The following is a 72089-nucleotide window of genomic DNA, read 5'->3' on the forward strand; positions in this document are numbered from 1 at the left end:
TAATGACAGTGAGCTATTAGATAGAATAAATTCACAGGGCAATTACCATTGCTTGGAGCTTAGAAGAGATAATTCACAATGTGGGCCACGTTCCTTTTCTAAGCATGAGCTTCTAGTAAACATGGAAGAACAAAGCCACCCCAAGGATAGCTGATGTAGACGTATGTGCTTTGGTAAAGAAAAGGCACGAGGTTACAACAATGAGCTGGCAGAAGGCTTGAAAGGCATTAACTTTCTAGGTCAGTGTCTTCACTTGGTAATAGACTCCCATGTCTCCTTCCCTCCACCACCCCTCAAAATCAGCAGAGACAAAGCAGTCAGTACATTAAAACAATCGTATTTATTCCAGTTTCCAGACTCCCATATGACACATACCTAAAGCAGAACGCTGCAAACTGACGTTACTAGCAGCAATCCTCCCTAAACATGAAGAATTTAGGTGAACTTCACAATTAGGAGTAATTTCAAGACAAGATTATAAGTTATGGTTTCCTTTTAGCAGCTGGTATATGAATAGTGAAACCATAAATACAGAGAATCATCCAGGTTAGCCTTGTCTAAAAAAACATTAATAAGTCACGGTGCAGAGGGGTGTCCCCAGGGTTGCCAAACAGAAGGCTAATGTCTTTAGATGTCAGTATGAAATAAGCAAATCACTTTTCAAGACATAGCTCACTATCTGTGCTACTGTCAGGGCAACAGAAAAAGAACTGGACAGCTGCCCTAGAACCCAGCTCACACATACTTCAGCCAGATAATCATTTAAATAATACCCCCTAAAATTGTTTAGACATTTTCCCCCACAGCTCTAAAAACATAACATCAGACATAACATCAGACATTTGCTCCAAAGGACTAAAAATCAAAAGCAATTGCGATGCATTGGGAATAGCTTTATAGCTTTCCTGAGGGACAGTTGCCATCTTTTCAGAGAGTGTTTTTCAAGCAGCACTAACTCTGGTAGCTTATCAAACTACTTTTCATTCTAAATAAATAAAAGACCAACTGAAGGTCTCAGGTGTACTTATTTCTTTTCCCCTAGATCTCTGAACCATCCAAAGCCATTCCTTGACAGATAGCTTTCATTTTTATTAGAGGAGTGCAAGAGAACTTACAAACACTTGAAAAATACTCAAAACACTGAGAGTAAAAAAGACGCAACCCTTCTTCAGAGCCCAGGAACCTGCGACAGGAACCCCAAAGGCTTATCTAAAATTCATCAACTCAATTTGCCAGAAAGTAATGACAGACCACCCACCTTTGTAACATAGGCCCAGATAAGATTTTCTTGCTTTATAATCACTAAGAAAAGCATCTGAGAGTTACTGCCCAGGAAAACATAGGCTGGTGAACAGAAGCTACTGAAAAGGGGTTGATTGTAGTCTACATATGGCACAGGAAAAGAAAAATTAAAATGGTTGCTAAACCATTATATCTACACCATTATACTCTTAACGTGAACCTTGGCCTTCCCATAGCAACCATTTCATTCATAAAAAATACATATAAGATGGGAAAGCTTTGGGGCAGCACCAGTGACAGCTAGCTGTCTTTGAATAATTTTAATTTTTCCTAAAGGCAAAAATTAAGAGAAAATTTACAGAATCAGTTCTATCTCATGATTTTGCCCATGTCAGTGGCTACGGGGATAGTGCAAATACAAATGCAAAACCCCTCAGCATCAAGTTAGGGTCCTATTTTTCTCTCAAGGGGTAAGCGGTATACCTAGACTTCTGCACACAGCTTCTGAGAATTAAAGACAGTTCATAGTTCATGCCTGACAATCTCTAAAGGTACTCCTGGATAATTTTACCACAACGAGAGATGAAGGCCCTCCTGACCCGCTAACAACTCAAGGATTCTCATGCACCTAGACTTTAATGTGAATGGTTTCTCGGCTTTCTGACTTGATATGCACCATGCAGAGAGAGCAAGGAACGGACTGGTCTAAAGCCATCTGCCTTAGACACTGCTAATGCTGGCTAACTATCTCACAAATGGCCCACCATCATAAGATGGTCTCTAAAAGGGAGCACAGCGCTTCCCAAGTACTAGAACGAACAACCTAAAGCAGAAGTTCTGCTGGTGGTAGGGGCGCAGAATCACCTGTGTGTACAAAGAATGGCACACGAAGTCATTCTGGGCGTGAAACCACACCTCCTGTGGCTCAGTGCTTTGTTATCATCTAATGAAGCTGGCTGCTCCTCCGAAGACCTCAAGAAGTCCACAGGTCTGCCCCACGAGCTGTCTCAGAAACGGATTCCCATGCCAGAGATGACTCTGAAGAACCCAAGTTGGATGTTCAAAAATAAATACTATTCCCAGCAACTGTCCTAAGCCCAAATCCCTGGGGAATACCAGAAACCAGTTCTGTTGCATTTCAGCTGTGCAGGGCCCCCTCAAGTAGGCTTGTGGGGGCCTCCAGAACTCTACCAGTCTGGCTGTTACTTTCCCTTTTTCTTTCCTTCTCCTGACGACTTCCATTATTTTCATAGCAACTTACTATAATGTTCTAGGTGATGACATGTTTTGAGCAGCACATAGGTTATTCAGACCAATTTTTTTCTTCCTTTTGAAAAATTTCTACAATAATAAAGAAAAGGCAATAATTTAAAAAATTGACTTCCCTAAAAAAGAATTGTCATACTTTGTACAAAACAGCACATTTACTAAATAGTATTCTTAGAATCACTGTCCAAACCAAATCAATAAATGGGGGGATATGGGCACATGAGACGGATCACATGGGTTTAAAATAATTTTCAGAGCCAGAATTATTAGATTGGACAGAAAAGTAGCAAACCAATCGTTATCTGGACATATGAAAATTATATACAAACATGAAAATGCAGCATGTGTTTAAAATAAATCACGTTAGATTTAGGCACTAAAATGAATGGAAACTGATATATTCCTTTTGATACCAAACGTTTACCTATTGGGGAAACCTGGTATCTATTGCAGCTTCTAGCTGAGGGACAGAAGGGCAGACAGAGGAGGACATCTAACAGGAAAGACTAGTAAAGAGGTAGAGGCAGGGGTGCCTGAGGATGAAAGAAGATAACTATTACTTGAGGAACAGAGATTTTAGACATACTATTTAGAAGAGAATTTAGATGAGCAGATTCCAAAGATAACTGCTTGACTTTGTAACATGGAACCTCTCTAAATGTTTATTGTATCTGATATGGTTCTAAAGAGGAATATTTACAATGCATTTTAAAATAAAAACAAGTAAATGAAACAAAACATCTACAATTCCCCTTTGGGGATGTGTCATATTTAGATGTGCACTGTCCCTTTGGTACTACCATGTAACCCCCTTGAAAAGTTCAGGGGAATTCTTTCTGATGATGATCAGAACAGGGTTGGGGCTGGGATGTGGGGGAAGCAGCAAAGAAACTTTACTCTTCTTTTAATGAGGATATTCTTCTAGGAACTTCCACTGTCCTTTAGGAGAAAAGAATGGATTATGGAAAATAGTTCCTGAAGATATCACTGCCTTCTGAGGACGAGTTCAAAATTATGACACCTACAGAGATGACTTTCATATGTAGCACCTACCTTGCTCATAAGACATAGAACTCTTACCAAGCTATGAAACATAGTTAGTAAAAGTTACTCACGGCACTTTAAAATGCCTTCCTAAAATTCTTTGTCTCAGTGCCCCTGTGAGGTAGGTGTCTGATGGGAAAAACTGAGGCACGGAGGGGTTAAGTTGGCTCTCCTTTCATTGCATGACGAGCCAGTGGCCCAGCTACCAGAAGGATCAGGTGTCCCAACTCCCTCAACATTATTCACCCTGCTTCTCAGAAGGCTTACCTAAGTTACACAAAAAATACAGTGGGGGAACTTTTTTTCCCCAAACATTTTAACTAGTCAGCTATTTCTTATTCTCATTTTGAACATAAGTTGTTCTAAAATAAAACCAAATACAAACAAAACAAAAAATCAATATTGCCTAACAGTCGTGTCAAGATGTAGCCCATTCTGTACTAGTGATTGAAAACGCATATGATTCAAGTAGAAGTATCAGAGGTGCCATTACTCAAGCCAGGCAGTGAGTGAAGTGTCCCTTATAGATGCCACCCACTGTACTTTGTAAGAACCTCTTCGGCATGACACTAGGGAATAAAACTGCCACTCCTGTTTTACGGAAATACCATTCTGAAAGTTAGTCTACACAGGCCAGCCCTAACCAGAAAGTGATGCATATGTACTACTGAGTTCATGCAGAACTCTTTGAAGCCAGATATGAAGGTCACAGTCACCTGCCGTAAAGCTCACGGAACAGTCCACACTACATACAGAAGGGCAATACACCGTGTACATGCACTAGCACCATGCCACAGAAGTGAGAGAAAAGGACAAGAAGCCACCTCATGAGCATCTTCTAGTCCCATCTGGCATGCCATTCTCAGAAGCTACCTCTGGTAAGGAGGGGGGAAGACTGCTGAAGTCCCGTATCCCTTTAAATAATGAGAGGGGTAAGAACAGAATATTCATTGTTGGCTGCTTTGAGCATATCAGCTATCCAAATCTTACTCTTTCATTAGCTGGTAGCTTTCTTAGTTTTATAGATATTCAAAGGTAATAAATTACATTTTGCGATCAAGAGAGAATGGTGTAGAGCAAAATTCAAAGGTCAGTTACAAGTTGTGGGTACAAGGAAGACGACAGGGAAATTTACATTACTACTCTTAGAATCAAATTCATGAGTACATAGGGCACTAGTTTTTAGAAATGAAATCACTTTTTTGAGGTGTTTTTTCCCTCCCATCCTTACAGTGACTGTGGGGTGAATTTAATTCATACCATGGCCCCTAATTCAAATGGAGATTTGATATTTGGTTTGAGTGTCTAAAGTCGACCATGACACCAAATAAGATGTATGTTGTTTCCTCTGTACAGCTTTTGATTTGATATTAATGCAAATACCCATCCTCCTAAGGCCTGTGTCCCCTTGAGGGAGCTCATCTTCCAGAGGGCCTGAGCCTGGCTCTATGCTCTGCACATGCAGGACCAGAGGGAATCATTCCAACTCGAGTTTCACTGGGATACTAGGATATAGCGTAGCAGCAATTCATGCATTTTATTTCTAAAAACCAAAGCTCCAGTGAGGCCGAGCTGGTCACTGTGCAAGATGAACTAGCAGGACATTCTCGCCTCGAATGAAAATCTGATTTATGTGTCGAGTGAATACCTGCTGGTAATCCACTTTGGGCTTTCGCTTTTTCTTACGGGACTGACCCCTGGAAAGGGTGGTAGCCCTGGAAAAGGTACCTCCCGCACTTGACCCTTCTGTCCGTGTAGTCCTCCCTGACATCTCTGACCTGGACTCCTCCCTTGCAGATGCCTGCAGAGAAGAAGGGACGGAGCGGGAACGCCTGCGTGAGCTCCGGTCACTATCTCCTCTTCCCCACACTGAAGCCACCTTCCAAGTAGATGTCTGGGAATATCTGGACAGAGTGGAGTCTTCAACTGCAGACTTAGAATCGGCTTCCTTTTTGGAGGAATCTTGAAGTTTTAAGCGATCAAACAGCTATAAGGAAAGCAATGATAAATATCAGCCTTCTCTTTAGCCTTCAACATCCTTCTTTCAATATATAGGGAAAAAACCCACCAGATTGCTTAGTTAGGTTTTATAGACCCCTTGCTGTACAATTTTTAAAAAGTTAATAATAAATCTTCTGTGTGTAGCCATAATACTGATAAATCAATAATATGTCAAGAGAAAAGGCACCTGCTTTTTTCTGTGGTATAAAATGGAAAGACTTCTAAGACTTATAAGAGGTAACTTGTTGCTCAAATACTATGCAGGTCAAAAGCACAGACTCATTTGCGATTAGGTGAATGCATGAGAAGCAAAACTAATGAAGATCTTGGTCTAGGCATGCATAGTGGACAGTAACTGAGCTCTCCCACTAAGAAAACCTGGTCACCAGGCTCAGCGATCTTCATTTCTAAGCTTGAAAGCACACTGGGTACTCAGGAAGTCAGGGGAAACAGCCTACCCTAGTGAGAGTCAATGAAGAATCCCGCTCATATGCTTTGCCTAGAACAGGTTTTCGGTAGGTCTCATCCACATCAGTAAGTGCCTAGAGAAACAGCCCAAAGGGGAAAAAAATTAGGCAGAATTATTTTTAGGCAAAATTAGGCATAAATTATTTTTATAGCTTCCAGGAAAAATTTCAAAAAGCAGAATAAACACCTCATTTGGCAGAACTAAACAAGTGACTCCACTGTTGGGCAGAAAAAAATGGCAATCCCTGGCACCCTCTGAGTAAGATTTCCAAGCTGCTATCACCATGTAAGATGGGTTTCGTCTATGGTAAGGGGACTTTACAAATGCATGGTAGAGGTTTGTAAATTTCAGTATGCATAAATATCTAGGAAGCTTATTAAAATATAAATCCAAGGCTACTTCCTAGATATGCTGACTCAGTATGTCTGGGATGAAGCCCAGGAACTTTCTGTTTTAACCAGAAACTCCATGATTGTGATATAGGATACCCCTAAGCCACACTTTCAGAAACGCTATTCTATTACTTCTTTTCCTTCCTCAGTTTCTAGGTCTTATGACAGCAACGAACTAGTATTAATCAGAGTTACATACAGAATTGTTGGTGAATTTTTGTCTCTGAGAGATCAAACTCATAGGACAGCTATTTAGGATCAAATGAGATTATGTATGAGAAATCAATTTGAAAAGTGTAACTCGCCCTACAAATATAAGCTGACAGGATTATTATTATGACCATCATATCAAAGATGTTGTCTTAAATACTTTTCCTTCAAAGGTAAAACTGTAACAGTAAAGTACTTTTCCCTACATTTTAGATGTAAGAAAAGTGGCCCTCAGAGAAAATTACCTTGCCTAGAGTAACACAACTACCAAGGTTAGGTAAAGCTAGGATTCAAATTTAGGTCTTCTGATTCCACACTGGTTGAAAACATGGTCTTAGGAGTCAGAAAGACCTGGGATAAAGTTCTAGAACTTCCACTTACTAAAAGGGTAATCTGGGCCAATCATTCAATATCTCTAGCCTCAATTTCTTCATTTGTAAAATGGAACAGTAGCAAACCTTGTTTACTGAGATAAACCCTTAGCACACTATCCAGCAAATGCTAAGTGCTTAATAAATGTCAGCAACTACTATATTCATCCAGGAGAACACATGGACAAAGATAAAACGCAGGAAAAAGAAAAGTTGGAGATGGGAGACCATATGAAAAAGAAACACCAGAAAACCTGGTGTTTCTATTTTAACTGCCACATATTATAGTGGTGCTATAATATATCTCTTCACTCCTACAAATGTCTAGTAGGCAGTAAGCCTCTAGGAGAGTGGGAGCGCATTTCCTTCATAAGGAAATACCTTGCAAAGTGCCTTGCTTATTAGTATGTCTGCTTCCCCTCTATCTTCATCTATCTTCCCAAAACTGTAGAATGAAAGTTCCTTTCTGAAGTTTCTTTTTTTTTTTTTTTAAGATTTTATTTATTTATCCGACAGAGATAGAGACAGCCAGTGAGAGAGGGAACACAAGCAGGAGGAGTGGGAGAAGAAGAAGCAGGCTCTCAGCGGAGGAGCCTGATGTGGGGCTTGATCCCACAACGCCGGGATCACGCCCTGAGCCGAAGACAGACGCTCAACCGCTGTGCCACCCAGGTGCCCCCCTTTCTGAAGTTTCTGTACCTAGCACTGTGGTACAGTACCAACCAAAGTGGGAAATCAGTAAATATTTTGAAATGAATGAAAGAATGGTCAGTAGGAAATTGATACAAAACTACTAAACAACTGAAATAAATAATTATTCCTTAAGGCTGGATTTCTTAATCATAGCACTAATGATTTTGGACCAGATAGGTCTTTGTTGTTGGGGGGCTATCTTGTGTATTGTCAGATGTGCAGCAGCTCCTCTGGCCTCTACCCATTAGATGCCACAGTTATGACAATTAAAAAACATCCCCAGACATTGCCAAATGTCCCTAGGAGGGAGAGAAGTGCAAAACTATCCGGGTTGAAAGCCAATGCCTTAAAGAAAAGGAAGCAATAGAAAGTACTCTTTTGTTGTTGGCCAAGAGAATGCAAAAATTCTAGTTCTTCTGGGAAGTTATTCTATAGGTCCTCCTAAATAAGGTTACTCAGGTCATTTAGACATATAAAAGATTTAATCCCTAGGAGGTTCTCCAACCCCTTGAGAAAGACTTAATTACCATATTCCAGAACTTGTCAAATGCGACGAGGAAGCCTGTACAGACGCCCCGAAGACCCTTGAAAGTGCGGATATGAACATTCACCTTCACTCCCTCCCGGATACAACGATGGAGCTCACCCAGAGGGCTGCCTTCGTGCACTGAAACAAGACAAGAACAGTAAGCATAGCATGAACATCTGCTCTCATTCCCAGAATTAACAACCAAGACCACCCAACCATCTCCAGCAACATTAGGCAACATGGTGCAGCGGCAACCTCACTATGGGAACAGGAAGGCCCAACGGGCAACATAACTAGTACAGGCAACATACACTGAAATAAGGCAAGATTCCACCAGAACAGAGATAAAGCATGCATCTTGCTATCACCCAAATGTTTCACTAATCGTATATCCTGTGTTCTATGATGTCATTGATTTTAAGATGCACCATTATTTAAAAAAAATTTTGGGGGGGGGAACCCCACATTAAATGTACACAGCTGGGGCGCCTGGGTGGCACAGCGGTTAAGCATCTGCCTTCGGCTCAGGGCGTGATCCCGGCGTTATGGGATCGCCCCACATCGGGCTCTTCTGCTATGAGCCTGCTTCTTCTTCTCCCACTCCCCCTGCTTGTGTTCCCTCTCTCGCTGGCTGTCTCTATCTCTGTCAAATAAATAAATAAAATCTTAAAAAAAAAAATAAAATAAATGTACACAGCAGCAGCAACATTCTTCTCAGTTCTGTATCTGGGTAAGACAACTATTTTTTTTTTTTAAGATTATTGATTTAATTGTCAGAGAGAGGGAGAGAGAGAGAGAGTGCACACACAAGCTGGGGGAGCAGCAGGCAGAGGGAGAAGCACGCTCCCCGCTGAGTAAGGAGCCTGATGCGGAGCTTGAGCCCAGGACCCTGGGATCATGACCCAAGCCGAAGGCAGATGTTTAACTGACTGAGCCACCCAGGTGTCCCAAGACAACTTTTTTAAGGATAATTCTCATGAACCACATATCCAGTTTGACTCTTACAAAAAAAAAAACAAAACCCCAAATCAAACAACTTATTCACATGTTTAAAGGAAACAAGCCATGTAATACATCGGCCCTTAAACATGTGCAGGCCTCTAAGAGAGAATGGACTTTTGGCCCCCATCTGAAGACACTCCATGCCTAAGCTCTCTGGAGCCGCTGGATTCCAATGTACTTCATCTTTACACTAGGAGGAAGAGACGTCATTGCATTCCAAGCCTGGTTGATACAAAAGCACCTGCTAGGCATTAGGCTCCTATGAGATTGCTGATAAGCATCATATAAAGAGTATGACAATTCACGGGAAGAATGCTGGGACTATAAATTGCAGCCTTTACTATGATGGATTCTTTTTTTCAGAGCTTGGGAACAGGGATGAATTTTATTTTTATTGCTTTACATTAACTTAGCCTTCACAATATGATGGCTATACTATATAAAACCTTTCAAAAGAAAACCACATGTGCACACACACACTCTTATACTCACACTCACACATACACAGTCTCAGTCTTTCCCTCCCAAGTTTGCAAGGCAAAATTCTTTGGAGATTGATTATTGCCATCAATAGTAAACACAAAAAAAAATTTGTTTTGTTTCTAGTGGCATGAAAGAGAACAACAGTCCTGCACTTCAGTTTGGATAACTAAGCAGGTTACTTTTGACCTCCTTATCCCTCACTCATAGATCAGCTTATAAATGATGGCAGTGATAAATTAATGAAAGAAAATACCCTTTGAAGAAAGTAACTTAGCAGATAAGAAGTAGGGGTTTATGTCAGACTGAAAATTCAGCAGGAAGGCACAGTTGAAGGCAGTGTGGCAGAAACAGAGGCCTTGGAAAGGAACATGAGCACCTTGGTCTGACCTTCAGCATCTGCCCTTGCTCTAGCATAGCAATATTTTGAAATTCTTTGAATGTTTGAGGAACTTTTTCTCTACAAGTCTGAATTCCCTAATTTATAAAATGGGGTTAAACTAGTTATCTTCCATATTCATTTCAGGAATAAGTCTCTATAATTCAATTTCTTAGAAACTGATCATACTGCCTGGATCAGTTTCTTTGCCTATACAAATTCTCTGCTTCCCCCCACCCCTGTATGTGTTTCCACCAACAGTGGAAAGACCATTCTTTTTCTTTCTTTTTTTTTTTTTAAAGACCATTCTTTTTCTAACTTGTAAATAAACAGAGGTACTACTTTGCCCCCCGAGTCCCCAAACCAGAGAGAAAACACAAACACACAACTTAACAACAGTTTCTTATTCTGGTAAACAAATGATAAACTCAAGTCTTTCAACTCTCATATCTTTATTTTTCTCTTGATTTTTTTTTCTTCCAAAGATTTAATAAGGCATAATTCCAGGGAGCATTCACTCCTTGTGTGATCAAAAATATCACACTAGCACCACCTATCACAGCAAACTGCCAAGGCAAAAATGAGCTCCACATTGTGAATCAGAAGGCACATTCTTTTTTTTTTTAATACTTTTTTTATTATGTTAGTCACCATACAGTACATCCCTGGTTTTTGATGTAAAGTTCGAAGATTCATTAGTTGCGTATAACACCCAGTGCACCATGCAATACGTGCCCTCCTTACTACCCATCACCAGCAGAAGGCACATTCTGTGTCTCTTTTCAGCAGCCTGTATAACAAACTCCAAATGGATAGATGAGCCAGTCTTCTAAAATTTAATACAACAAAAAAATATACGCCTTATCTTTGAAGACAGTTATTCTTCCAGATCTCCTTCTTCATTGCCACTATTCTTAGGCCCAACCTTCTAAAGCCAGGTCATTCTTAACTCCATTCTTCTCCCTACCTGGGGCCACACTAAGCTCAGACAATAGATTCTCAATAACTAAGTCATACCCTTTCCTTCCTCCTTCCTCAACCAATAATACAGTCCAGAGCCTTATCAGATGATTCATCTATTACAAGAGCCTCCCAGTTTCCCTCACATCATCCCGACACCATCATTATGCACAATTACTGAGCACTAGGTATGAACCAGGCCTTGGGGTAAATTTAACTTTATGCATGTTATTTTATTTAATCCTCACAACTTTAACACATAGGTACTATTATTTTGCCCTACTTTACAGATGAGGAAAAATGAAGCTCAGGAATGTTTAAATAACTTCTCAAAGTAACTTACCTAGTAAATGGCTGAGCCAACACCCAATACAGGCAGGGTATATATACATCCTCACCTGGAGCTTTTAATTATGACAGTCTAAAACAATAACCACAACAATAACCTGCAACAATCGCAGTAACATTTAACATTCATTGAGAATTTCCCTACTTGTAAAAGCTTTGAATGGGTTAACTAAATAAACCTAACAACTATAGGTGGATACTATTACTGTCCTCACTTTACAGATGAGGAAACTGAGGCCCCAAAGAGTTTAAGTGACTTGTCTACTGTAAAACAGCTAGAAAGTAGAGGAGCCAGTGTTCAAAACTAAAAAAGCCAGCCCAGTCGTCAAACCCTTGAGTTTGTGGTCTATACCTCCCCAAATACATTTTGCTAATAGAAAGTAAGTTATTAGAAACGTTACCCTAAAAGTGCTTTCGCTTAAGGATATACACGATGGTTCCCACTATCTGTCATAACAAAATCAAAGAGAAACTCTTTGGTCTTCAAAGTGTTTTAACAAATTCTTCTCTGGACCCAAATTCAGTTCTCATTGCTCTAGACATACACTCTCGGCCTCACTTATGTGGCACCCTCCAGCCAACAAAAGAAGCAAGGAAAGAAAAATGAGAATGTACTCCCCTCTTCCCTTACTTGAGATTAGGATAATGGCCCTGGCACACAGGCCCTGGAGTTGGACAAACCCAACATTAAGTCTCAGATGCAAACTAACTAGCTATGTGATCCTGGGCAAGTAGTTAAGCTCAATCAACTTCATTTATAAAGTAGTATCTAAGGGTAAAATAGGGTACAGTGCATCTAAAGGGCTTAGCAAAGTGCACAGCACTTACTAGCTAAATGACTGTAGCCATAATTAGCAACAATAAAATTGTCTCTTGACTTAAAAAGGGCCATGAGGGAACTTTCTGGGGTGATGATTCGTTCTGTATCTTGATTGTGGTGGTAATTTCACAACTACACATTTTTCTAAACTCACTCTTAAAAAGGGTGAATTTTGTTATGTGTAAATTATACCTCAAGAACCTAACTTTTAAATAATTACTGTTATCCTCAACCATGCCCTTCCTTAAATTAACTTTGAGACCTGAAGCCAATCTCTTCCAGGAACTCTTTCTGAATAAATTTAATCTTCACCCTTGCTTCTGTACCTTTCTTATTTTCTCCCTTTTTGTTTTTTAAAGATTCATTTATTTATTTTAGAGAGAGAGAGAGACGGGGGGGGGGGCAGAGGGAGAGAAAGGGAGAGTACCAGGCTCCCTGCTGAGTGGGGAGCCCAAGGCAGGGCTCAGGCTGGATGTCACAACCCTGAGATCATGACCTGAGCCTAAATCAAGAGTCAGATGCTCACCTAACTGAGCCACGCTGACACCCATGAACTTTTCTTGCTTTCTGAAGCTCATTAGTTCTCTGTGATATCTACCCATCTCTCTCATGTACACTCAACTGTTTCTAGCGGTGTGATTAAAATTTTCAGTGCCTATGGCACATTCTGAGATCTTGATTCCAGGCATATATTTAATCACGGGAAATCAACAAAGCTGGTTTTCATGCTCTGTCATACCAATATAGCAGAGTGCTCCATAGGTAAAGCTAAAACCACTTTCCACATAGAAATACGTCTTTCCTTGACAATCTCTGTAGCAAAGAAACAACTGGCAAAATGGAAATAAATGTTACACTCTGAGACTTGGAGTGCATTTCCAAGATCTGATAGTGGCAAAAAGTCTAGGCAAAATAAGGTCCCCCACACTGCTCTTATTTTAGGAACATGCATACTTTATCTTTGTGTTACTGTTCCACAAGCAAGCTGGGGTGCACCCTAGCTTTGGCAAGAATGCTCTGGCACTGTCTGTCACAGTAAATGATCTGACAAAGATACATCTAACAGCACACAGCTTTTCAGGATGTTTCTCTCTTAATAAACACTTCTAGGAATGAAACAAAATATTCCCTTGCTTAGCACAACCCTCCATCCTAAAGGCAGTGATTTAATAATGTTACAATTTAGCTATCAAGATACAGATGCTTTGAGCGGCTAACTAGGTCATTGTGTTCACTGGCAGATGTCAGAAATGCTTGCCAGACGACAAAAGACATAACCCTGGGCTGTTTTTATTCCATTTGATAAGACCTAATTCACACATTAGAAACCTCCCCTGTTTACAGCTTTACTCTAAGGATCTATTAGGAGGCTCCAAGAGATTCCCTTGTGTCATTTACACCTTCAGAACTTGAAATAACCTGCACATATGGTAATATGAGCCTGACAGACACACTCCTGCACCCATCCTGGCAGAGTGGCTGTGAAACAGTGTCTGGGTTTTAGTGGCATTTGTGCCTGCTGCATTCAAGCACTTGTGATTTGGTAATGCAAACATGTGTGTATCAAGATCCCATAGCCCTTCTCCTGTAAGTACCCTGGAAGGAGCTGTCACTTAATGTGCATGGTTTATAAGATTATGTCCCCTGTTCTAACTAAACAGATAGATCTCCCCACACTCCATCCCATCACCCTCAATCCCACTATCAAACACTCTCCTTTCCTTAATATTGGTTGTGCCCCTCCCCTCTGGCTATGGTCCCTAAGACCTCTCATCACCTCTGCAGATCCTTGCTGTGATGTCCCGTTTCCGGGCCCCACCACCTCTCCAGATCCCCATCACACCCACAGACCCTCGCTGCAGGGCCCTCATCACCTCTGTAGCCACTTGCACGGACCCCGTTACCTCCGCGGACCTACACCTTTACCCACGTAGACCCTTCTCATAGCTCCTTATTACATCTACAGCCTTAGCACTCTTCTCCCGCTCCCCGATCAAGCGGACCTCTCATTACTCCAAAAGACCCTCCTCACGCCCCATTATCCACACGACTCAAGCAGAATCTCCTCCCGGTGGCGGATTATCTCTGCAACCTTCACCAAGACCCTCCCCCTAATGCGTGCGGACCTGCGCCAAGCCCCTACCACCCTGCAAACGCCCCCTTGGGCCACCACCTTCCGGGCAGCCGGCGGGGCCCTCCCCCCCCCCAACNGGTCAGGAGCGGGGGCGTCCTGGCGGCGGCGGGTTCTGGCCGAGGGCCCGGCAGCGGCGGCGGGGACCCCTGAGCCCGCGGCCGCGCCTCGCGCCCGCCCGCGCCCGCCGCCCCGGACCCCGGTCCTGAGGAAGCTTTCGTACTCGGCCAGGTTGTTGAAGCAGGGCGCGTTGGGGTACGGGATGGGCGGGAGGCGAGGCGCGTACAGAGCCAGCAGAGGGTCGAAGCTGTCAGAGCTGACATCCAGCCGCGGGCTGGGCGGGCGCGCGGGGCTCCCGGCGCGAGCGGACCTCGCCCCCCGCTCCCGCTCCTCCATGTTTGAAAGGCCCGCAAGCCGAGGCCGATGGGAAGAAGGAGCGGAGCCGCCAGAGGGCGGCACTGCGCAGCCGCGGCCTGGGGTTGCGCTGCGCCGGCGCGGCCGCCGGAGGGCAGCGTCTGTCCGCGCTCAGCCCGCCGGGCCCGCCACAGTCCTTGGATAACGGATTAATCTGTTTGAAGGCAGTGTTTCCCCATTTATATCATTATCACTTAGGATGTTTGTTAATACTCCAGATTCCCCGGGGGTGGATCTTGGAATCGGCATTTTAACAAGCTTCCCTAGGCGTTTCTCTTCTCTCAAACTGCAGTATACTCCTAACTTGAGCTGGTGGAAAGAGGCTTGAAGAGGGCAGTCAGCGTCCCAGTGTGCTTTCCTGCGGATCCCACTGGGGGCTAGCCTACCTGGGCTCCAATTATTTCGCTTCTTTGGGTCTTTACATTCTCACCTGAAATATGATAGAAATAGTACCTAAACAACCGAATTCTCGTAAGAATGAAGAGATACTGCGTAGAGAACATATACACGGTCTGTTAGCTAGTTAGTATTGGTTAAGTAGACAATGAAACCATGAAGGATGGATGGATCACAGTCCTCCATTTCCTGCACCCTATGCAAAAAGCAATTTGCACTAACACCAGAGCGACCTTAGTGTTAAAGAGAATACATTGAATCACTGATTTCCCAAGCACTGCTTAGGCAAGTGGAGGAAACTAGGGTCCAGCTCTTGGAAGCCAGGATGTTGGAAGATTTATAAGACCTGTTTGTACCACTTTTTAGCTTCTGTTCAGCAAAACATTTTGCTTTTTGATATTAAAATGAGAGTCCATACAGAAGGCCAGATATTACCCCCTCAGCCAGCACACCCAAGATATTTCCAGTTACCTACAAGCCACACCTTCCTGAACTATCAACTAGTGTTAATTCTATACTAGCTGTTTCTCATGTTTTAACATTTCTTTAAGCTCTGGAAAGGCCAAGAGAATGCTATTCCTCTACCTTAGAAAGCAAGATGAAAATTAATATACAACTGCGACACACTGGAAAGAACATGTGCTGCAGCAAAGAAAAGCCATCGAAGGGTGTTCCTAAGAGCACTACAGGTTTAGTTATGGCAGGACTGTTAAACTTCTATTCCTTTGCTCAAAACTTCCTGCCCAAACAAAAAACGAAGCTGCAAACTGCTGCCAGTTCAACGATTAAGTGCTTGTCCCCCTATCTTATGACAAAATTGAGCCTTTGTAGTATCACACAGTCCCCACAGAAAGCACATTTCTTTGGGTGGTTTTGTCCTGCAAGTCTGTATTTTAATACCTATTATTTACCTACATAATTGATACCTATATAGATACAATTTATCCATATAAGTTTTGACATAAATTGCTACCCATTTACTTACCATTAAGTTACATTGACCAGTCAGGAGCTACATTACCTTACTGCCTCACTTGGCCTATCACAGTATACCGAGGGCCATGTTGCCCAGAGTGCCATGTATCATCCACCATAGGCATCAGAAGCCTTTTTGGTTAAAAGTCCCATTAGCAAACCTCAAATCTTCATAGGGGGAGAGGTGGAGGCTGGAAGAACACTTAAAATGAGCATTCCAAGTAAATTTTTGTATGCAGAAGTCTGTGAACCACTGCTGTGATGAAGGTACATTTATCCTGGCTTATGTAAAGACATATATGCAAAAGTTGGATTCATATACTGGATTTGTAAGAGAAAAAAAATGAAAAACTAGGCCAAGGGAGTTGAAACTTTTATTATTTTTTTCAGAGATTTTATTAATTACCAAACATGCACCGAATCTCTTCCTGTGTAGTGAGAACAGGAAGGGAAAAAAATGACTCTGACAGATGAGATATCAATTAGCGAAGGAGACCAGCCGTTGCCTTCAAAAATACATTTTTTTTTGTGGCTGTAAATTCTGTAATGCAAGACCAGGCAATAAATTGTAGGCTGCCGCATAATTCTTTTTTCAAATATTTATTTGAGAGAGAGAGCACAAGCAGGAGTGGCAGGCAGAGGGAGAGGAAGAAGCAAACTCCCAGTGAGCAGGGAGCCGGAGCGGGGCTTGATCCCAGGACCCTGAAATCATACCTGAGCCGAAGGCAGATGCTTAACCAACTGAGCCACCCAGGTGCCCCTTAATTCTTAATAGAACCAAATAATCTTCCTCTGAAATATGAAACGAGGACATGTTCTCTCACCACCTATCCTCACTTCAGAGGCCAGCAATTTGGCAACATGCAATTACTGGTGCTACTCTCTGCTGCTCCTCCTCATCTACACTGGCCCATCAGGAGGTACAACTATTAGGTGTCCTTTAACACCTGCTACTTGTGACCCCAAGGGGAGTGTTGACCACTCTGCTCTCTTAATTCAAATGTCAGTGTTCTGATTACATAGAGGCTACCCGAGAATCCTTTTCAGGAAGTCCAGCAGGAAGGTAACTTTTAAAACAAGTATTTAGAGGACACGGAGTCAATGTTTTTTCCTCCTTCATTCATTCTCACACTTTCTTTTTCTCATATATACACATAATTCTCTTTCTTCTTAGAAAGTGGTACGTGGCCTTGGTAATACCTATGGTGAGACGATGATCATGCTGACAACTCCATAAAATCAATCTATCGAATGTTTACACAAGGACATCCAAACTACTACTCACTTGTTCAGCCAAAGTTGCCAACTTGGAAACTGGCACAAAACCCTGATCCTACCTGGAATTCCTGAATTCAAAAGCATCATGCAGCCACCAACCCATTATTTATCTCCATGTCAAAGTACATGGGTAGGAAAGGTGAGACTTTCAAGGTTAGTGGATTTTGTAGTTAAGAACAGGTGGTTGAGAGTAAAGTTTGGATTCATATTCTATCATAGGTAGAAAAAGCTTGACAAGTTTTTATAAGACTTATGCCATAATCTAAAAATGATTCATTCTGCAAGGCATAAAATAGTTCTTGCTTTATAAAAATAGCACCACGATTAAAAAAAAAAACAAAAAACACTCTACAGAAAGAACCATGTTCCAACATTGTAAAAAAATGTTCTACTTAAAGCAGAACAAGATAACCACCCCATCCATCCCTTCTTCCCATGTTCCCTTTCGAACCAGTCATGCATCACTCCTGGCACACTGTTCTTGGTAGTAGAGATCCTAGGGCACCTAAGGCCAGGAGTCTTTGGGGGGGGGGGGGCGGTAGGTCTTGCATGGTTAAGCATGCCAGGGCTAAAAAGCAAAGGATCAGCTGTCTTCATCTAGGATCTCTGGATGTTCTTTCCAAAAAGCATCCCCGATTATATCGCAGTGTAAAGGCACTGGCTTTGTCCTGGTCCGGGTCATCTCCATCTTTTTTCCTTCCATTTCTGCTGGCAGTTTAACTTCTTTTGTTGTGACTTCACCCACCTACAGGTAAAAGTTAAAATACTGACATTGTTAACTGGGTTGGGGAGAGAAGGGGGGGATATGCGGGAAGTTTACTTTTTTACTTTATATACTTCTGAGTGACATATATTTATCAGGTAGATATACAGATACACACATATCTCAACATATATGAATTTGTTTACAATTAAAAACTTTTAAAAAGTTATGTCGCTATAAACTGAAAGGAGATCCTAGGAACAAAGGAGTGATTCCATGTTCCTTATTAGCAATAACTATAGAGTTAAAGGTATTTCTGCTCTCTCATCTGCATTAAGAAGTATCCAAGCCTATGCTAAAGAGCTAAAGAGCAAATGTGCTTTAAAAATACTAATAAGCTGGGGCGCCTGGGTAGCGCAGTCGTTAAGCGCCTGCCTTCGGCTCAGGGCATGATCCCGGCGTTCCGGGATCGAGTCCCACATCGGGTTCCTCCGCAAGGAGCCTGCTTCTTCCTCTCCCACTCCCCTGCTGTGTTCCCTCTCTCGCTGGGTGTCTCTCTGTCACATAAATAAATAAATCTTAAAAAAAAAAAATACTAATAAGCTGAAGCTGCCAGTGGGATGACTAATTCTTAAGGCACCACTTAACACCTGAAAACATTCATTAAAAAGAAAAACTACTTTATATGGAAGGAGATAAATTTAGAGAAATCATCATGCTCAGAAGCTGGTACTTAGAGAAAATATTGGTGGAATTAAGAATTTAGGTAACTGTACAGACTTATTACAGAATATAAGGGTAAGTAAGATCATCTGGGGAATAGCCAGAATATTCTGCAAATGACAGAACCCTCACAGACAACACCTTCTACTGCCTCATATTATAGTTGTCATGGGATGGATGGACTATTTAATGATATTATCTAGTGTGGAAGAAATGTTCTATGAATGCAAAAATCCTTCTATCTGCAGTGTACCGCTTTATAGGGTTTTATTTGATTTGGAGAGCTTAGGACCCAGAAAAATAAATGTACTAATTCTAAAATCTGTGATGCCACTCAGGAAATTCTAGACCACAAAGATCACTAACAAACTGGCAAAATTAGCACTGACTGACCAAAACAGCATCCAAAATAACGTTTAGCATTTCATTTTTAAAAAGGTCTAATTCATGTTAGTGACTGGAATCACATCTGCATACATGTAGTAGGCAAGACAAAGCTTGGCATGGGCACAGGCTTTTGTCTTTCTGACCTCCATTTTTCTTTGGATACAACAGCATTACCTTCTGCCATATCAACACAGTCCCTTTCCTATACATCAGTGGTTCATTATTGTAGTTGATGTTGAATTCGGAAAACAAAATCTCATTCTTGTCTGCTGCAAGAGTTCCCTGAGAAAATAAAAAGATAAAAACAGATTTTTATGTCTGCTCTCTGCCCTAATCCTACCTATCCATTCCACCTTCTATCTAAATTTCCACAAACAAATCAAAAAAAAGTGGAAGAGTTTTATCAAACCTCTTATAGATACTAATGAATTCGTATGGTAAGAGCAGTTTAAATCTTATTTAGATGTATAAATTAAAAAAAATTGTCTTCTGTAGGAAACAATGGGCTTCAAGAGTCACAACTGTGAATAGGGTGACAGGAACTAGCAGTAAGAATACCTGTTCTGTACTACATACATTATGCTATCTTATTTGACCCTAATTACCATCTCCGTTTGAGAGAACAGAACTCTGAAGCTTAGAAAGATGATATAAATTGCCTAAGGCTAAAGATTGCTTTTATTCTTCTAAGAAAAATCAAAATCTAAACTCGGCTCTTCCAAACTCTGGATAAATCTACCAGTATTCCTATTAATGGTATCTGTAAATCCTCATCATCGTTAATGACAATCATTTATCATGTAATTGCAACGTATTAGGCACTGTGTTAGGAGCTGTTACAACACATCACCTCATTTCAGAGTCAGTCATCCTACAAGCAGTGCTGTCATCTAATGATGAAAGCCACTGTTTATTTAAAGTACTTACAATGTGCTTTGTACTATGCTGTGTGTTTTATACACATCATGTATCGTGCAACTTAACTGTCACCATAAACCTATGAGGTGGGAACTATTATTTCCTATGTTTCACCTATAAAGAACTAAGGCAGGGCAGCACCTGGGTGGCTCAGTTGGTTAAGTGTCCGACTCTCAATTTTGTCTCAGGTCATGATATCAGGGTTCTGGGATTAAGCCCCACATCAGGCTCCCCACTCATTAGGGAGTCTGCTCAAGATTCTGTCTGCCCCTCATCCTGCTTGCTCACATTTTGTCTCTTTCTCTCTCTCACAAATAAATAAATAAATCTTTGAAAAAAAAAAAAAGAAAAAAGAAAGAAAAAAATAACTAAGGCAGAGAAGATAAAATTAAACAGAAGTCCCTGAGTATAATTTATTTGACTCCCAGAGCCTATGCTCTTACTGATACACAAACCCAGCAGGGAATGGCAATGATGAAGAGGCCAAGTGGGACTGATGAAAAAGAAGAGCACATGCCCTGTCTAAAGAAGGTAACCAATACGAAGCCCCAGCCAAGCATTACCATGTGGGAAGGCAGAGCCAGTGTCACCAATTCCATTTTCCAGCTGAGGACACTAAGTCCCAGGGAGAAGTAGTAACTCACCCACAGTCACAGAGCAAGCAAGAAGCAGAGCTGCTACGAGTATCATCTTTATATCCTCCCAAAACAAAGCAGTAAAGAGAGCTTTAAAAGAATGCAAAATGCCACGGAAGAGTACAGAAAACCACCCCCAGGTAGGGATTAGTGCAGTAAGATCTTATACCTGTAATCTCTCTTGGGCTTGTACTGGTGTTAGTCCAGACTGTTGTACAAGTGCCCAGAAAACTGTATTATACAGATTATTGATGTGACCTGTGAGAACAGAGTACCACTATTTATACATAATCTTTATTCAATATTCGCGCTTCAAAGAATATTAGAACTCCATCCCTCTCCTCTAAAGTAGAGAAATCTCAGAGACATTTAGTGATATGCCCAGAACCATACACTGGGAACATGGGGGGGAAGTGGTCAAGTATAAACAAACTTATTTCCTAAAAGTTTTATTCTGTCATTTCAGTTATGCTTTACATAAACTGGTTAACTTGAAAATTACAGTCAGGAATACTTTTGAATTATTTGATTTCGATTATTCCTAGCTCTTCTCCAGTTCTTCTTCTGGCAAAATCAAGATACAGCCAATCAGTAAGTCTCACAAACATGTCATCACAGTCATGTGAGGCAGGGGTCACAAATCACCCACTGAGGCCACCATGAACATAAAAGCATAAAGCACAGTAGGTGACCCCTGGGGAACAAGAGAGAATGGTAGAGACTATGGCACATTGGCCTGTGTGTGTGTGTGTATGTATGTAAAGACAGCAGTCATTGCCCTGCACAGGTTATGTCCAATACTAAGTAGGAATGATGACGTAGTATTGCCAGGTCTTCTGATTTTTCCCAAAAAACCTGGAAAAAGGAAGCATTTACATAAATTTCCCAAATGTTCGACTGTTTTCAACTAATTAAAAAAAATTGCACTATTGCATCCTGAACAAAATTCACATGCACCAAAACTGAACCAAATCATCACCTCTAATGTATGGAATTGGTGATTTTAACTACATCTATTTATTTGCTTTTACTTACAATCTGCTTGCCGCCAACTGAGGTAGTCCTTTAAGGTCTGGTTGCTAGGATACACTATGACTCTTCCATCAAAGCCTGGGGGATACAGAAGGGGCTGGTCCTCAAAGTAATCTCGCCAATAAAACACATAGCTGGAGGCGAACTGGGAAGCCACGTGAGTCATGAACTTACTTGCAAAAGTAAGGCACGTTGGGTGTAGCAAGAAAAGAAAAAATACACAATATTAATTCAAAATCATGATAGGGCCTGCGGGTGCAACAGAGCGATTACACAAACTATCCAGCAAGCCAAGAGATAAAACATGCTGGCCAAGAAAAACTAAGCAGCCCGCCCCTCTTTCCAGTCCTATCAGTTAACTTACTAATACCAAATTTTTCTCTGTAGGATGTGATGTGAATTTATGGCTCAAGAGGTTGCTTTTTTTTTTTTTTTTTTTTAAGTCTTGGAAGGAAGGGAACCATTGTTTTAAAAACATACCAATTCCTTATATGCTTTGTTTTCTGTGAGAGTTTCAATATACGGCCAAATAAAATATCTATTTTGAGACCCTCCTTAATTAAAAATTTAAGCAATACTGTAATGCACATATAGGCTGTCACTGGCTAGAGCCAACCTAGGAATCATTAATATTATAATATTCTAATGGTCTCTGTTTCTAGTCTTAATATTAAGTACCAGATCTATCTACAAGCTAAGCTGACGAGGAATGGAGGGGAAAGAATCAGATAAAGAAGCATATGTAATGTTCAAATATCAGACAAAAGTACAACAGTCTAAACAGAAAACAGACTTCCTGCAGTTGCAAATACTGCACACTCTATCTGCAGTCTGTAAGTCAGAAATTAAAAAGAGCAAAAACCAAATGCTGGTAGGAAATATTCTGAAGGACCTAGGCCATGGAATTACCTGGCTCTTCTTTTAAACCAATTGCTTTTCCGCTTGAACACAAAGCTGTACTCATCACTCTGTCCGTATGCAATCACAATATCCTCCAGTTCTTTCATTACAGTCTGGGCACATTTGGTCATGAGGTGGAGGGCACGGCTGTCGTTAGGTTTTGCAAAGTTGTGCTTCTCAGCAAACCTTCATAGAGGGAAGAGAAGAGGGCAAAGGGCATGAATGGAAGAAAGCTTGTCATTAACACCAGGTATCAAAAAAGATTGCACACAGAGGAAGATATGTAATAGTGCTGTGAGTCTACTAGCCACAACCTGACTCATTTCCTTAAGAACTCTAGTTTTAGTCTCCATTCCCTTTTCTGTGAAATGGAGATAAAGTATAATTACTTCATAGGGCTGTTCTGAAGATTAGAGAGAGGTAAAAAATGTAACTATGCCTGGCTCCTTGGAAGTGCTCAATAAATGTTAGTTACAATTACCATTATTAAAATAACACTTTTAGGAATTAAATTCCCATATTTCTGGTACACTTCTCCCCTTTTTCTGACTTGTTTCCTGCTGAGTCCAGTCACTAATAATGAAACAAAAACATACTGTAAAGGATTGCCCAAAGCAAGACCTAAACAGGCCCCTAAACAGCCCTGGAAGACAGCTAACGAAATAGACAGGCATTTGGCTAAAGAGCTGAAATATTGCATCAGGGAGTGACTTTTTCCATTAAGTCCTCGCTAACAGGTCTCTGCTCACCGGCACGACAGACCGGCAGTTCACTACGAGCGCACTCTGCCTCAGTTTACTCAAACCAGCTCGCGTTGTGGCACGTCGTGTGATGCTCAATGCCGCGCGCTCATTGGCTACCGCGTTACCCGGTAACCGTGAGCCGCTGAGAGGTGCGGCGTTCGAGTCCCCGGAAGCGCCAACATCGCTCACCGATGGAAATTTCTGCCGTCCAGCCGCACCACCACCCAGCAGTGGGCCAGGCAGGTGTCGTCAGCCTCGAAGTTCCGCACGTACTCGAACTTGCTCTTTGCCATGGTCGCCCCCAACTTCAAACACCGTCTCAGAGTGACGGAAGTGGCTGCCCAACAATCGCGAACTTTCACGTTGCAAAAGACCCACATTCGCCCCGCGGAAGGTGAAGGACCAACAGAGCCCCGCCCCGGAAGTTCCGGTGTCTCGTAGTGGCCGCTCTAGCCGTAGTGGAGGCTGGCACCTCTCTCGACTCTCCTTGTAGTCCTTCAACCACTTCCGAGCGCGGAAGGAGGGTTCCGTTCTTCCCTTCGCACTGCGCACGGGTTTTCGCTTTTCTTCTCCCCTCGTGCAGCTGGTCAGTCTACGAAGTATAAAAAGTTCCTTTCTGACTAAATTTGAAGGTTTAGTCATGATTTTTTTCTTCCTAAATGGTATTTATTAACTTGTAGAAAATGTGGAGTATACCGAAAAATATAAGAAAACACTTCCTCTCTCCCTTCGAAGCATAGTGGATGGTTCCTTCCAGTCTGTATATCGATGTTGACACAGGTAGCACATAAAATTGTCATCATACACCTATGTAATTTGTATATTTTTCCATTTACCTTGAGCACTTTCCGATGTTATTAAATATTCCAAAGGGTGATTTTAAAAAGAAAAATAGGCTCTTATTAGACCACATGGATGTACTAAATTAATTTACTCAACCTTTTCACAAACACCCAATTTTTAATTTCTTTTTGCTGGTAGATAATAGCAACATTAAACCCTAATATTTTAATGACCCTTTATGATTTATAAAGCTCTTTTGAATTCAGTAACTACTTACATTATTTTTTTTACTCTCACGAAAATTATTCAAATAATATAAAAGAATATATGGTAAAAGTCTCCCACTGACTCCTGACTCTGTACTTCAGACAATCGCAGTTACTAGTTACTTGTATATCCATCTAGGAATAGAGAGAAACATATGTCTACCTCTATATCTATATCTCTCAAACTACTTCAAAGGAACATGAAGAAAGGAAGGATGGGAATGTCATGGATTTATGCCCTTACTATGTGGTCTAACATAAGTTACTTTTCTCTCAGATCCCTTTCTTAAGTGGAGACACCAATTCCTTCCTTGCTTCCCTCTAAAGTTATGGTGAGCATCAAAGGACATGATAGCTGCCATTTGTGGTATGGATATACACACACACTGATAAAATAATATTCCAAGGTGATGTCAATTTGCAACCAAGATCAGGAAGTACTTAGAGAAAAGGTTAAAACATACCAAAAGGAAATAATCATACAAATTCACAATGTGGGATCTTTTATAAGATTCCTGACCTGACTTCTTACAAAGCTAAATTTCATGAAGAATAAAAAAAGAAAAAAGTGAAATGAAGGAAGGATGGGAAAAGGTAGGACACTGTTCCAGAATTAAAGGGATTTAAGAGACATAAAAACCAAATACAATATGAGAATTTGGAATGCATACTCACCCCCAAAATATTAAAAATAGCTCTAAATTCACCAGGGAAACCTGCAATTTACAAACTGCTCCAAATTTTAGTGGCTTACAAAAAAAAATATTTATTTCTTGCTCAAGTCATTCATAGGCTCCTGGCTGGCTACTGCTATGCTCTGGGCAAATGTTCTGAACCATGTGTCTTTCATTCCCAAACCCAGGCAATGATTCGAAAGGCTTCTGCACCATAGGGTACACATTGTGTCTGCTAAAACAGTATTATAGCATAGTCAACTGCAAAGATTACAGGGCATGGATATATTATCTTCCCACAGGGAAGGGAAAAGTGAGTAATTTTGAACAATGATGCAAGCTACTGCAACTGTTAGTTGATAATAGGGAATTATTGTTAATTTTATTGGCACACAATAGCAGTATGGTTAGGCACAAGAATAACTTTAATCTTAGGGGATACATGAAGAAAAAGTGGCAAAATATTAACAATTACTGAATCTAGTGGTGTTCATACTGGTATTTATTATTTTTTCAATTTTTCTACACGGTATGGGTCATGTCACCCAAAAAGATATGTTGAAGTCCTAACCCAAGGTACAGTGAATGTAACTATTTGAAAATAGGGTCTTTACAGATGTGATCAATTAAGATGAGGTCATTAGGGTGGGCCCTTAGTCCAATATGACTAGTGCTCATGTGCACAGAGAAAACAGAAGCACACAGAGGAAGAGCATCATGTAGAGAAGGAGGCAGAGATTTGGGTGATGCATCTACAAGCCAAGGAAGGCCAAGGATTGTCAGCCATCACCAGAAGCTAGGAGAGAAGCATGGAAATAGGTGCTATCATGTGGAACTGAGCAGAGAGAGATTAAGTAACTTGCCTAAGGTCACAGAACCAAAAGCTGTGATGGGAAAATTCCAAACCAGGCATTTTAACTACAGAGCTTATGCTCTTAGCCACTCCTCACTAGTACCTCCTCTTCTCTCTCTCTCTCTGTTTTTATTCACCAGCTTACAGTAGTTTCTGCCTGTGCCAGTTATTGAGTACTTCACTGAATCCTCAAATCATAAAGGTACATGGGTCAGCCAATCCCTTAATTCTCAAACATAATTTATTCATATATGGCCTTTGTGAATTTTGTCATTTGCATATGCTACCTCATTTTAAAAATATTTTTAAGTCAACTCTCTTCTTTTTAAATCTTTTTATGGGAAAAAATAAATATTTTTATTGAAAATGAACATACATATGGAAAAGTACACAAAACAAGATGTAACCAGCACCCACTCAAGAAAGAGAACATTGTCAGTTCCCAGGAGTCCATTTCAATAATTGCTACCTCTCTTTTCCAGAGGTAATGGCCTTCTTAACATCTGTAACTTAGTTATGTTCCTTTTTTTTTTTTTAAGTAATCTCTACACCCAATGTGGTGCTTGACCTCACAACTGCAAGATAAAGAGTTGCACGCTCTACCAACTGAGCCAGCCAGGCACCCCATTTATGTCCATTTTTAAACTTTGTATAAATGAAATCTTGCAGTACATATTCTTTGGCATTTGGTCTCTTTGGATCAACATTATGTTTGGAAAATTCAAACAAGGTGGAGTGTAACTGTAGTTCATTTGTCTTCATTCTTCTGTAGTATCCCATTGTATAACCATACCAGTTTATCCACTGTATTGATGAATAGACATTTGGGTTGCTTCCATTTGGGGGGTGATTATGAAAAATACTACTCTGAACATTCTTTTACATGTCTTTTTGTGTACATGTGCCTGAATTGTATATATATCTAAGACTAGAATTTCTGTGTCATGGAGAATGCATCTGTTAATTTTTGGTCTATAATGTTATACTTTTTCCGAAGTGCTTTTACCAATTTATATTCCTCAAAACAATATGTGAGTTGCTCCATATCCTCACCAACAATTGATATTGTTATTTTTTTTTAATTTGCTGCACCATTCTGACTTGTATATATTAAATCTTTTGTGGAGTACATTTCCATGATGATTAACAATGTTTAGCATATTTTATATTATTGGCCACTTGGATTGTGAAATATGTGTCCAAGTTTCTTGCACATTTTCTCACTCACTATTTAATACTTCGGTGAATTTATTTGAAAGAGAAACTATGTCATTACCGTAAATGGAATATTAGTATCACATCTCAAAAATAGAGGGTGACAATATATTAAGATAAACGCAATCCAGTATAAGGCTCATGCTTTGTGTTAGGATTTTTGTTTTCTTTTTCATTTCACCAACAAGGAAAAGGAAACGCTGAATATTACCAGACATCCTCAAAGTCATTCAAGAAGTCAGCTGCAGAACCTGGTCTGGCTCAGAACTCCCTTTCCCTTCCAAACACATAAAAACCTGGAGGAGAAGAGGCAGGTCAAAAGCCATAAAAACTTTCCTGAGATCTCCCCCAGGTTTATCAGCTAACACCAGGGACCATTCATTAAGTACTAGCAACTTTACATTGTACTGTACTAGCAACATTACATTGACTATCTCATTTGTTCTGCATAGCTGCCCATCGAGGTTGGGTTTTCCAATGTTGGTGTGTGGCTCCTATCCTTGATAGCTGGAGCTATCAAGCCACTGCATTATCTGTTCCAGGAAGGAAGAAGGAGAAAGGGGAAGAGAGCAAAGCTCACACCTCCAAGCCAAATCATTTATCTTTATCAGGTTTTTGCTAAAGCTGCACAACTTCTGCATAAGTATTTTGAGCCTTCCTTCTTCCTTAACTACAAGGGAGCCTGGGAAATGTAGTTCTTTTAGCTGGACACCTGGCCACTCCAATAATACAGGCTATTTCCTCTCTCCCTCTCTCCCTCCTTCCACCCTCTCTCCCCTCCTCCCTCCTTCCCTCCTTCTTTCCAAAAGAAGGGAGGGGCACCTGGGTGGCTCAGTCAGATAAGCATCCAACTCTTGATTTCAGCTCAAGTCATTATCTCAGGGTCCTGGGGTGGAGCCCTGTATTAGGCTCCCCACTTAGCGGGGAGTGGGCTTGAGGATTCTCTCCCTCTCCTTCCTCCCCTCCCCCAACTTAAGAGCATGCATGTTAATGCTCTATAAATCAATCAATCAATCTTTTAGAAAGAAAGAAGAAAGAAAGAAAGAAAGAAAGAAAGAAAGAAAGAAAGAAAGAAAAAAGAAAAGAAAGAAAGAAAGAGAAAAAAAGAAAAGGAAAGAAAGAAAGAAAAAGAAAAAGAAAGAAAGAAAGAAAAAGAAAGAAAGAAAGAAAAAGAAAAACAAAGAGGGAGGGAGGGAGAAAGAAAGGAGAATGTTATTGCATGGGCAACTGGAAGTTTCTGCCACAAAACCCAACAAGTTATAAAGGGCAGCCTAACAGGCCCTGTACCCTGAACTCTAACTTCCAGCCTGTTCTTCCCACCAGTCTATAAAAAAAGAAGTCAGAGAAGGAAAAGAAGTGACAGAGGGTTGGTTGGAAATTCCAGGGGACATGTTACTTTCTTTCCTCCTCATCCTGCCTTGAGTTCCCCCACCTCCCACCCCCAGAACAGGTAGTAGTAGGTTGGGGGAGGCTTCAGAGGCAGGCGAGAAGGAAGGACTACTTCCTTACTTACCAGCTGGGGACCTGCAGTTTTCCTGGTGCTGTCACCGTAACAGGGTACCAGGAGAGTCACTGGGAGATCCTGATAGGTATTACCTCTTCTGCTCCCCTTGAGTTTGGGGGTATATGTGAATGTAGAGACCAGTGACTATGTGATACTTGGAGGTTTCTGGAGCAGCTTAGACCAGTAGATGAGAAGGATCAGCAATGTGGTATGCCTGATTAAAGGATAGAGATACCTCACTGCAGTCCCCCTCAGCCTTTGGGGCCTGAAAAAGGTCATCATCATCATTGGTTCCATAAGAAGGAGCTCAGAGGTTAGGGTGGGAGCAGGGGGCGGGTGGTGGCAGGAGCTGGGAGTTGCCTCTGAGACCACTGGGCAAGTAAAAGCCATCTCCCCTGCAGAGGATTTGGAGACAGAGCGATCTGGAAGGGCCAAGGCAGCTATGGCTGTTCCTCCCTAAGAGGAATCCTTAGAGATCAGGGTGGTGCTAAAAATGGCCCCAGGATAACCATGCACTGTGCCAACGCAGGAGAGAGAGAGACTTCCCAGCACCAGGTGGAAGGCCAATTACACAAAAGGCCTCTGCTTTGCCTACACTTCAACCTAGCCCTCCACTGGATTAAGTCTTGAAAAGGGGAGGGCGTTGCAGAGGATCTCAGAACTAGACTGTGGCTCCCAGCTCCGTTTCACATTGTTGGAGTGGAAGCAGAGTGAAAGAGCAGACCCAGGGTCTCCTACTCTAAGCCCCTTCACTAACAGGCCTTGCCAGTGCTGGGGCTGTGGTGGGGGGCACTTGTCACAAAAAGACAAATACTGTATGATTCTGGAACTTGATGAGTTGTGTAGTCAAATTCATAAAGACAGAAAGTAGAATGATGGTTGCTAGGGAATAAGGGGAGTGGGGGAAGGAGAGTTTTTGTTTAATGGATATAGAATTTCCCTTTCGTAGGACGAAAAGAATTTGGAGGTTGGCTGCACCACAGTGTAAATGACGCACACCACTATGGAGCTGTACACGTAAACGTGGTCAAGGTGGTCAATGTTATGTTATGCATATTTTACCACAATTAAAAATAACTAAAATCCTGCATACAACAGATATTTATGACCTAAGTGGACAGTGACCTCTATTTCTAAAAATTTCTATTACTTAGAAGATCACTTATCACTGAGATTGACAGAGAAAAAAATAACTGCCTTTGGTGTGGAAGTCATATTGCAGTTTGTCTTCCCTGATGCTGACTCATTTCATTTGTACTAAGAGCTACATTATGTAAATGAAATGCAGGGTGGAGGGGGGTAAGAAGAAGGAATGATTTGTCTCTAAAGTCTCCTTCCTGCTCTGAACCACTCTAATCAAATTTCTGGCTGGGAGCAGTGTATACACTTCCAGGAATGGACTGCCTAGCTCTGTCATGATTTTGAGGCAGATAAAAACATAAACATATACCAGGATATACATGGGTATAAAATTTAGAACTATTATTCTAGAATAAATTAATGATTACAGGGCCTTGAAATTGCTATAATTCATTTGTTCTGTACTTTGAGATGTAGCTCGCATAGATCAGTGAATGGATTTTATTTCTAAATAGTCATCAATTGTGTCCTAAAATGGACATGTTTTGTCAACTACCCATTCTTTTTCTACTTAGTAGAAGTTCCAGAAGTCATGAGGATATGATCACTTGGACGGCTTGGAAAAAGACATTAGGAGAACAGAAGGGGGGGGGATCCTGGGTGGCTCAGTTGTTAAGCGTCTGCCTTCGGCTCAGGGCGTGACCCCCGCATTCTGGGATGGAGCCCCACATCAGGCTCCTCCGCTGGGAGCCTGCTTCTTCCTCTCCCACTCCCCCTGCTTGTGTTCCCTCTCTCACTGGCTGTCTCTATCTCTGTCGAATAAATAAATAAAATCTTAAAAAAAAAAAAAGGAGAACAGAAAGGGGGAATTAGATGTATGTTTCCTAGTCCACTTGACCTTGTAACCACTTAATCCTGTGATTTTACTCATTCATTGAGCAGGTATTTCTTAATATCCTACTATGTACTATGCTCAGCGGGATGCAACAGCAAACAATACAGCCATAGTGCCTACACAATGGAGTTCATGGCCAGCTGAGGAAGATGGACATCAAACAGTTTCACAAGTAACTGTTGGACTAGGATTGTGTTAAGTGTTGTGAAATGGGTTGGAGACCCAGCCCTGACTGGGCAGCTGAGGATGGTCCATGAAGTTTTCCTTGAGAAAACAGTGTTTAAATTATGACCTGAATAATGAGGTCAAAAGACAGCTTGCTTCATATGTTCCTGGAATTGTTGAATTTAATGTTGAATAAACATTTCATCAAAACATTTTGCTTGTATAAAATTTTGGAAAACAACCCAAAATAATGTGAGTTTCCATACAATGGATCAGCCAATTAATAAACACCTATTGGGCACCTTCAATGCATAAGGGCACTGGACAAGGTACTGTCCGGAAGGATATAAATAATAATAATAATAATGATAGTAATTAAAAAAAAAAGTCTTCCAAGTGTAAGAAGCTTAAAGTTTCCAAACCATATTCTCATATATTATCCTATTTTTTCCCTTTCAATGAGTCTGTGGAGGAGGCAGAACAATAATCCTCTCCATTTTATAAGAAAGGAAACAAACTTTGTGGGAACTGGTTAAGTGATTTGCCCAATGCCTCACGGCTTCCAGAACTAGGATTAGAACCCAGTCCTTCTGATGCCAAGTCTAAGTATCTCCACTCTACCACCTTGCCCTGCTATGTTTTTAAGAAACAAGGTGGATAGCTGTTGTTTTTGCTTGACTAGCATCCCAGCATCCCTCTTTCTCTCTTATGGCAATGTCCAACTGTCCTTCCCCTGCAAGACCATTTGCTTTATGTGGGGAATACCTCATCTGACCTTTGCTCCAAGGTAAGCACATGACCAAGACCACTGTAATGTTTCAGCGTGAATCAGAAAAAGGCCCCTCTTTTCAGCACACATAGTTGTATACCAGGCAAAGGCTTAGTAAGTATGACCACACTGGATTTCAGTCCCTGCTTGTCCCCTTTGCAATGACCAACCTGCACAAATATGATGGCCTCACTAATAACTGATACCTGGCCAGTAAGGTTCAGAGATGTGCACCTGACCTAAGCCAGGTCAATGAGACAGTCTGACATGCTGCTAGAATGACTACGAAAAACATAGGAAACAATAGGAAAATTCTCTTCCTATTAGAAATGCTATGTTGGTGACCACATTGCCTTCAAGAGGGAAGAGTCTGCCCATGAATTAGGCCTATACAAAAGGAAAAAATCTAAGAAATAGAACAAATGATTTCTGATGACATTGAGTTGAGCACTGGGCCTGGAGCCAGTGCTCCTCCTAGACTCTTACAAGTTCCAGGAAGGCAGGGGCCTTGCTTAATATTTTTCAAAGTTCTATCCTCTGTGCCTAGAATAGTGCCTGGCACATGGGAGCAATCAATAAATAAATGTTGAAAGATTAAGCCAATAAGTTCCTTTTTTGTATATGAAATTGGGTTTCTAGAACTTCATTTTCCCCAATAACTGCTCTCTCATGTTCTCTTTTATTAATGGTTAGCAACTCCCTTAAAGAATCTTGGCCAGGAGCACCTGGGTGGCTCAATTGGTTAAGTGTCTGCCTTCGGCTCAGGTTATGATCTCAGGGTCCTGGGATTGAGCTCATGCCGGGCTCCCTGCTCAGCGGGGAGTCTGCTTCTCCCTCTCCCTCTGCCTGCTGCTCCCCTTGCTTATGCTCTCTCTCTTTTTCTCTCTCTGTCAAATAAATAAATAAAATCTTTAAAAAAACAAAAAAAGAATCTTAGCCAGATCCCATAACTTCCCAGTAGGTGAAACGTGTTAGTGTTGGTATTCAAATGTTGGTACAGAGCACTGAGCTCATCCAAATTGGGCAGCTCTCTCCCTCTCAGTCCTATTCTTCTATCAACTCAGGGTAGAGAGGAGGTTGACATAGCAAGTCCGGTTCTGGCTTCTTTCAGCAATCCCTTCAGGGAGGTACCTGTCTTGGTAGGGGCTCCTGGAACTTTGAAGTGGGTTACTTCACACTTTATGTTCTAGACTTTGAGCCTTTGGAGTAATTTAAGAACAACAGGAAAAATCCCACTCAACATCTTGTTTATCAGTTTGAGTTAAATCAAAAGCAATTCACATAGAAGAGATGAGTTTGAAAGAGAGTAGGATGACACTTTGAATAAATTCAGGAGTATGAATAATATATGCAAGGTAGATTGAGGGACATGAGGAGAGCCACAAAGAGATGGAAAATAGGGGGGGTGTCTGGGTGGCTCAGTCGGTTGGGCATCCGACTCTTGATTTAGGCTCAGATCATGATCTCAGTGTCCCGGGATTGAGCCCCACGTTGGGCTCTGTGTGCAGAGTCTGCTTGTCCCTCTCCCTCTGCTCCTCCCTCAGCTCACACACTCTCTCTCTCAAATAAATAAAATATATTTTAAAAAAGAGAGTTGGAAAGTAGGGAGTGGGAAGAAAAAAACTTATAAGAGACAAAATCAGACTTGAGGATATCAAGTACAAGGTAAGGACTTTGGCCTTGATCGAAATGATGTTTTAGGAAAATTAATCTGGCTATGGCATGAAGGGTAAATGAGAGTGAAAAAGCCTGGAGGCAGCTAAGCCAACTGAGAATCTATTTTAATACTTCAGATATGCAGTGCTGACTAAAAGGAAGAGATGGATGGGGGGGGAGAAAAGAATTTGGCATCCATTAAATGTTTTGAGGTCCTAAATCATAAAGATCTTTAATCCTTTTTAGAAAAGCCAAGACATTAAGATATCTTGAAATAATTACAGATATTATTATTGATGCAGAGACAGAGTCATGTTCACTGAAGTATATATTCTACCATATAACTTAGGAGTTATTTATAGGGCTGCATATTGAGTGCCTCATAATGATTTGGACCTGAATGAGCCATAAGTTGGTAGTGAGTTGATACAGACAGATATATTCCAATTTAATTTTTTCCAGTGGCTGGGCTGCTTTATTGAAGAAAAGAATTTGAAAGCTTCATGCCTATCTAAAAGTGGAATCTGGAATGTGTGCTGACTTTCTCTTTAGCTTACAATGTTACTCATCCCTAAGTGATGGAAATCAAAGGTAAAAGAAAATCCAGTAAGTAATTTTTGAGGAATTTGCTTGGAAAGAATTATTTCCTTATCTGAGTTCAATGAGATCTTCTTTTTCATTTTAACAATGAAAAAAAAAACCCTGCATAACAAACCACCCATGCTTGATTTTTATTACTGGTTCTGGCTAATTGGGGAACAGGAGTGGTTCTTTGAACACTAATACCCAGAATTTCACCTCTAAATATTTCTGACGTAACTTCTTCTGTTTATCTTAATCTTTCAGCACTTATTTATTGATTGATTCCCATGTGCCTTCTTATGTGAAGAGACATAAAATCAGGAAGAGAATTCAAAGGATTTCAAGGACTGAACCACACTGCCTTACCGACACTGCATGCATTTATGCCATTTAAGGAAATCTTTTCTCTCTGTGACATTCTGTTTATGAAGATTACTACTCAGAGAGGGAGACAAACCATGTGAGACTCTGGACTCTGGGAAACAAACTGAGGGTTACAGAAGGGAGGGGATAACCAGGTGATGGGTATTAAGGAGGGCACTTTGTGTGTGTGTGTGTGTGTGTGTGTGTGTGTGATGTGATAGCGCTGGGTGTTATACACAACTAATGAATCGTTGAACACTACATCAAAAACTAATGATGTACTAAAAAAAATTAAAAAATACAAATACAAATATCTCAATAAAATGTGGATAAAAGAAAAAGAACATGTTCTCAGGCAAAACCTCACAAATTACTACCCCCTTTTGACTCATCATAGATGCAGTTTGAGAGTTACCTCCTCTTTAAATTACTACATTTAAAAGTACAATTCTGTAATTATAGAATTTCATGATGAGTCACTGAAATACAAATCAGAATCAGACTAACTATATAAATACAACCAAAGTATCTTCACTCTTGAACTATATTTAGGCTTTGTTTTATACATGTTTGAAGAAGAACATCATCTTTTCCATTTCCACACGAATTTTGGTGAGATTTATCTTCATTTTCCCAGTAAACAGGCTTGAAAGTTTAGAATCATTATTGGCTCTTCTTTATTTTCCTCTAATAATGGCTAACATGCTTATTAGGTGCCAAATACTTTATTGAGCCCTTTATGTAGAACATTTAATGTACTCCCAGCAGTTCTTTTATGTATATACTGTTGTTATCCACGTTTCATAGCACATAGAGATTAAATCATTTGTCCAAGGTCATATAGATAGTAAATGGTATAGCCAGGATGGGAAGCCAGAAATGTAATGCCAGAGCTTATGCTCTTAATCAATTTTTCTATACTGTCTCCTAATAACACTATAACATTGATTTATGGATTTATCCATTCAATTAGTTATCAATTTATTTATTCATGGCATGAATACTTCTTTTATTTACTTATTTATTTGTGAGCTCAAGTGGTGGGGGGATGGGCAGAGGGGAGAGAGAGAGACTCTTAAGCAGGCTCCACACTCAGTGTAGAGCCTGACCCAGAGCTCAGTCTCATGATGCTGAGATCATGACTTGAGCAGAAATCAAAAGTCAGACGATTAACTGACTGAGCCACCCAGGTGCCGCTGCACAAACACTTCTTAAGCAGCCATTCTAAATGAGAAACTGTAGAAGGTGCTAGGAATGGATTAAGACAAGGTCCCTACACCAACAACTTAGGGAGAAAAACATGTCAACAAAAAATTAAAGTATATTACCATGGTTTAACAAATGTTACTTTTATTCCTTTTCTATTAATTTGGATGCTTCTGGCTGCAAATAACTAGGAGCCTAAGAGAAGCTTCAACAATATGGAAACTTACTTAAATCACATAGGGAAGTTGAGTTTGGCAATTTCGGGGCCCATGCAGTAGCTCAATGTTTAAGCCATTAGGATTTGAACACTTTTAATACTTCTGCTTCACTGTCCATACCGTATCAGAGAGTTCTCGCCTCATATTCACAAAATAGCTGCTATAGTAACAGACATCATGTCCTCATACTATAACATCTAAAGCAGAGAGGAGATGAATAGAAAAAAAGTTTTTTTTGTATATCTGCTCTCTCTCCTATTAGGGAAAATGGGTCCTTCAGAAGCATTCAATAGATTGCTCCTTATGTCTTAGTGGATAGAACCTGGGTCACATGCTCGTCTCTAGACTAATCTCAAACTAAGAGAACAGTGGCACAGTGTCTTCTAAACAAAAGCAGGATTTTGTTAGTAAGGAAAAAGGGAGAATGGTTAAAAGGTAGGCAATCAATATTGGTTACCACACCCCTCTTCCAAAATAGGGTTATACAGAAAGTGCTGGGAAAAAATAGATAAAATGTTTCACTTTGCCTATGAGAACTAGAGATGGCTTTTTAAAGAATGGTGCTTTTAAGCTGACTATTGAAGGGTAGATAGAAGACTGTATACCAAAGGACCAATATCTCAGAATATCAGAGATAATAGACCTTAAAGAGTATTAGAAAAAATTACATTCAACATGTACATCCCCTTCACAGTATTTTCCAAATCTGCCTCATTCCTTTTTATGGCCTCGGTCTCTAGCCAAGTCAAAGCCAATAGTGTTTGGGCTTCTCTGCTTCAGTCAATAGTGATTTTATGTGGTAGGAGGTCTAACATAATATAAATTCAAGAACCACATTTTTACCAGCTTACCAAATGTCCTTTTGACCAAATAAGATAATAAAGGACATGGTATGCACACTGTAAGGGACCTCAAATATTTGTTTCTTTCCCAGCTCCCTTTTTCTCTCTTTCTATCTTCCCCCTTTATGAATTATCTTGCACTCTTATTTTAGGGAATGCCAAAATTGAAAAGTTAGACCTTTGATTCTTCTGACAGTAATGGAATAAAAACTGCAGGATACCATGTGATAGAGACCAAAGAGCTCATTTGCTCTTTATTCAGTATTAAAACTATATTAGTCATCCTTTGTTGTGTAACAAATTATCCCAAAGCTTAGTGGCTTAAAACAACAATAAGTATGTATTGTCTCACATAGTTTCTTTAAGTCTGGAATTCAGGAGTAGGCTAGTGGGGTGGTTTAGGCTCAGGGTCTTTTATGAAGGTTGTAATTAAGATGCCAGATGGGTCTGTAGTCATCTGAAGGCTTGAATGGGGCTAGAGGATTTGCTTCCAACATAATTCACTTACGTGGCTGTTGGCAGAAAGCTGCAGTCCTCTCCCTGTGACCTCTTCATAGGGCTACCTGGTACATGGAGGCAGAGGATACAGTAGCAGAGAAACACAGATTGTTAGATGGTGTTAGGATAACTAGACACAAAATAACCTTGGATCCTCATTTTACATCATATATAAAGGAAAATCTCACGTAGAATAAAGACCTAAACATAAAAGGTAAAATTATAAAACTAATGGAAGAGAATATAAAATAATTCCTTTGAGATACTTAGAGTGGGAAATTATTTCTTAAACAAAACTCTAAAAGCACAAATTATAAGGTAAAAAAAAAAGATGGATTCAACTGCATTAAATTAAGGATTTTGTTCAACAGAGGATATCAATGAACAGATGGTCACAGAAAAGAAGATGTTTGCAATGTTTGAATATCTATAATAAACGAGGGACTCCTGTGGCTCAACATGGAAAAAAACAGGAAACAATAATAAAATTATAAATGATTTGAATATGCAAAATTACTAATTGGGAAGGCTGAAAGACTAGTAAGCTTATGATGACATGGTCATTCTCTCTAATGATCAGAGAAGTGAAAATTAAAACAACAATCAGATACTTCTAGACTCCAATAAGATTAGCAAAATTTGTTGAATGAAACCGAGTGTTAGCAAAAAAGTGGAAAACAGGAAATCCTTGTGCGCTGCTATGATGAGTTTGAAGTGGGATAGCCACCTGAGTGAGCAATCTGTTAGTGAAGTGGTGCGTGTGCACACCTAGAACCTAGCAATCCCACTCTTGGGTGTATCTGCAGAGAAACTGCTGTACAGGTTTATGCAGGGGCATGTTCATGACAACACTGCTTGTGGGAGGAATTTGCTGGAGGCACCCTAGGAGTCCATCATTAGAGCAATGGAGAAGTAAAAAGTGCTTGAGAGAATATAGAATTCAGGAGCTCAGACCCAGATGTACCCGTATGACATGGACAGATCTTTCTACAGATTTTTCTGCTTCATAAGAACAGAGAGTAGATCAGTAGTTTCCAGGGGCTGGGGAAAGGGAAAGTGGGGAGTAATTACTAGTGGGTTTGAGGTTTCCTTTTGGGATAATGAAAATACTCTGGAATCAAATAGTGGTGATTGTTGTGCAATGTTGTGACCATACAAAAAAAAATGCTAAATTGTACACTTAAAAAATAAGCTAAAAAAAATCAGTAAACAAATCCACTGCAGAAAATACAGATAACCACAAAGAAATTTTAAAAATTATGCTAAATGAAAAAAAAGAAACAAATTGGGTCTGTATCTAAGATGATATGTGTAAACTAAAAAATAAATACATGTGGGACACTTGGGTGGCTCAGTTGGTTGAGTGTCCAACTCTTGCTTCCAGACCAACCAAGATCATGATCTCAGATCATGATCTCAAGATCATGGGATCCAGCCTCCCAATGGGCACAGAGTCTGCTTGTCCCTCCCTCTCTGCTCCTTCCCTGGCCTGCATTTTCTCTCTCTCTCTCTCTCTCAAATAAGTAAACAAACACATAAATAAACAAACAAACAAATATCTTTACAAAAAACACAAAAAAACAAAACACATGTATTCACCAAACACTGTATATATCACTCAATGATACTTATATAACCAAAGACACACTAAATACATTAAAGTGGGTGCTTGGGAATGGGGGTGAGGGAAAGCAGAATTGGAATAGGAATAGAAAAATGATGAATAAAGAAGTGTCATAAAATAATAAAATAAAACAGGAATAGGGATTGCAGTAGACAGAATAATGCCCCTCCAAAGATATCCATGTACTAATCCTAGCAACATGTGAATATGTTACCTTATATGGCAAAAGGGACTTTGTGGGTATGATTAAGTTAAAGATTTAAAAATACAGATATTATCGTAGATTATTTAGGTGAGCCCAATGCAATCATAAGGATTAAAAGATGGAAAAGGAGATAAATGAGCTAGAAAAGAAGATGTAACGATGGAAAGAGGGGGGCCTAGAAGGTCAGAGTGATGCATTTGTTGGCTTTGAAGATGGAAGAGGTCCATGAGCCAAGAAATGTGGGCACCCTCTCAACGGTGGGAAAATCAAGAAACAGATTCTTCCCTAGAGCCTCCAGAAGGAAAGAAGCTTTACTGACATCTAGTTTTAGTTCCATGTGACCTATTTCAGACTTCTGACTTCCAGAATTATAAGGTAATAAATTTGTGTTGTATTAAGTCATTAAATTTATGGCTACAGCAGCAATAAAAATTTATATAGGGACTGGCCCAGAGCAAAGCTAATATTCTGCTGGAACAGTAGAGAATAGTGAACTCAATTATCTGTACTGAAAGTCCAAAAAGAAAAAAAAATGTGCATCTTCCCCCATAAACAATTAGTACTTGGTTCATTCTGTGTTTGTTCGAAGAATTAGTATGTGGTGGCAATCATACCTAAACTTTCTAAAGTGTAAGTTTAATCAAATCCATTTTACAATTTTATAAGGATAAAAAGTACCCCTTTCTCACCAACTACCATAGATATTTGGTTCTTATTTGTATTAACTGCTCGGGCTGCTATAACAAAATACCACAGGCGGAGTGGTTTAAAAAATACATTTATTTTTCCTATAGTTCTGGATGCTAGAAGTCCTGGATCAAGATCTGACAGCATTCATTCTTGGTAAGAGATCCCTTCCTGGCTTATAGATGACTACCTTCTTGCTATGTCCTCATATGGCCTTTCCTAGCTGTGTTCTCAAAGAGGGTGGGGAAGAGGAGAGAGCTCTTTGGTGTCTCTTATCATAAAGACACTAATTCTATGGGATCAAGTCCCCACACTTATGGCACCATTTAAGTTTATTTACTTCTGTAGAGACCCTATCTCCAAATACAGTTATACTGGGAGTTAGGGCTTCAGGATATGAATTTGGCGGCAGGGGTCACAAACATACAGTCTATAATACTACTTTAGTGGATTCATTTTAAGTAACCTTCTTAAGGGACATTTTTATGACCTTAAACAGTTTTTTTTATTAATTTAAAATTTCTGTTAAAAAGGTACACTGTATAAGGGAAGAGAAATTGTTTGTTTTATCCCTTGTTATTTTCCTAGTACCTAGCACAGAGCTTAACACATTTTGGGGGGTTCATTAAATATTTGCTGAATGAATAATTAATCAGTGAATGGAAACTCTGCTCTAGGCTTTCAGTCAATGAGTGGTAGCAGTCACAGAAAATAACCAATCCCAGAATTTTCTGTTGCACATCCTCTATTAAGAAAAGAGAGAGAAGAAAAAGGAATATATTAGTTTTCAAGGCTGCTGTAACAAAGTACCACAAACTGGGTGGCTTAAAATAAAGAAATTAGTTCTCTCGTGGTTCTGGAAACTAGCACTTTGAAATCAAAATGGAGGCAGATTGATTCCTTCTGGAGGCTCTGAGGAAAAATCAGTTCAATTCCTCTTCCTAGCTTCTGGTGGCTCTCAGGAATCCTTGGCATCCCTTGGCTTATAAGAGGCATCCATCAATCTCTGCCTCCAACTTTATATAATCTCCATCTGCCTCTGTGTCCTCTCCCCTTCTTATAAGGACATCAGTCATTGGATTTAAGGTTCACTCAAATCCAGAATGATTTAATCTCAATCCTTAAGAAATTACATCTTCAAAGAACTTATTTCCAAACAAGGTCACATTCTGAGGTTCTGGACATGAATTTTTGGATATACTACTTAACCCCAACAAGGATCTGATAGAAGCAGTCACTGCAGATAGATTTCTATCATTAAGTAAATAAACAATACCTCATATTATGCCTTACATAAATTGTCAAAAAAACAACTATGTAAGTCCCTATATTATTTGACAATTACTGATACCCTTTCATGAAAGATGAGAGATGAGAGCAAAAACATGTCAGACCCATTAGCAAAGCAAAAGATAGTTTTCTGTGAATAGAAAATTATTGTGAGGGGGGTCCAGATGTTGGATTTCACACACAAAAACTCCAAAGAAAGTATTATAAATATGTTCAAAGAATTGAATATGATAATAACAAACAAATTGGAAATCTTAATAAATAAAAGTTGCTAAAAATTGAAGTTTGAGAGTTGAAAAGTACAATTGAAATGAAAGTTTCACTAGATAAGGTCAACATTAGAATTGAAATGGTAGAAGAATCAGTAAGCCTGAAGACACATCAACAGAAATGATTCAATTCAAAGACTAGATAGATGTAAGAAGGATGAAGGAAAATGAACAGAGCATCAGAGACTTGCAGGATAATAGTAAGGATTCCAACATGTGTTAATGGGAGTCCCTGAAGGAAAAGAGGAAGAAAATGAGTAGGAAAAGTATTTGGAGAAATAATGGCTGAAACCTTCCCAAATTTGATTTAAGAGAAACAAAGCAAAACTTATAGGTACAGAATCTCAACAAACCCCAAAAAAGATAAACATAAAGAGAACCACACCTAAACTCATGGTAGCCAAACTCCTGAAAGCCAAAAACAAGGAAAAAATTACAAAAGCTTCAAAAGAAAAATGACTCATTATGTATAGGGGAAATAAAAATATAACTACTGTCTGACTTTTCAGAAACAAATGAGGATAGTGGAATGACAGATTCAAAGTGCTGAAAGAAAAAACAAAAGAGATCAACTATGAATTCTATATCCAATGAAACTAGTCTTCAAAGATGAAGGTAAAATAAAGATATTTACAGAGAAACAAAAACAGAGAAGTTGTTGCTAGCAGACCTGTCTTCTAAGAAATACTAAAGAAAATGATGCTTGACAATAACTTGATCTTCAGGAAGGAAAGAAGGGCATGGAAAATAGTAAATATGTGGGTAAGTATAAAAGAGTATGTAATTTTTCACTCTTTTCATAATTTCTTTGAAAAACATGTTTGTTCAATGCAATAAATATATTATTGTATTTTTATAACATATATAGGTTTATAACATATATATGTTTATAACATATATAGGTATAATATATATGATAATACTAGCACAAAGCAAAAAGAAAGAAATGGAGTTCTCCTGGTGAAATATATTTTATCAGAATTAAGGCATTATCAATCTATCTTTGGGAAACCTATTAACCATGTTACACCTAAAAGAACTAGAACAAGAACAACACACAAAATCTAAAACCAGCAGAAGGAAGGAAACAATAAAGATTAGAGCAGAAATAAATGACACAGAAACTAAGCAAACAACAGATCAATGAAGCCAGGAGCTGGTTCTTTGACAAGATCAACAAAATGATAAACTTCTAGCCAGACTCAAAGAGAGAGAGAGAACTCAAAATCACAAATGAAAGAGGAGAAAAAACAACCAACACCACAGAAATGCAAACAGTTGTAAGAGAATATTAAAAACTATATGCCAACAAATTGGACAACCTAGAAAAAATGGATAAATTCATAGAAACATATAACTTATCAAAACTGAAACAGGAAGAAATAGAAAATTTGAACAGACCAATTGCCAACAAGGAGATTGAATCAGTAATCAAAAAACTCCCAACAAACAAAAGTCCAGGAATAGATGGCTTCACAGGTGAATTCTATCAAACACTTAAAGAAGAGCTAACACCTATTCTTCTCAAACTGTTCCAAAAAATAAAAGTGGAGGGAAAACTTCCAGATTCATTCTATGAGGCCAGCATTACCCTGATACCAAAGCCAGATAAAGACACCACAAAAAAAAGAGAATAAAAGGCCAATATTTGTGAAGAACATAGATGCAAAAATCAATAAAATAATAGCAAACCAAATTCAATAATACATTAAAAGGGGGTGCCTGGGTGGCTCAGTCATTAAATGTCTGCTTTGGCCCAGGGCGTGATCCTAGGGTCCTGGGATCGAGCCCTGCATCAGGCTCCGTGCTCTGCTGGGAGCCTGCTTCTTCCTCTCCCACTCTCCCTACTTGTGTTCCCCCTCTCACTGACTGTGTCTCTCTCTGTCAAATAAATAAATAAAATCTTAAAAAAAATAATACATTAAAAAAATAATTCACCACAATCAAGTGGGATTTATTCCCAGGATGCAAGGGTGGTTTACAAATCAATCAACATGATACATCATATCAGTAAAAGGAAAAAAATCATATGATCATTTCAATAGATGCAGAAAAAGCATCTGACAAAGTACAACATCTATGCATGATAAAAGCCCTCCACAAAGTAGGTTTAGAGGTAACATACCTCGACATAATAAAGGCCATATATGAAAAACCCACAATGAACATCATACTCAATGGGCAAAAACTGAGAACTTTTCCCCTAAGGACAGGAACAAGACAAGGATATACACTCTCACTACTTTTACTCATCATAGTACTGGAAGTCCTAGCCATAGCAATCAGACAACAAAAAGAAATGCTTTTTATTTCAGGGAGGAAGAAGTAAAACTTTCACTATTTGCAGATGACATGATATTATATACAGAAAACACAAAGGACTCCACCAAAAAACTACTAGAACTGATAAATGAATTCAACAAAGTTGCAAAAAAATCAATGTGCAGAAATCTGTTGTATTTGTATACACTATGAAGTAGCAGAAAGAGAAATTCAGAAAACAATCCCATTTACAACTGCACCAAAAATAATACTAAGATACCTAAACCTAACCAAAGAGGTGAAAGTCCTGTATTCTGAAAACTATAAAACACTGATGAAAGAAATTGAAGAGGACACCAAGAAATGTAAAGACATACCATGCTCATGGATTGGAAGACAAATATTGTTAAAACATCTATACTACCCATAGTAATCTACACATTCAATGCACTCTCTACCACAATACCAAGAGCATTTTTCACAGAACTAGAACAAAGAATCCTAAAAGTTGCATGGAAACATAAAAGACTCTGAATAGCCAGAGCAATCTTGAAAAAGAAAAGCAAAACTGGAGGTAGCACAATTCTGGACTTCAAGTTATATTACAAAGCTACAGTAATCAGAACAGTGTGGTACTGGCACAAAAATAGATACATAGATCAATAGAACAGAATAGAAAACCCAGAAATAAACCCACAACTACATGATCAATTAATCTTTGACAAAGCAGGAAAGACTATCCAATGGGAAAAGACAATCTCTTCAACAAAAGGTCTTGGGAAAACAGTTCAGCTACATGCAAAAGAATGAAAGTTGACTACTTTCTTATACCATATACAAAAATAAACTCAAAATGGATTAAAAATCTAGATGTGATATCTGAAACCATAAAACCTTAGAAGAGAGCAGAGGCAATAATGTCTCTGACACCAGCTGTAGCAACATTTTTCGAGATATGTCTCCTGAGGCAAGAGAAATAAAAGCAAAAATAAACTATTGAGAGTACATCAAAATAAAAATTTCTTGCACAATGAAGGAAACAGTCTACAAAACAAAAAGGCAACCTATTGAGTGGGAGAAGATATTTACAAATGACATATCCAATAAAGGGTTAGTACCCAAAGTATATGAAGGACTTATATAACTCAACACCTCAAAAAACTTCAAATAATTCAATTAAAAGGGGGCAGGGGGCGCCTGGGTGGCACAGCGGTTAAGCGTCTGCCTTCGGCTCAGGGCGTGATCCCGGCGTTGTGGGATCGAGCCCCACATCAGGCTCCTCTGCTATGAGCCTGCTTCTTCCTCTCCCACTCCCCCTGCTTGTGTTCCCTCTCTTGCTGGCTGTCTCTATCTCTGTTAATAAAAAAATAAAATAAAATAAAATAAAAAAAGGGGACAGAAGACATGGATAGACATAGAGATGTCCAACAGACACATGAAAAGATGCTCAACATCACTGATCATCAGGGAAATGAGAATCAAAACTACAATGAAATATTACCTCACACCTGTCAGAATGGCTAAAATAAAAAACACAAGAAACAACAAGTGTTGGCAAGGATATGGACAAAAAGGAACCCTCTTGCACTATTGGTTGGGAATGCAAACTGGTGCAGCCACTGTGGAAACAGTGGAGTTTCCTCAAAAATTTAAAAATAGAACTACCATACTATCCAGTAATTGCATTACTGGGTATTTACCTAAAAAATACAAAAACACCAATTCAAAGAGATACAGGTACCCCTATGTTTATTGCAGCATTATTTATAATAGTCACACTATGGAAGCAGCTTGTGTCCATCAATAGATGAATGGATGAAGAAGATGTGGTATATATATACAAGGGAATATTATTCAGCCATAGAAAAGAATGAAATCTTGCCATTTGTAACAAGGATGGGGCTAGAGAGTATAATGCTAAGAGAAATAAGTTAGGGAAGGATAAATACCATGTGATTTCACTCATATGTGTCATTTAAGAAACAAAACAAATGAGCAAAGAAGAGAGAGAGAGAGACAGAAACTAAGAAACAGACTCTTAGCTATAGAGAACAAACTGATGGTTACCAGAGTGGAGGTGGGAGGGGAATGGGTGAAATAGGTCATGGGGGTTAAGGTGATGTACTTGTCGTGATGAGCACTGGGTGATGTATGGAATTGTTGAGTCACTATATTATACACCTGGAACTAATGTAACACTGTATGTTAACTACATTGGAATTAAAACAATAATAATTAAAAAATAATAAATTAAAAATTTTAGAAAACGACTATCTCTATATTAAGTATGCACAATTTCAAACAAATATGTAAGTGTGTAAGTGTGCAGATAGATACATGTTCAAAGGAGCTGAGATGACATTTTATAAAAATGTAATAAAATGCATTAAATGCAAGTTCACTGAAACTATAAGGAGGACAAACTGAAGCAACTGCTGAATTTCAAATACATATTTCCTTTGTCCCAAGATGTACCATTCCATAATATATTCCTTTAAGGTTAAGAAAAAGTTATTAAACTATAGGATGGAACCATTAAAAAGATACAATAGATTGAAAGTCATAGGATGGGAAAACATATACCAAGAAAACACTATCCACAAGAAAGCTAGAGAGGCTATATTAAAATAGACTTTAAGAAAATCACTAGAGGGGCGCCTGGGTGGCACAGCGGTTAAGCGTCTGCCTTTGGCTCAGGGCGTGATCCCGGCGTTATGGGATCGAGCCCCACGTCAGGCTCCTCCTCTATGAGCCTGCTTCTTCCTCTCCCACTCCCCCTGCTTGTGTTCCCTCTCTCGCTGGCTGTCTCTATTTCTGTTGAATAAATAAATAAAATCTTAAAAAAAAAAAGAAAAAAGAAAATCACTAGAGACAGAGAAGAACATTTCATAATGATAACAGGGTCAATTCATCCAAAAGATAAAGCAATTCCAAATATACTTGCATGTAACAAGAGAACCCCAAAATATGTGAAGCAAAAATTGATAACTTTGAAAGGAAAAACAGACTATTCAGCAATTACAGTTGGATATTTCAATATTGCTCTCTCGCTAATGATAATACTAATTGATAATTAACTAGAAAGCAAATCAGAAAGGATATAGAATATCTGAGCAATATTATTAAACAACTAGAACATTCCACCCAACAACAGAATATACATTCTTTCTAGTACACATGAAAGATTCTCTAGAATATACCGTATGCTAGGTGATAGAACAAATCACCATACATTTATATGGATTGAAATCATACAAAGTATGTTCTCTGACCATACTGGAATTAAATTCGAAACCAATAATAGAAGGAAATCTGGAAAATCTCTATATAGTTGGAAATTAAACAATATGCTTCTAAGTAATTCACTGATCAAAGAAGAAATCACAAGGGATATTTAAAAATATCTCTACTGCAATTTTGGGGTGGAATGTTTTGGGTTTTCCTCATGGAGTATCATGTCATCTGTGAAGAGTGAGTTTGACTTCTCCTTTGCCAATTTGGATGCCTTTTATTTCTTTTTGTTGTCTGATTGCTGAGGCTAGGACTTCTAGTGCTATGTTGAAAAACAGTGGTGATAGTGGATATCCCTGTTGTGTTCCTGACCTTAGGGGAAAACTCTCAGTTTTTCCCCATTGAGAATGACATTTGCTGTGGGTTTTTCATACATGGTGTTTATGACATTGAGGCATGCTCTCTCTATCCCTACACTGTGAAGAGTTTTAATCAAGAAAGATGCTGTACTTTGTCAAGTGCTTTTTCTGCATCTATTGAGAGGATCGTATGGTTCTTGACCTTCCATTTATGCAGCATATCACATTAATTGATTTACGGATTTGAACCACCCTTGAAGCCCAGGAATAAATACTGCTTGGTCCCTGTTTTATTTTATTTTATTTATTTATTTATTTTTGGTCCCTGTTTTAATGTACTGCTGGATCTTATTGCCTAGTATCTTGGTGAGAATTTTTGCATCCATGTTCATCAGCGATATTGGTCTGTAATTCTCCTTTTTGGTGGTGTCTTTATCTGTCTTTGGGATCAAGGTAATGCTGGCTTCATAGAAAGAGTTTGGAAGTTTTACTTCCATTTCTATTTTTGGAAACAGCTTCAGAAGAATAAGTATTAATTCTTCTTTAAATGTTTGGTAGAATTCCCCTAGGAAGCCATCGGACACTGGACTCTTGTTTGTTGGCAGATTTTTTATCACTGCATCAATTTCCTTGCTGCTTATGGGTCTGTTCAGGTTTTCTATTTCTTCCAGTTTCAATTTTGGTAGTTTATATGTTTCTAGGAATGCACCCATTTCTTCCAGATTGCCTAATTTGTTGGCATATAGTTGTTTATGATATGTTCTCATAATTGTTTGTATTTCACCAGTGTTGTTTGTGATCTCTCTTCTTTCATTTATGATAAAACACATCTTCTTTATCCATTCACCTATTGATGGACACTTAGGTTGTTTCCATTTCCTGGCTATTATAAATAATACTGCAATAAACATAGGGGTGCGTATATCTTTTTGAATTGGTGTCTTCATTTTCTTTGGGTAAATACCACATAGAGGAATTATTGGATCATATGGTATTTCTGTTTTTAATTTTTTGAGGAACCTCCATGCTGTTTTCCATGGTGGCTGTACCAATTTACATTCCCACCAACAGTATATGAGGTTCCTTTTTCTCCACATCCTTGCCAACACTTGTTATTTTTTTGTCTTTTTGACTTTAGCCATTCTCACAGGTGTAAGATGATATCTCATTGTGGTTTTGATTTGCATTTCCCTGATGATGAGTCATATCAAATCAATACACAGAAATGAGTGGCATTTCTATACACTAACAATGAGACAGAAGAAAGAGAAATTAAGGAGTCAATCCCACTTATAATTGCACCCAAAACCATAAGATTCCTAGGAATAAACCTAACCAAAGAGGAAAAGGATCTGTACTCAGAAAATTATAGAACACTCAAGAAAAAATTAAGGAAGACACAAAAAATGGAAAAATATTCCACACTCATGGATTGGAAGACCAAATATTGTTACAATGTCTATGCTACCTAGAGCAATCTACACATTCAGTGCAATCCCTATCAAAATACCATCAACTTTTTTCACAGAACTGGAACAAATAGTCTTAAAATTTGTATGGAATAAGAAAAGCCCGAATAGCCAAAGGAATGTCGAAAAAGAAAACCAAAGCTGGTGGCATCACAATTCTGGACTTCAAGCTATGTTACAAAAGCTATAATCATCAAGACAGTATGGTACCAGCACAAAAACAGACATATTGATCAATGGAATAGAATAGAGAACCCAGAAATGGACCTTCAACTCTATGGTCAACTAATCTTTGACAAAGCAGGAAAGAACATCCAATGGAAAAAGGACAGTCTCTTCAACAAATGGTGTTGGGATAATTGGACAGCCACATGCAGAAGAATGAAGCTGGACCATTTCCTTACACCATACACAAAAATGGACTCCAAATGAATGAAAGACCTAAATGTCAGACAGGAATCCATCAAAATCCTATAGGAGAACACAGGCAACAACCTCTGTGACCTCGGCCACAGCAACTTCTTGCTAGACATGTCTCCAAAGGCAAGGGGAACAAAAGCAAAAATGAACTACTGGGACTTCATCGAGGTAAAAAGCTTTTCCACAGCAAAGGAAACAGTCAACAAAACCAAAAGACAACTGACAGATTGGGAAAAGATATTTGCAAATGACATATCAGGTAAAGGGCTAGTGTCCAAAATCTATAAAGAACTTATCAAACTCAACACCCAAAGACCAAATAATCCAATCAAGAAATGGGCAGAAGACATGAACAGACATTTCTCCAAAGAAGACATCCAAATGGACAACAGACGCATGAAAAAGTGCTCCACATTGCTTAGCGTCAGGAAAACACAAATCAAAACCACAGTGAGATACCACCTCACACCAGTCGGAATGGCTAAAATTAACAAGTCAGGAAATGACAGATGTTGGCGAGGATGTGGAGAAATGGGAACCCTCGTACACTGTTGGTAGGAATGCAAGCTGGTGCAGCCACTCTGGAAAACAGTATGGAGGTTCCTCAAAATTTGAAAATAGATCTACCCTACGACCTGGCAATTGCACTACTGGGTATTTACCCCAAAGATTACTACAAATGTAGTAATCCGAAGGGGCACCTGCACCCCAATGTTTATAGCAGCAATGACCACAGTAGCCAAACTATGGAAAGAGCCCAGATGTCTATCGACAGATGAATGGATAAAGAAGATGTGGTAATATATATACAATGGTTTATTACCCATCAAAAAATGAAATCTTGCTATTTTCAATGATGTGGATGGAACTAGAGGGTATTATGCTGAGACATAACTCAATCATAGAAAAACAATAATATGTTCTTATTGATATGTGGAATTTAAGAAACAGAACAGATGATCATAGGGGAAGGGGGGGGAAATATAAAACAAGATGAAACCAGAAAAGGAGAGAAACCATAAGAGATGCTTAATCATAGGAAACAAACTAAGGTTTGCTGGCGGTGGGGGGGAGGATGGGGCAACTAGGTGATGGGCATTAAGGAGGGTATGTGATGTAATGAGCACTGGTTATTATTTAAGACTGATGAATCACTGACCTCTAACTGTGAAACCAATAATATATTATATGTTAATTAATTGGATTTAAATTAAAAGAAACAAAAGAAAGAAATAAAAGAATTACTGAATTCTACCTCTGAAACTAATAATACACTACACTTTAATTAATTCAATTTAAAAAAATATACATAAACAAGAAAAAATAACTAGTGCATGAACATTAAATCATGACATATCAAAACTAATGGTATACAGGTAAAGCAGTACACAGAGGGAAATGCATAGCCTTAAATGCTTGTTTTAGGAAGGAAACNACTAATGGTATACAGGTAAAGCAGTACACAGAGGGAAATGCATAGCCTTAAATGCTTGTTTTAGGAAGGAAACAAGATTTAAAATCAATAACCTAAAAATAATCCAATTAACTAAGCTCTCAATTTAAGAAATTAGAAAAGAAGAGCAAATCAAACCCAAAGTAGCTAGAATGAAGGAAATAATAAAGATCATGGCAGAAATCAATTTTTTTAAAAAACAACAAAACAATAGACAAAATCAATGAAAGTGAGGCATTTGATAAAATCCAACAAACACAATAAAGCTCTCGATAAACTAGGAATAGAATAAACCTTCTTTAATTTGATAAAAGGCAGCTATATAAAACCTACAACTAACATCATGCTTAAAGATGAAAGACAATGCTTTCCCTCAATATTAGGTATAAAACAAGGCTAACCACTCTTGCCACTGCTATTGAACATTGGACTGCAGCCTCTAGTCAGTGCAACAGGCAAGAAAATATGAATATACTATCAGTATACACCAATTAGAAATGAAATTAAGAAAAATTACATTCACAACAGTATAAAAATATTCAGGAATAAATTTAACAAAAGAAGAGCAGAGTGTACATAGAAAATTATAGGATATTACCAAGAAAAATTAAAGACCAAAATAAATGTAGATATGCCCCACGTCTGCAAATTGGAAGATTCAATATTGTTAAGATAATCTCTTTTCTCAAAATTGATTCACAGATTCAATACAATTCTTATGTAAATACCAATAGACTTTTTTTTTGGTGAAAATTGATAAGCTAATGCTAAAATTTGTATGGAATCCAAAAGACCAAAAATAGCTAATATGGGTTTAAAAAAGAACTAAGTTTGAGGACTTATTTGACCTCATTTCAAAATTTACCATAAAGCTGTAGTAATCAAGAGAGTAAGTACAACATAACACTTCCAGAGAAAAACCTGAGAGAAAAACCTTTTTAACCTTAGGTTAGGCAAAGATTTCTTAGATATGATGACAGTCATATTGATAAATCAGACTCCATTAAAGTTAAAACTTTTGCTCTTCACGACACCCTTAAGAATGAAAAATAATGAAAAGAAGCCATAGACTGGAAGAAAATATTTGCAAACATATATCTAATAAAGAAACTGTATCCAGAAAATATTAAGAACCCCTTAAAAAAATAATCCCTAAAAATCAAAATTAAGGAAACCAACAACCCAATCTAAAAAAATGGGCAAAAAGACTTTAATAGACACTAGGCAATGAAAATATATGAATAGCAACTAAGCATATGAAAAGACACTCTGTGTCATTATTCATTGTGAAAATGTAATTTTATCTATTTTTTAAATTATTTATTTATTTGGGAGAGAGAGCAGAGAGCAAGCACGAGCTGGGGAAGGGGCAAAAGAAGAAGCAGAAAGGGAAGCAAACTCCCCACTGATCAGGTAGCGTGACGTGGGGCTCAATCCCAGGACCCAGGGATTAGGACCTGGGCCAAAGACAGATGCTTAACCAACTGAAGCCACTGAGGCACCCTGTGAAAATGTAATTTTAAATCACAGTTATTTACTACTACATATACCACATACCCTACTAGAATGGCTAAAATTTAAATGACTTATGATACTAAATGTTGGAGAAGAAGCAGAGAATCTGGGACCCTCATATATTGTGAGTGGAAATGTAAAATGGTACATACATTTTGCAAAGCAGTTTGACAGTTTTGTAAAATGTTATATATATATTTACCATGTAACCTAGCAATTCTCTTCCTAGGTACCACAAATATTTGTATATGAATGGACATTATGTTCACAGCAGCCGAAACCTAGAAATAATCCAAATACCCATCAGCTAGTGAGTGGATAAACAAGATGAGTGAGAGACATCTTACCTCACAATATCTATGTACAATTTGGTATTTCCATACAATGGAATACTAGTCTGTAATACAAAAAAAAAAAAGAAGGAATTACTAATACATTCAACTTGGATGAACTTCAAAAACATTATGCTAAGTTAGAGAAGCCAACAGTTAAGCTTACATGATTCTGTTTAAATGAAATTTCTAGAAAAGAGAAAATTACAGAGACAGAATGCACCTGGGGTTGGAGGTGGAGGCAGAGTTTTACTGCAAATGGAAACAAAAGAGTGTTTTGGGTTTCATTTTTGACCTTTTTTGGGTTGATGGAAGTATTCTCAAATGAGATTATAGTGATGGTTACACAACTCTATAAATTCATTAAAACTCATCAAATTGTACATTGAATTGTAAACTTATAGAATCAAACCTCAAAGAAGCTATTTTTTGTTAAAAAAAAAAAAGATTGCATTCTGCTTAAAATATACTCCCTGTATACTATTTGCATTGTTGTTACACAGGACTGTCATATCACCTTTTTTTTTTTTTTAAGATTTTATTTATTCATTCAACAGAGAGAGAGACCGCCAGCGAGAGAGGGAACACAAGCACGGGGAATGGGAGAGGAAGAAGCAGGCTCCCAGCGGAGGAGCCTGAAGTAGGGCTGGATCCCAGAACGCCAGGATCACGCCCTGAACCGAAGGCAGACGCTTAACGACTGAGCCACCCAGGAGACCCTGTCATATCACCTTTTAAAATTACTAATTCAGATCGGAATATGAACAATTCCTGCACAAAATCAACACTAACATGATTTATTTCTCTGCCTCTTTTATCATTCTTTGTGCACATACTTGGCTCTTCTACTTAAACTTTAGCTCAGCAATTCTCAAAGGGTGGTTCAGGGACTAATTCTTTCTGAAATTCTGCTAGGTTAAAAATATTTTCATAATAATTCTAAGAATATTTACCTTTTTCACTTCATTCTCCCATGAATGCATAGTGAAGCTTTCCATGTGACATGTGAATCACAACAAACTGCATGAAGCAGACTTGAGAATCCAACTGCTTTCTTTTTCTTTTTTTTCAATTAAGCCAGACATTAAATTTACAAAGGCACTCTTCTAATTTTGGGGAAAAGCACAGTTTCAGCATAAAAATGCATTATGTTAAAATGTAATGGGTTTCTTATTGATATTTTAAATGAATTGATAACTATTTTTTAAAGTCCTTAGTTTTTATTTCTAATATGGCAAATATTTATAGATAAAACCATATTGATAGGTAAAACCACAAATATTGATAAATAAAAGCTCTTTGGACTCTTCAATTTTGGTGGGTGTGAAGGGTTCCAAGATAATAAAGTTTGAGAACCAGTGCCCTTGTCTACTCCTGTTGCCACATTTGACAACAGGGGATTAGAGAATTGGGCACATCTTCTTTGAAAGATAACTTGTCTTGGTTACAAAAATCATCTGCTTCAAGATAAATCTATAGCTTTTAGTCAGGACATCATTTAGAAATGTAACAAATGTTAATCCAAGATTTCTTTTTCTTGATGAAAATAAGCACAGTCCTAGACAAGGAGAAGCATAGTCATGGAAAGGACTTGAAGCAGGGCCTAACAGGTCTTACTCTTAAGGGCTTACTCTTAAAATAGATAGTAATTACTATGTAATTATTAGACTATGGCAGTCTTTATTTATCTAACAAATATTTATTGAATGCCTACTAAAGCCAGGCTCTATGGGTCAGCATTGAGTATTTGATAATGAGCAAAACACTGCCTGTCCTCAAGGAGTTAATAGTCAAGTAGTGGAGTCACTAGAATAATGACATAAAGAAATACATAATTACGAATTGTGGTAAGAGTTTTAAAAGAAGTGGTGGACAAACGAGTTCATAAAGATTTGACCTGATTTTCAGAATCAGATAATAAGACTTCTCTGAGAAAGTGACAGTTGAACTGCAATTTAAAAAATGAGCAGGAGGAGGTAAGGAGACACAAGAGAGAAACAGCATTCAAAGCCCCTTTAGGTAGATTGCTGAGAGGCCAGTGTAGCTGGAGTCCATACAGCCCAAGCCATTTGGGGCTTTATATGCTTTGCAAGTATATAGAGCTTTATCACGTGGTCAGTGGGGAATATTTAGGAGAGTGGAGTGTAACAGAACTAGATTTGCACTTTTAAAAAGATCTCTGGCAGCTGGAACACAGTGGAACAAGGAAGAAAAATGGAGACTATTCACACAGCGATGGCAGTATCCAGGTGAAAGATGATGGAAGTTTGGAACTGAGTAATGGCGGTGGAAGCCCAAGTATGTGGACGAATTTGGGATGTATTTTTGCAAGTAGGGCCCAAAGAACCTGGTGATTAATTGAAAGTTTAACCAGTACAGTTATTGTATAAAAGGCGTAGGTGCAAAGTCTCCTCCCTTTCCCTCCTGGTACAGATCCAAAGGCCCAAAGTGATGCCCGGGCCTTTCGTTTATGGCAAATCGCACATACAAGGCCTGGTTCCCCATCTCCCGTAAGGGACTCACTGGACTTTATCCTCCGGAGGTCAGTAGCGTGGAACCGCACCGTTTCCTGGGCAACACCATTGTCTGGCTCTCCAGGAGGGGGAGGGGTAACTAAGGACAACTGCCGGATGAGAACTCCGGAAGAGAGGCAAAGTCAGTGGGGAAAAATGGGCAGCACGTGCCACAGCCCAGGCCATCGCGGGTAATTCGAGGGCTCAGCACGAGGAGAGAGCGGAGGGCGGGAAGGGCCGGAGAATGCGCCTGTGATTGGAGGGTCCGGGGTATCGGGACGCTTGTGATTGGGCGAGGCCAGACGGAGGGCCGCTTTTGAACCGCGTAGGGTTCTGGGTAGCAAGGACCTTGGAAGGGTCTTAACCGAAAGGGGGAGGGGGAAGGTCGCCAACAAACGGCTGAGCTCACAATCCGGGCCGGGACCAGGCCGGGGCGTCCCCCTCCCCCCATGGAGAGAGCCAGGCCAGAGCCGAAGCCTCAGCCGCGCCAACTGCCGCGGGCGACCCCGCCGCGCCCGCTCCGCCCTGCTCCGCCCCAGCGGCCGGTCGAGGGCGCCTCCTTTAGGGCTGCGGCCGCGGAGCTCCCTCCGTCGCCTCCCACCTCGTGCGCGGCCGCCATTGCGACCGTGGCCTCGTCGTGCGGGGAGGCCCAGGCGTCGGGTGTACAGCCCGCCGCACGGCGGCTGCTGCAGGCGAAGCCGGAACAGGTGTTGCTGCTGCCGCCAGGGCCACCGCTGGCTCAGGCCCTGGACGAAGGCGTCGTCGCTTCGCCCGCACAGGCACGGCTGCTGCAGCTGAGGCCCGAGCTGCTGCTGCTGCCACCACCGCCGCCCACGTCCGACGGCGCCCCCTGCAGACCCGAGTTGCACCCGGTGCAGCCCCGGGCGCTCCACATAAAGGCCGAGAAGCAAGAGCAGGGGCCCGGCTTGGATCTGTCCGCGGGGACGCGAAGGCCTATGGAGGCGGGCCCTAGGGCCTCCAGGGCTGCCAAGGTGGAAGGCCCGGGGCCAACTCTCGACTGCCGCCGAGGGAACGAAAAGAAGGGCAAGTTGGAGGCGGAGGAGGTCCTGAGGGACGTGGCGAAAGGCGGGGAAGGCAAAAACCTGGCGACCATCAGAGAAGGAGTCATCAAAACGGAGGAGCCCGAGAGACTCCGCGAGGACGGCAGGCTGGGCACGGAGCCCGCGTCCAATGGCCTGGTCCATGGCAGCAAAGAAGTCATCCTAGCCCAGCCATCCAGTGCCTTTGGGCCACACCAGCAAGACCTCAGGATCCCTTTGACTCTCCACACAGTCCCTCCTGGGGCCCGCATCCAATTTCAGGGACCTCCACCTTCAGAGCTGATACGGTTGACCGAGGTCCCCTTGACACCAGTGCCTATTAAAATGCAATCTTTACTGGAGCCTTCTGTAAAAATTGAAACCAAAGATGTCCCGCTCACCGTGCTTCCCTCAGATGCAGGTATTAGACGGCAGGGGAATCTGGTTTTCAAACTTCGTCTGTGTTGCCCCATAGCTGACATGTCAGCAGTTCAGAAGCCTAAACTAGAAAAATAAAATCATGGAACTGATTCATTACAGGGCAAAGTCTGCACAGGTATCACTTCCAATTGACTTGTACATATACCAGTAAAATACACTAACATGTTCCAAGATTCCCAAACATTTTTTAAAAACCTATTTTAAGGCCCAGTGAATGAAGAGATTTAGAGGTGACCAATGTTTATATACAAAATAGAAATATTCTCACTATAAACAGTTATTTCTGCCCTCAGTTTCTATACTACACTTTAAAATACTGTATTATAGTAGTTCGATATTTTTACGTGTATCAAGAAGAAAATTTTATTTTTTTAAAAGATTTTATTTGTTTGAGAGAGATAGTGAGAGAGAAAGCACAACCGGGGGAGGAGCAGAGGGAGAGGGAGAAGCAGACTCCCCACTGAGCAGGGAGGCGGACCTGAGGCTCTATTCCAGGACCCTGGGATCCTGACCCTAGCCAAAGGCAGATGCTTAAGTGTCTGAGCCACCCATGCGCCCAAAAAGAAAAATTTAAGTGGTGTTTAATGAAAAAATGTTTATAATCAAACAGGAAAGTTTATACTGAATTTGGAGGTGATTTGTCTTCTTTAAAAATGAACAGTAAACATTTTTTTAAGAGAAAATAGTACGATTAAATGTAACACTTTAGTATTCTAAAAGCTAAGGATTTATAGAAATATAGAAAATGAAAATAGTGTAGAATAAGCTAGAGATTGTTTTCAAAAAGTTGACTATAGTTGGCAGTATCAACTACAAATCGATATTTTATCGCTACCCATTATTTACGAATATACAGTTAGAAAATTTTTATTTTAAGATTTAATTCAGACAATTTTATGCCAATGAATGCCATGGAAAATCATATCAGTTCATATTTTCATTAGCTTTTATATTTACTGTTTTCTTATTTTCCTTACCGATCCTTTCTCTCCATCTCACCCTCTTGCTTTTATAAACTTCATTTTCTTAAGGAGAGAAAGGGAAAACTTTCTTTATAATACTTATTTAATCCTTTGTGCGTTTTAGAAAAATTAATATATCAAGTAACTAAAATAAAGAGAAACAATAAAAGAAGTTTATAGACAGTTGTTTTTGATGAATTAGGGAAGAGATGTGAATTTAGCCACCTTTATTGTAATTTCAACTGGTTCTGTGACTTTTGAAAAGTCACTTTTATTATTTTTCTTTTATTTCTTCTCCCAGGACATAGAATTAGTGTCAGTGACCCACCTTGGCAAGAGCTTCACCTTCATAATAAAATAGAATATAGTATTATATTATAAATATTTTTACTTGAATGGACACTACAGGGGCATGTAAATGAGTTCCTTTAAACATTTAGAGAACACCTAGCTACTGCTAGGGTTATAGTCATGGATAAGTCATAGTTCCTGTCCCCCAGTAGTAGAATTTTTTAACGGGAAAGAAACTAAATGTTAATTATTGGTAGAGGTATTACCAAAGCCCAAAGAAGTAATAAGCCAACAGTTTACTGTGTCTTCAACACTACTACTCCTACAATATTTTCAACAATGTTATTCTTTTTGAGGAAAAGAAGAGTCATTCTAAGCTATAGTTTAGAATGCTGAGTTCAGGGGTTATGAGGCAGTCTGGAATACTGGCAGTTCTTTGACTATATTTTCTCCCATTAAAAAATAAATATAGATGAAGATGCACTTCACTTTAACATTGTGTGTGTGTGTGTGCGTGTGTGTGTGTGGCACATTAATTCAGTCTCTTAATTTTTGTCATGTAGGAATACCAGATACTCCCTTCAGTAAGGACAGAAATGGTCATGTGAAGCGACCCATGAATGCATTTATGGTTTGGGCAAGGATTCACCGGCCAGCACTAGCCAAAGCTAATCCAGCAGCCAACAATGCAGAAATCAGCGTCCAGCTCGGGTTAGAGTGGAACAAACTTAGTGAGGAACAAAAGAAACCCTATTATGATGAAGCACAAAAGATTAAAGAAAAGCACAGAGAGGAATTTCCTGGTAATCAAATGAAATAAACAAAACTTCTTCCTAATTTCTTTTACATTTATTTAGGTAAAGATTAGGTTAGATTGAGATTGAAAGACAAAAATGGGTATTTTTTTCTAATCTGATATGTACAATAAAGAGAATAATGGCTAATATTATAGTAATGATTGAATTGATACTGGGTATAGGTCTATTCTTAAATAGAACCAAGTAGAGGATTACGTGGTCTCACATTTGCCAACTAATAACAAACCAGGGGACATAATTTTACTGTGGTTTTGATTAAATATACAGATATGAACTTAATGAAGGTAAAACTCCAGAATTTGAGGCTACAATTTTGCAAATATAATAGAAAATGAAGAGTTAAAATCATAACAACAGAAACAAATATGTATCATACCCTTAAAAGACAATGAAAATGCAAGGATTGACACCATGCTTCATTTTAATGTTATGTGGTTATCAGAACATACTTATGTCTCCTAACTGCCAAATTTATCCTCATCATGACGTAGTTTGAAACAATTTCTGATTTACTCCCCAGCCATGAGGACATTTAGATTAAGTTTGGGTAAAGGCAAGGTGTATGGCTGACATGATCATGCATGACGGGAACAGAATTATTTTTTTTCTAAAATGTGAGCAGAAATTTTGGGTGTCAGAGGCAACAGTTACAGAGAACCAGTGATTCCCCTGGTTATACAGTCGCTGCACACTGTTAAACTCCAGTCTTCTGACTTTGGAAGGAAATTGGATTGTTTGTGGACTTGAGACTGCCAAGTTTAGGAGAGTGACTCTTCCTAAGCTAGGTATAAAAATAGTGACTGGTCATTACTGACCATTCCATTGTAAGATATAGACAATTGTATCTCATAGAAAGGGAACAGGAGGAGATGAATAATATCTTACAGGGGCATTATTTTATAGGTAAAGGAAAAGCTTTGGGATTCGAGCTCAATGTCTTTAATCTTGATTTTACTATGGATTGATTATGTGTCTTTAGATACAAGATATTTGACCTCATTCTTCCTTTGAATTATGGGTTACAATATTAACAACTAGTTAGGAGCTATATGGATATTAAAATGCACAAAAATCGTACAATAAACTTGGAACAGACACTATAGACAATAACTTATTTTTTTAAATTTAGAAGTATTTTGGATATTTTTATTGTGAAAATAACTATTTAAAGGCTGAATAGGGTCTTATTTTCAAATTAAAAATCGCTTATCTTCTCCATAGGTTGGGTTTATCAACCTCGTCCAGGGAAGCGAAAACGCTTCCCTCTAAGTGTTTCCAATGTGTTTTCTGGTACCACACAGAATATCATCTCTACAAATCCTACAACAATATATCCTTATCGCTCACCTACCTACTCTGTGGTAATTCCCAGCCTACAGAACACCATCACTCATCCAGTTGGTGAGTTCGTTTTATTGTGGATTATGAATTGTTTAATAGCTGTGTGAAAATTTTACCTTAAGTTGAAATTTTGTTTCTCTTAGCTTAAGAATTTTTAGAACAACAATATTAAGGGGGAAAAAAATCAAGAAGAAAGTAAAAACATGAAATTGGAGAAGGAAAAATTTCAGTAGATATGAAAATATTTGGTTTGCCAGTGTAGCAAATGTTCTCTGTATAAAACCTCAGACCTTTTAACCAAATCAGGAGGAGCCCATAGATTAGGCAGATAATGAAGGAAAGGACTGAGGTAATTCAATAGGAAATAGAAGTATCTTTTTACTATCATCATAGAAGAATGGCTTGCTAATGGTATATAGAACATCCTGTTCTGGAATTTAGCAATGATGATGGATCTGTTAAGACCATTCTCTTGCTGCTCTAGATAAGCAGTGGAAGTAATCTATTTTCTCCCAAGTATTTGGTTCTTTATATTGTCTTTACCTAAATTTCTCCTCCATTATCAGTTCTTTTTTTTTTTTTTGGTAAAGATTTTGTTTATTTATTTGACAGAGAGAGAGACAGCCAGCAAGAGAGGGAACACAAGCAGGGGGAGTGGGAGAGGAAGAAGCAGGCTCCCAGCGAAGGAGCCTGTTGTGGGGCTACATCACAGAACGCTGGGATCACACCCTGAGCCGAGGGCAGACGCTTAACGACTGCGCCACCCAGGCGCCCCTATTATCAGTTCTTTATGACATTCTTGTCTGTTCCTTTTAAGAACCTAAAGCTGAGAAACTAGTATCTTAGTAACTTGTTGTAGCGCTGTCCATCATGGGCTCGTTCTTCCAGAACCTATTTTAACCATTTCTTAGGCAGAACCTTATACATTCACTAGTTACTATTACTTGTCCTAAAACTACTACTCTTTCCAGTTTCCACCTGCTCATATCCTTCTGGTAATAAAGCCACCCCTATGTGCTGAGAGGTTTAGATATCTTAAAAATTGACTTCTTAGAATATTACACATTTTTAGTGTTTTTTTTCTATGTATCATTATAGCAATTGACAGCAACAAAGCCACAGTCAAGATGTCTATTCTCAAAAGAAAGATGCAGAAAGCTCATTCTATGGCCCTATTCTCTTCCAGCACAGTCAGGCACTTCCACACTTCATTATTTGGTAGTATCTCCTTTAATCCTGTATTTCAACCTAGGCTTAATTATGCCTTTCTTAACTTACTTTGTTTTGTCTGCTATGTTATTATGATTTCTGCTTTCATAATTTTTCTCTTTATTCCCTTTTCTAAGACCTCTCTTCCGTCTGCTTCTATCCATAGTTAAATGCCATATGAGACCATTTGTATTTACTTCATCTAACATTTTCTCAGTTCTGACTTTGAGTTCCTCTACAAATCTTAGGTGTATGCCACCTAAGATCTAGTTATATTAATTTTGTCAATTTTGATTAGAACACTCTGTGAACTTGGCGTTATACCACAGTAATGTATATATTCTTAACGTATCTGCTATGAAAATGAATTGGGGTTCAGAAATCTTACAGTCTTTTTGAGTCAGAAGGAGTTTATTGAGTCTCTTTGTTCTTCTTTCAGTTGCCTTTTATACTGTAACGACTATTCCACTGATTCTACTGGGTTTCTTCCTTCTGTAAAAGAGTCACTTAGCATTGATTTTAAGGTTCCTCAAATGTGACTCCTTCAGTTTTCCTTTGGACTGCCTAATTTTTATTTGTACTTAATGCACTTGGGCTTCTTGTTTTACACATTTGGAAAAGATTTTCATCATTAAAAGACGTCGTTCCTTTTTGATGGGTTCTCTCTGATTTGGTCAGTTAACCATTAAAAACTTTCTGATTTTTGAGGCACAGTATTTCCTTCTGGGTTTTTAGAATTATCATATAAAATAACCTTCATTTTAAATTAATTCTTAATTTTAGTTAGCCCTATTAGCTTTTTTTTTTGCCCTAGCCAACATCTGTATTTCCAAAAATCTAATAACCCCAGGATGGACTTTTTTGTCTTTTCTTGTTGCTGTTAGGATCCTAAGTATGTTGTGATCACTGCTGCCTAATATTTCATATACAGAATTCATGCACTTTCTAGTAGTCTTTATCCATTATTTGGATCTCAGTCAAGCTTTTGCATTTTACTGTGTATTCTACTAAACCTATTTGTTCTAATCAATTATTTGTTATGTACTGTATCATCCTAGCACATTTTTATCTTATTAAGTCAACCTATTTGAAATCTAGCAATGTAATTTGGTATTGTCCCTTGTTTTGGTGAATATTTCCATCTCAGATGTTTTCTCAGTCTATAGTATATTCCACTGCCATATTTGCATGCCTACCTACCTACCCCACCCCATAACCTAATGTTTATAAAGTACCAAACATAGGTCAAACTCTGTGCTTGAGACAGAATACAAAGGTTTCTTTACAGTCTCCTATCAAAGAGCTTATATGGTAGTTATAGAAAGGATAGATACCAATACAACTAATTTTACTATTTCTTTGATAGAATCTATAGTACCTTGTCTGTTATTATTTCTATGACCAATGCATTATGTTCACTCTGTCTTTCACATTTAATGCCACATCCCAAGCTCTTCTTCTATTTTTTGTTTCCAAAATGATTACAGCATGATAGTCCAGAATTCTTTTTAGATCTTTCTTTTATCAACTGTCTTTGATGCTGGTTATGCCAGCATTTTCATTTTATATCAAATATCAAATTTGTTTATTTTAAAGTCTTCTAGAACTCTGGTGGAGGCTATATTTATTTTAGCCTAGCCTTTAAATGTCATTTTATACATATATGAATTTTCTGGTGAATTTTCTTCTCTCTACATTTTATCTCTAAAGCCCAAAACTGGTTTGCCTTATTATACTGTCACTCAGTTGACTTCCTTCACTCTTCCAAATTCATACATTTTCTCTAAATTTTCAATTAAAAAAGTTTACTACTATTTCAGTTGTTTGTTAGTAGACATATGGCACCTCTTCTTGTTTAACTGAAACAAACCAAAAAACCTCCATTATTCTGATACTATTATAATCCAAAAAAATCTGGTCTTCTCTTTGCCTTACGATCCATGCCAGCAAAGTATCATGTCCACGAGAAGTACAAATCCAGCACAAAAATTCCTTGAAAAGAGATGTTGCTCTTTATTATAGGTTTTCTTGAGGGGGCAGGGAAAGAAGAATCACATGGTTCGGCATCTAGTAAGTCATCTCGGGGTTCTCTCCAAAGTCCCACTTTTTTTTTTAATCAGTTGCCTGTTTGTCCCAATTCTCCATTTCCCATCTTTGTCTCTATGTCTCTGCCTGTTACTCTATTTCTTTCTCCTTTTCTTCTCTCTCTGCCTCTTTTTCTCTTTGTTCAGCCACATGTTGATCCTTCCCTCCTTACTACCTCCAGATAGCTTTTTCTTGTAGAGAAATTTGGTCTGTCTTCAGTTTCTGCCATTCTTCACTCCTTCACTATTTATCCCAGTCACACAACAGAAGCCTCAGTGCACCCTTTGTCCAGTCAGTACAGGCAGTGGATTCTTTCCCTTTGGGAAAGGTGGTGGGAGAGTATTGAAAATCAGTATTTTTTTTTTGTTCTTGTCATACTATACTATAGATCTAGAATTCTGCTCTTTATTTACTGTATGGTGATTAACACAATATAATAAAATAAAATTAAAAAAAAAAATAAAAAATAAAAAAAATAAAAATAAAAATATACCATTTCAATAAAAAAAAAAAAATAAAAAAAAAAANAGAATTCTGCTCTTTATTTCATGTAATGATTGGATAATGCTAGCTGCTTTACAAGCACATAAACATAATGGTTTAAAAAGAATTATGGTTTATTTTTATCCATTTAAAGTCTAAAATAGGTATTTCTAGTCAGTGTATGGCTGTCTTTGAAGGAGTGACTCATGGGCATAGACTTCTTCTACCCCGTGGCACTGCCATCTTTAATACGTGGCATCCAAGGCCACTGGACTAGTGTGCATGAACCTGCAGAAGGGGGAAGAACATGGAAGATAATGCATGAAAGGTTTTTAGGGGCCAGTCTCGGAAGTGGTGCACATCTCTTCCACCTTTCATTGGATAGCTCTTGGCCACATAGCAACTCCTCTGACTGCAAGGGAGGCTGGGAAAAGCAATTTAGCTATGTGCTCTAAGAAGAGAAAACATGGGACTGGCTAGTTTTTTCCATACCTTATCTAAAGTTTCATACATTAGAGCTCTGCCCTTCCCACAAGTCTTCTCTCTTCACTGACAGTTTATGGAGATGACTGGATGTTGCAGACTTTAACTTCCTGCTTAGCAACCAGAATTTCGACATTTAGGACATTTTCCTTATACTTCTATATAACTCTCTATGCATCTATTTTATTTTTAACCCCAGACCAAAACAGTGCCTGACATATGTTAGTTACTTGGTGAATATTGAATTAAAGGAATGCATGATTTATCATCTCATGCCTCGTACTGCTTTTTTATAAAAATATCTTTGGTAAAAAAGAACATTTCATGTCAGCTAAAAGATGAGTCCCTTCCTTCTTCAGTAACTGAAATAATATCATTTGGTCTGTATAGCTCCTTTACTTTGCCTGGGAAGATCATACTTCTTTACTGAGAACTAAGAGCTTCTTGTACTGCTATAGGGAAGAGAAACCTGTGTCAGAGGTAGATTTTAGGAGCAGACGTCTTGAGTGCAGTGATAATTCAATTACAAGTCAGCCTGGCTTCACAGTTGTTTAGAGAAGGGAGTTCTCCTTATACCAGATCAGTGGTAGAAGTGCTATCAGGTATAGATTTATTCATCAGGGTTTTCTTTTCCATCTAGTAATAGGTTTCTTAACTATTATTAGCCAAGTTCTGTGCCAAAAACTGGAATGCAGACATGAATGAAAGTGTTCCTGCTCTCAAGCTTCCGGTTTTGTGATTGTGGTCGGTGTGGCAGACAAGGAAACAGAAAGATTTATAATATTTTGTGATAAGCTATAGATTTATAGATTTACAAATTAAGAGAGAAATTACTTAATGCTTAATCAATCAGGAAAGGCCTAAGGCCTGTGCCTCACAGATGGGAGGGCCCATAACTCTATCAATTACGAGTCAGGACAGCTTCACTCACACCCCGTCTCTGTGTTGTCTGTGCTTCACTGGGTCAGGGGCCATCTTTGAAACAGATAGATAGATCCCTTAATTCCCTATGTGCTGGTTTAAGAGGAGTATTATATGCCTTATCTGGAGAGAAAGAGGAAGTAAAGACCTTCACTGGGCAAGGCTAAGAGAAGATCCACATTCCTTTCAGCCTCTCACAGAGACATATTTCTTACCATAGAGTCTGTTCTTGGACTGCATCTTCTATATTAACAGAGATCTGACTGCATGGGAATAAACCAGATCATGACTCTATTGCTATGGCTTCTCTCTGTATTTCTTTGGAAAAGTTTAATTAAGTTTAGCTAAATGTGTCATTTGAATAACTTGGTAACTCAATTAGTAGTCCTCTCTTGTTCAAGAACATGATTGTTTCACCTACCTATAAAATTCTGCCATATTTGTTATGCCTTGCTGCAATAATACTACTTTCACATCTGTCATAAATTGTTGACCTGTGGCAAGTCCTCTTCTCACCTGGGAATTTCCTTCTGTAATGACATTGACATCGAATGCAATAAAGCAAAATAATTTTACTGTTTATTTTTTCAATTAAAAAATTAAATATTTTAATATCAGTTTAATATAGAGAAGTATATAAAATAGTAGAAAAATGACTCATACACTACCCTGAAATAAGGTAATATATTTACACAATAGAAATATTCAAAATAAGGTTAATACATTTACACAATACAAATATTCAAAATAAGGTTAATATATTTACACAATAGAAAATTCAAACAGTAGCAATAGATACATAATAAAAGTCTAGCTTTTCTTTCTGCCCCATTGCCCTGTTCCCTTCTCCCAGATGATTGTTCCTTAAAAGTAACCACTGTCAATAGTTTCATATTATTTTTTAAAGAAACATTTATACATACACACTAGCATTTGTATGTATTCATCTGTCACTCAATCACTCAATTTTATTCATTTATTTATCCATTCAGAAATATTTATTGATTGCCTGTTCTGTGCCATACAGAATTTTGGGTGCCTGGAGATACAGCAGGGAGCAAAACAGAACAGGTCACTCCTCTCATGTCACTTAGAATCTAGACGGGAAAGAGAGACAAAAAATGTAAAGTAGGGGCACCTGGGTGGCACAGCGGTTAAGCGTCTGCCTGTGGCTCAGGGCGTGATCCTGGTGTTGTGGGATCGAGCCCCACATCAGGCTCCTCCGCTATGAGCCTGCTTCTTCCTCTCCCACTCCTCCTGCTTGTGTTCCCTCTCTCGCTGGCTGTCTCTATCTCTGTCAAATAAATAAATAAAATCTTTTTTAAAAAATGTAAAATAGGTAAACAAAATGATTTCAATTTGTTCAAATACTGTAAAGAAAATAGAGTGGTGTGATGTGGTAATGTTATTAGGTGAGGTGGTTAGTGAAGGCTTCTAGTTGTACCCCTTATTAAATTCTGAAAAAAGAAAAACATGGAGCACCTCAATTAATGCCAGACCTATGCTATTTTTATTTCTAAAGGTGATGCCCCACCTGCCATCCAGCTGCCTACACCTGCAGTCCAGCGCCCAAGCCCCATCTCACTTTTCCAGCCCAGCGTCTCCAGTACTGCCCAGGTGGCCCTCCAGGCTCCAAGTCTGCCCCTTCGCCCGGCACTCCCACCCCAGCACTTTGCTGGGCCTTCCCAAACAGACACTCATCAGCTGCATTCTGGAGCCAGTCGCTCTGTGAAGAGACCCACTCCTGTCTCTCTGGAGAACACCAACAGGATTCCAACTAGTGCAAGTACTGTCCATGCCAGATTTGCGACCTCAACCATCCAACCTCCGAAGGAGTATCCCAGCGTTTCCACTTGTCCCAGAAGTGCTCCAATCCCCCAGGCTCCTCCTATTCCACACTCACATGTCTACCAGGCTCCTCCCCTTGGCCACCCAGCCACGTTGTTCGGGACACCACCACGATTTTCTTTTCATCACCCTTACTTCCTACCTGGACCTCACTACTTCCCATCAAGGTAAATGAACATTTTTTTTCTTTCACCTAAAGGCACATATAGCTAGTGAATTTTTACCTCTGAAGGTACCCCTTTTTTATTTAAAAAGCGACTTCCTCAATTCTGGTTGGAATCTGATTTAGATTAGAGGCTGAATAGGGACCAAGCAGTTAACATAAATACATGAAGGAGGCTAGATGAGGACTAGGAGGGCCAAAGAACTGCCCCATCTAATGGGGTAGCTGGTACTCAGCTGTAGCTGATTGTTGCCATGAGATAATACAGGCTTCGGTGTTATCAGATCTGATTTTTCGGAAAAAGCAGTTATAAGGGTCTTTAAGATCACTTAGTCACCGCCCCCCATACCTTATTGTATAGAGTTCTGCTTCTCAGACTTACTTTTACATGTATATCATTCATATGTGATCTTGTTACAATGCAGATTCTGAGTCAGTAGGTCTGAGTTAGAGCAATATCCTATACAAGGGTATAATAGGCCTGATACTCTGCATTTCTAACAAGTTCCTAAGTGATGGCAGTTTTGTTGGTTTGTAGACCAAACTTTGAACAACAATGGTATAGAGGAGAATGCTTGGTCTGAGAGATTAAATGACTTGTTCAAAGTTACACAGTGGTCTTTTTAATCAAAAAAATTCCCATATAAATTATCAGTAAAGGAATTGATTTTTATAGGAAAGCATCTAGGGAAAACAAATTTGTAACTTTTCATTTTGGAGTGATAGAATTTAGCTTCCTTGCGAACATTCTAATAGAGTGTTAAGTTCTACTTTTCAATTGCTGTTAAGTGTATAAACAGAGACAGTTTCTGCTGAAATCGGAGTGTTACATATCTAATACCAATCTTCCATTGTTACTTATTTAGGAAAGTAAAATTACTTCCCACTTACTTTGCGGTAGCGCAAAGAACTTTTCAGGTATATATTATGTTACTTCAACTCATAATAGGATTGCTTGCTTTCAAGTCCTTAACCCAGTTTGCCACAACCATTCCCCATTTTATAGCTTAGTGATGATCAAGGGGATGGTGGCTCATGTTCTGGTGTGACTCTTTGCTGTTAGAAGAGGCAATATAGAACTTTTTTTCTCAAAGCATTATGGTTGTGCATTTTGACTTATTTGGTGGCTTCCTGAGGAATTGGTTCAAGGGCTTACTTTTGTTTCACTCACCTCAAAACACTCTCAGGGTCTGAGTTGTCTTTCAAGTAGTGTTTGTGAAAAATATTCAAAGGCATATACTACCTCAGCTTTCAACAGATGGGGCAAGCAGCAGGCAAACTGAAAAACCTAGAAGAGATTGGGAAAGCAGTTACATGGGGGAATACAGGCTTTGAAAATCTCATATGTATACTGGGAAATCCAGAATGGCACACACATGTCCGGGGCTAGACACATATTCAGCAAACACCTGAGAAGACTGTAAACTTTCACCTCTGACTGATCTTTAGGCTCTGTATGAGTAGGAAATCAAGTCTAAGAAAGGACTGTAAACAGCCTGGCTAAGCACTGAAGGAGTGCCCTAACTCAGAACCAATCTGCAAAGACTGGGAGGGTGTTTTTTGCTCTGGTTTGTTTCGTTTGGCTCTACATGTTTAAGGAAACCTCTGCCAAATCACTAAGTTAGTAGAACAGAGACTTAAATAATCACAAAAGACAAAAAATGAAGTCTTTACAAAAGTAGTTTAGACAAGTCACCAATGAGACACATAAGTACAACTCCAAAGAAGCAACAGTATCATACCCTGGGGAGGGGCAGAAATCTGATTTTTAGAAATGCTAAATTATAATACTCCAGATGTCCAGTTTTCAACAAAGGAGAGGTAGAGAAAGAATTTTAAGAAGGCTCCTTTCTCAGTGTGGAGCCTGATGCAGGCTCAATCCCACGACCCTGAGATCATGACCTGAGCAGAAAATCAAGAGTTGGTTGCTTAACTGACTGAGCCACCCAGGCGCCCCTCTTACTCTTGATCTTAGAGAAAAAGCTTTCAGCTTTTCACCATTGAGTATGATGTTAGCTATGAATACTTTAAATAATGGATAGATCGTTCCTCCAAAATGGATGAAGATTATAAGGAAATAGAAGACTGTACAACACTGTAAGCCAACTACGTAACAGGCATATATAATGCTTCACCCAATGATGGAATATAGATTCTTGACAATTGCACATAGGATAGACCGTATGTTAGATCACAAAGCAAGTCTCAAAAGTGTTTAAAAAAATTTAAATCATGCAAAGTTTCTTCTCCAACCATGATAGAATACCAGAAAAATTATAGCTGCAATGACCTACATTCAAAAAGGAAGACCTCAAGTCAACAACAACTTTACACTTAAGGAACTAGAAAAAGAAGAACAAACAAAACCTAAAGCTTGCAGAAGAAAAGAAATGATCAGAGGTAAGTAAAGAATGAAAAACAAAAGAGAGTTTAATGAAATAAAAGAAAATCAACAAAAGTTAGCTTTTTAAAAAGATCAATTGAATTGATGAAACTTTAACCAGATTGACTAAGAAAAAAAAAAGAGAATCATAAATACTAAAATGAGATGTGAAATTGGGTATATTGCTACCAACTTTACGAAAATAAAAATGACTATAGGTGAATACAGTGGATAATTGTACACCAACCAGTTAGATACCTGGATAAAGTGGACAAATAAGTGAATTACCAAACTAACACAAGAAGAAATAGCAAAGCTGAATAGACCTATATTAAGAGATTGAATCAGTAATCAAAAACTTCCCAGCAAAGAAAAGCCCTGGGCTAAATAGCTTCATTGGTGAATTCTACCAAACATTTAAAGAGGTATTAAAACCAATTCTCAAATTCTTCCAAAAAATATGAGGGAACACTTCTAGGACCAGCATTACTCTGCTACCAAAGCCAGACAAAGATATCACGAAAAAGAATATTACAGACCAATATATCTTATGCCTATAGTTGTAAAATATGCTCAATAAAATGCTAGCAAACTGAATCCAACAGCATATGAAGAGGATTATATACCAAGACCAAGTGAGATTTACCCCAGGAATGTACGTGTGGTTCAGCATCTGAAAATCAATCAATGTAATACACCTTATAAATAGAATGAAGGAACAAAACCAACTGATCATCTCAATTGATGCAGAAAAAAAAGCATTTGATAAAAATCCAGCACCTTTTTATTATAAAAAACAATTCCTCATTGCAAAACTGAATCGTCAGACTAGGAATAGAAGTTAACTTGCTCAAAGTGATAAAGGGCATCTTTGAACAAAACCCACAGTTAATATCATCTTCATTGATGAAGGACCAAAAGCTTTCCCCCTGAGATTGAGAACCAGAAAAGGATGTCTGCTTTCACAATTACTATTCAACATTGTACTAAAATTCTAGCCAGAGAAATTAAGCAAGAAAAAAAAAGACATCCAAAACAAAAGAAATTAAATTATCTCTTCTTGCTCATGATCCTACGTATGGAAAACCCTATATATAGAAAATTCTAAAGAATCTGCAAAAGTTTATTAGAGTTAACGATAAGTTGCAGGTATACAATCAATATACATAAATCACTTGAATTTTCTATACACTAGCAATGAGAAATCCCAAAAAGGAAATTAAGAAAACAATTCTATTTAAAGTAGCATCAAAAATAGTAAAATACCCAGGAATATATCTAACCAAGGAGAGGTGCAAAACTTATAAACTGAAAACTATAAATCATTACTAAAAGAAAGTTCTAAGTAAATACAAAAGTTTTTATGTTCATGCATTAGAAGACTTAATATTGTTAAGAAGACAGTTCTTCCCAAAGTGATTTGTAGAATCAATACAGTCCCTCTCAAAAATCCCAATGATTTTTTTTCACAGAAATGGAAAAGCTGACCCTAAAGTTTATAGGGAATTGTAAGTGACCCAGAATAGTTTTAAAACAATCTTGAGAAAGGGGAACAAAGTTGGAGGACTCACAATTCTGATTTCATACTTACTACAAAGGTACTATATCAAACAATGTGGTATCAAGAGAATGAAAGACAAGTCACAGACTGGGAGAAAATATTTGCAAAAGATGCATCTGATTAAGGACTACTGTTATATAAAATGTGCAAAGTATTGAATTCTTAAAACTCAACAATAAGAAAACCACCTATTAAAAATGGACAAAAAATCTGAACAGACAACTCACCAAAGAACATATACAGATGGCATTTAAGCATGTGAAAAGATGTTTCACATCATATGTCTTTAGGGAATTATAAGTTTAAATGGGATACCACTACAAACCTATCAGAATCGCCAAAATCCAAAATACGGACAACACCAAATACTGGTCAGGATGTGGAACAAAGCAAATTCTAATTCATTGCTAGTGGGAATGCATAATGGTACAGTCACTTTGGAAGACAGTTTGGCAATTCCTTATAAAACTAAAAATACTCTTACCACATGATCCTTGGTATTTACCACCAAAAAAAAAAAAAGAGAGAGAAAACTTTTGTTTACACAAAAACCTGCACACAGATGCTTATAGCAGTTTTATTCATAGTTATCAAAACAGAAGCAATCAAGGTGTCCTTCAGTAGGTGAAAACTGTGCTACTTATAAACAGTGGAATATCATTACATTAATATAATTAAAATTAATATATATTAAAAAGAAATGAACTATCAAGCCATGAAAAGACATGGAGGAAACTTACATGCATACTACTAAGTGAGAGAAGCAATGAATAACATTGTATTTTTGCCTTACAGAAATTTTTATATGCAAAGCAGAATAGCATATTGAATCTCCATGTAACCATCACTCAATAATTATCAGCAGTTTAGCTATTCTTGGTTCATTTATTTCTTTTGCTTTTGGGGGGGAAGTGTTTTAAGTATTTTAAAGTGAATGCATTTAAAGTGAATGCATAGATGCAAATAATTGTATGTAATTTCATACATACATCAGTATGTTATTTACTAGTTAGGGACTTGAAAAAACGACCTACTATTTTCATACCTGAAAAATTAATAACTCCTTATTATCATCTAACCACTAACTGACTTGTTGAATTTTCCTCCATTTTCTCAAACTCTCTTTTTACTATCAGTTTGTATAAAACAGGATCTAAGCAAGATACACACATTGGATGTGATTATGTTTCTTAAGCCTCTTTCATGCTAAAATATACTCTATCCTCTTTTATTATTTTTTAATGCCATGAATTCAGTGTAGAAACACATTATCCTCATCCTGGATTTTGCTTATTTTATCCTTGGGTATTATTTACATGTTACCTATTACCCTTTTCTCCCTGTAAAATGATAGATCTTGCAACTTGATTAGATTCAGTTTTAATTTTTTTTTCTTTTACTCCCCCTGCCTTTTCTTT

General features: G+C 38.8%; 3 protein-coding genes across 5 annotated transcripts in view; 1 reads left to right on the forward strand and 2 right to left on the reverse strand.

Annotated features, from left to right (window-relative positions):
• Positions 1-320: 320 nt before the first annotated feature.
• LSM11 (LSM11, U7 small nuclear RNA associated) lies at positions 321-14736 on the reverse strand. The gene is made up of 5 exons (XM_034655663.1): positions 14353-14736; positions 10826-10910; positions 8219-8358; positions 6015-6098; positions 321-5542 (listed from the first exon to the last, which is right to left on the reverse strand). Exons 1-5 carry the CDS (start codon positions 14734-14736, stop codon positions 5132-5134), a joined length of 1104 nt encoding a protein of 367 aa, XP_034511554.1. The 3' UTR covers positions 321-5131.
• A 2536-nt stretch (positions 14737-17272) lies between these two features.
• On the reverse strand, positions 17273-23867 carry THG1L (tRNA-histidine guanylyltransferase 1 like). 2 transcript variants are annotated; one of them, XM_002912503.4, is made up of 6 exons: positions 23634-23867; positions 22711-22887; positions 21805-21974; positions 20939-21027; positions 19391-19498; positions 17273-18148 (listed from the first exon to the last, which is right to left on the reverse strand). In XM_002912503.4, the coding sequence occupies exons 1-6, from the start codon at positions 23822-23824 to the stop codon at positions 17987-17989; spliced, it is 897 nt and encodes a 298-aa protein (XP_002912549.1). In that variant the 5' UTR covers positions 23825-23867; the 3' UTR covers positions 17273-17986. The 2 variants fall into 2 exon arrangements, with proteins under 2 accessions (XP_002912549.1, XP_034512690.1); XM_034656799.1 differs by lacking the exon at positions 23634-23867 and having other exon boundaries at positions 21805-21970; positions 22711-22847.
• Positions 23868-54876: 31009 nt separating this feature from the next.
• Positions 54877-72089, forward strand: part of SOX30 (SRY-box transcription factor 30) — a 25019-nt gene continuing 7806 nt past the window's right edge. Inside the window, exons 1-4 of one of the 2 annotated variants that reach the window (XM_019795106.2) lie at positions 54877-56103; positions 57940-58179; positions 59416-59595; positions 66239-66731. In XM_019795106.2, the coding sequence (XP_019650665.2) occupies positions 55092-56103; positions 57940-58179; positions 59416-59595; positions 66239-66731 (1925 nt within the window). In that variant the 5' untranslated portion in view covers positions 54877-55091. The remainder of the gene's footprint in view (positions 56104-57939; positions 58180-59415; positions 59596-66238; positions 66732-72089) is intronic. The other variant, XM_034655691.1, reaches the window with a different exon arrangement.

This window comes from Ailuropoda melanoleuca, chromosome 3, assembly GCF_002007445.2.
Source record: "Ailuropoda melanoleuca isolate Jingjing chromosome 3, ASM200744v2, whole genome shotgun sequence".
NCBI classification, from domain to species: domain Eukaryota; kingdom Metazoa; phylum Chordata; class Mammalia; order Carnivora; family Ursidae; genus Ailuropoda; species Ailuropoda melanoleuca.

Excerpts from the sequence above, each read along its gene's own strand:
- THG1L (XM_002912503.4), bottom strand. The coding sequence starts at position 23,824 with ATGTGGGTCTTTTGCAACGTGAAAGTTCGCGATTGTTGGGCAGCCACT. Across the intron at positions 21,975-22,710 it reads TGGTTTAAAAGAAGAGCCAG|TAAGTTCATGACTCACGTGG; the intron begins GTAATTCCATGG and ends TACTTTTGCAAG. Across the intron at positions 18,149-19,390 it reads CTGTGTTGATATGGCAGAAG|GTGGGTGAAGTCACAACAAA; the intron begins GTAATGCTGTTG and ends TTTTACCTGTAG.